Source organism: Azolla caroliniana, unplaced genomic scaffold, assembly GCF_043228905.1.
Source record: "Azolla caroliniana isolate FFs.n. ecotype wild unplaced genomic scaffold, voAzoCaro1.0.p SCAF_2, whole genome shotgun sequence".
NCBI classification, from domain to species: Eukaryota; Viridiplantae; Streptophyta; class Polypodiopsida; order Salviniales; family Salviniaceae; genus Azolla; species Azolla caroliniana.
The window spans coordinates 2,936,346-3,008,434 of record NW_028230437.1 but is presented as its reverse complement, the minus strand read 5'-3'; the positions used below and the strand labels follow the sequence as shown (position 1 = coordinate 3,008,434).

The 72,089-nt window shown below is 39.2% G+C and overlaps 4 protein-coding genes across 6 annotated transcripts; 1 reads left to right on the top strand and 3 right to left on the bottom strand.

Annotated features, from left to right (window-relative positions):
- Positions 1–42,370: 42,370 nt before the first annotated feature.
- Positions 42,371–45,597, top strand: LOC147867097 (scarecrow-like protein 21). The gene is made up of 2 exons (XM_087314848.1): positions 42,371–42,470; positions 43,464–45,597. Exon 2 carries the CDS (start codon positions 43,674–43,676, stop codon positions 45,528–45,530), a length of 1,857 nt encoding a protein of 618 aa, XP_087170974.1. The 5' UTR covers positions 42,371–42,470; positions 43,464–43,673; the 3' UTR covers positions 45,531–45,597.
- Positions 45,598–58,108: 12,511 nt separating this feature from the next.
- On the bottom strand, positions 58,109–59,842 carry LOC147867096 (uncharacterized). The gene has a single exon (XM_087314846.1). The coding sequence runs from the start codon at positions 59,648–59,650 to the stop codon at positions 58,451–58,453; it is 1,200 nt and encodes a 399-aa protein (XP_087170972.1). The 5' UTR covers positions 59,651–59,842; the 3' UTR covers positions 58,109–58,450.
- Positions 59,843–62,263: 2,421 nt separating this feature from the next.
- LOC147867095 (cation/calcium exchanger 4-like) lies at positions 62,264–64,617 on the bottom strand. 2 transcript variants are annotated; one of them, XM_087314845.1, is made up of 2 exons: positions 64,348–64,617; positions 62,264–64,227 (listed from the first exon to the last, which is right to left on the bottom strand). In XM_087314845.1, exons 1-2 carry the CDS (start codon positions 64,600–64,602, stop codon positions 62,410–62,412), a joined length of 2,073 nt encoding a protein of 690 aa, XP_087170971.1. In that variant the 5' UTR covers positions 64,603–64,617; the 3' UTR covers positions 62,264–62,409. The 2 variants fall into 2 exon arrangements, with proteins under 2 accessions (XP_087170971.1, XP_087170970.1); XM_087314844.1 differs by having other exon boundaries at positions 62,264–64,617.
- Positions 64,618–66,471: 1,854 nt separating this feature from the next.
- Positions 66,472–69,822, bottom strand: GDPD4 (PLC-like phosphodiesterases superfamily protein). Of its 2 annotated transcripts, XM_087314842.1 has the most exons (9): positions 69,643–69,822; positions 68,894–68,980; positions 68,433–68,530; positions 68,286–68,346; positions 68,024–68,107; positions 67,796–67,885; positions 67,326–67,418; positions 67,112–67,239; positions 66,472–66,716 (listed from the first exon to the last, which is right to left on the bottom strand). In XM_087314842.1, the coding sequence occupies exons 1-9, from the start codon at positions 69,781–69,783 to the stop codon at positions 66,554–66,556; spliced, it is 945 nt and encodes a 314-aa protein (XP_087170968.1). In that variant the 5' UTR covers positions 69,784–69,822; the 3' UTR covers positions 66,472–66,553. The 2 variants fall into 2 exon arrangements, with proteins under 2 accessions (XP_087170968.1, XP_087170969.1); XM_087314843.1 differs by lacking the exon at positions 67,326–67,418 and having other exon boundaries at positions 67,112–67,235; positions 67,789–67,885.
- Positions 69,823–72,089: the final 2,267 nt, after the last annotated feature.

The window sequence follows — 72,089 nt, the reverse complement described above, 5'->3', positions numbered from 1 at the left end:
ATGAGAGGAGCAAACCTGGTGTCTCACAGCTTAGGTCGAAATAGACAGGTCGTGAAGTCTATACTCCGCTCAGATTTGAGTGATTCTAACATGCTCAATCCATCCAAAAGGCTCTAAAACCCCCAAAACGACTCAAACCTTGTCCAATTCTGACTCCAGATGAGGGAGATATGAGACTTGAAAGGTGAACTCTATCTCTATGTTTGTCATGTCGCCGCCTCTCTCACATCGATCCTTAACACGATATACAAGATAAGTCTTGAAAAAGTTCTAGCTCGGCGGTTAGCAAGCTTCTTACCGGACATCATACACGAGAATCAAACTGGGTTTATCAGGAGCAGGTGTATCTTTGATAATGTGTTACATCTCTGGGGAACTTATGGCATTGGCAGATCGCTACGTATCGAGCTCAACTATTCTGATGTTAGACTTTGAGAAGGCCTACGACAGGGTACTATGGCCCTTCTTGGAAAACGTGATGAGAGCTATGGGCCTACCCCAAAAATGGAGGAACTGCACTTCTGTACTTTATCAGACTGCTACCAGTAGCATGCTGGTAGCTGGTGCTAGGGGCCCCTCCTTCCAACTACAACATTCAGTGAGGCAAGGTTGTCCCCTGGCCCCATATCTCTTTCTATTTGTAACCGAGGCTTTCTGTTAAGGACAGAAGAATCAGAGCTACAAGGATACTGTTAGGATTTGGGTCCCTCCGGATGGGATGATGAAGGCCCGGTGAGAACCGGATGATGAGTACTCGGCAAGGAAGACCTGGTGAGAACCTCTCACCGGATGAAGGGACATATATGTGAATATGTTCCAGAGAGCCCACTGGGGTTATATTTGTAAATAGCCCGAAAATCATATTAGTATAAATATGACCTAGGGCAAACTTGAGATGATCATTGTGTTGTCATTATTTTGTATAGAGTTATTTGGTGTAACTACTGTATAGAGTGTACTGTAGAGAGAGAGAGAGAGAGAGAGAGAGAGAGAGAGACAGAGTGTGTCTCTATTGTAACCGCTTCCAGGCGAAGATTATGAGCACGAGGTCGTTGCCTTTGTGTTCCCCTGTTGTTTTCCTCTTAGACATAGTGATAGTTTTGAGGTTGTGGGCTCCCGTGGTTTTTCCCGTTTAGGGTTTTCCACGTAAACATACTGTGTACTCTGTTTCAGTGTTTTTTGTGTATACGTGCATCTATCTCCACATTCCCATTTCTATGTTTGTAATTCTCAATGAAGTAATCGAAGACTCGGTTGTGGCCGAGCATTATTTCGCATATTCTCTACAAACTGGTATCAGAGTGAACAAAACAAAAAATGGAAGAATCGTTCGGCGGCATGCTCAAGCTCACCGACTCCAACTACTCAGTGTGGAAGTCGAAGATGAGGGACATGCTCGTGGTCAAAGATCTTTGGTTTCTGGTTCAATTCGGGGACAAGAAACCGGACAAGATCAATGCCACAGTGTGGGAGGTGATGCACATGAAGACGACGACATACATACGGTGCTTCATCGACATGAGCCTGTACAACAACTTCAATGAAGAGAGCAAGGCTCATGAGCTCTAGGAGAAGATCGACATTATGTTTCAGAACAAAAATATTGTTAATCGGGTTTCGGTATTTCGGAAGCTAGTAACTGACACTACCGATTCAAAGCAGTCACCGGACCGGAACGGTAAAGACCAGAGGGGACCGGACCGGAAGGGAACGACGGCAATCGCGACAAGTGAAGAGGAGTTGATGCTCATCACCGAGGAGAGTGAGTTAAACCTTGCTGGCGACGAGACAACGTGGGTTGTCGATTCCAGAGCGTCGTTCCACCTGACCCCAGACCAGAAATGCTTCTCATCCTACACAGCCGGTGAGCACGGCTGTGTCTGGATGGGGAATGAAGGGACATGCCGAATCGGCATAGGAGATGTGCTGTTAACGACATCAACCGGATGCAAGCTGCTGCTGAAGATGTCCGACACGTTCCAGAGGTTCGACTGAACCAAATATCAGCCGGTCGGCTAGATGATGAAGGCTACACGGGTAACATCCGGAACGGAGTCATGAAGTTCAGCAAAGAGAGCCTAATAGTGGCTCGGGCCCGGAAAGTCAACACTATGTACTTAATGAATGCCTAGTTATGCCAGGAAGAAGTGAACGTTGCATCTGATGCTGCCGGTGAGATGTGGCACAAGAGACTGTGTCACATGAGCGAGAAGGGGATGAAGAGGCTTGCCGATGACAACCTCATTCCGGTGAAAGACGTGCATTTTCAGAAGTGCACCAACTGCCTGGCCGATAAGCAGAACCAGACCTCCTTCCGATCAAGGCCACCGATGAGACGTAATGCACCACTGGAACTGGTGCATACCGATGTGTGTCAAGTGGACACGAAGTCACATGCCGGATCGCAGTACTTCGTGACGTTCATAGATGACCACAGCCGGAAGCTGTGGACCACATGGTTGAAGATGAAGGATCAGGTGTTATTCGTCCTCAAGGAGCTCCACGCAAGAGTGGAAAGAGAAACCGGCTGGAAGTTGAAGGCGGTTCAAACAAATAACGGAGGAGAGTACCGGGGGCAGTTTGAGGAGTATTGCCGCTCGAAGGGAATCCGACTCGAATTTACCGTTCCGAAGACGCCGGAACTAAACGGGCTAGCTGAGAGAATGAACCAGACCATAATGGAGAGGGTCCAGAGTATGCTAGCACATGCTAAGTTACCCAAGACGTTTTGGGTTGAGGCGCTGACGACAACGACGTATGTGATAAATAGATCACCCTCAGTACCCTTGGACAGAGACTCACCGCAAAAAGTATGGACCGGTAAGGATGTGTCTTACCGGCATCTGAAGGTGTTTGGGTGTCTCGCTTACGTGCATGTGGCAAAGGACCGGAGAGCAAACTCGAACCCAAAGTCCCAGCTTTGCATATTCCTTGGATACGACGATGATGAGTTCGACTACCAAGTGTGGGATTCGGTCGACAAGAAGGTTTTCCGGAGTCGAGATATTATCTTCATGGAGGACAAGACCCTTGCTGACTGGGAGTCGGAGAAGAAGATAATGAACTCCGAGTCAACCGGTAAGGATCAATTTGATGAGATTCGGACCTACCCGGCTAGGAGTCGGTTGACACTCGAAGAACCGGCCGGTTACGGTGAGGATACCGAACCAGCAGAAGAAGGAGAGGAAGTTGAAACTGGAACCGGACAAGACCCCGAATCAGATTCGGATGAAGAAGAGACACAGGAGCCAGTTACCGAAAACCGAGGACGGAGATATCCTCTCCGGGAAAGAAGTGCCCCCTGGAGATTTCCAGATGCAGAATGCGTGTTGCTGACTGATGAGGGGGAGCCGGAAAGCTTCGAAGAAGCGAATGATGATACCCATAGCCGCAAGTGGTTGAGTACCATGCAGGACGAGATGGATTCCCTACATGAGAACCACACATATGAATTGGTGGAGTTGCCAAAAGGAAAGCGGGCACTCTAGAATAAGTGGGTGTACAAGTTGAAACCAGGAGATGCCGGCAACCCCCCAAGGTACAAAGCCAGGATCGTGGTGAAGGGGTTCTAGCAGAAGAAGGGCATAGACTTCGACGAGATATTTGCCCCGGTAGTAAAGATGACTTCCATCCGGACGGTGCTAAGCATAGCGGCAAGCATGGACCTCGAGGTAGAGCAGTTAGACGTGAAGACGACATTCCTCCACGGCGACCTCGAAGAGGAGATCTACATGTAGCAACCGGAAGGATTTGTGAAGAAAGGGAAGGAGCACTTGGTTTGCTGGTTGAAGAAGAGCCTCTACAGTTTGAAGCAGGATCCCCGACAATGGTACCGAAAGTTCGACTCCTTCATGACCGATCAAGGGTACCACAAGACGCAGGCCGATCACTGCATATTTGTGAAGAAGTTCGAAGGTGGAGACTTCCTGATACTCCTCCTGTACGTGGATGACATGTTGATTGTCGGACAAGACCAAGTCAAGATACGGACGCTGAAGAAGGCTCTGAACCGAACCTTCTCAATGAAATACTTGGGTCCTGTTAGGAAACAGGTCCCTCCGGATGGGAAGTGAGAAGAACAGTGTTGATGAGCAACCGGATGTGGAGTACCCGACAACGGAAGACCCGGTGAGAACCGGATGACGAGTACTCGGCAACGGAAGACCCGGTGAGAACCGGATGTTGCAGGCCCGGTGAGAACCTCTCATCGGATTGAAGGGACATATATGTAAATATGTTCTAGAGAGCCTACTGGGGCTATATTTGTAAATAGCCCGAAATTCATATTAGTATAAATATGACCTAGGGCAAACCTAATAGTGTATGATGTATGACGTGTGGTTGTGTTATTATCATTGTGGCGATAATTCAGAGCGTAATTGTGTATAGAGAAGAGAGAGAGAGAGAGAGAGAGGAAGAGGTTGTTGTCTTTGTTGTAACCGCCTGGTGGCGAAGCGAGGGAGCAATAGGTCATTGCCTCTATGCCCCATTGTTGTAATCTTGAAATAATGATATTTTGCAGTCTGAGGGCTGCCGTGGTTTTTCCCAGATTTGGGTTTTCCACGTTAACATCCAGTGCACTCTCTTCTTTACTGTTTTGTGTGTAGATACATCTCACCACATCCCTGTTTTCTGTGCTTGATCCGACGTCTCGGTTGTGGCCGAGCATAGCTTAGGAAACCGTATTCCTATCAGGTCCGGCAAGACAGATACTGGGGATGCATATCATCCAGGACTGGTCAAAGAAGCAATTGTGGCTGTCACAGGAGAAGTACGTGACAAAGGTGCTTCAGTGGTTCAACATGTCAGATGCGAAACCGGTCGGATCGACACTCCCAGCAAATTGCAGATTATCCAGTAAGCAAAGCCCGAAGATGAAGGCAAAGAAGGCGGATATGATGAAGATATCATATGCCTCTGCCGTCGGGAGCTTAATGTACGCAATGGTGTGTACTCGTCCAGATATCGGATACGCAGTTGGAGTGGTGAGCCGGTTTATGAGCAATTCCGGCAAGGAGCACTGGAATGCGGTAAAATGGATACTCCGGTACTTAAAAGGCACCTCAACTATGTGTCTCCGATTTGGCTCCAGTAAACCCCAACTTGACAGTTTCACCGATTTGGATATGTCGGCTAATGCGGATACCAGCCGGTCAACATCAGGATATGTTATGACATATGCAGGGGAGCTGTTTCGTGGCCGTCGAGGCTGCAGAAGACGGTTGCGTTGTTAACCACGGAGGCGGAGTATATGGCAGCTGTGGAAGCTAGAAAGGAATACTATGGATGAAGGACTTCATCGAAGAGCTAGGGATCCAACAAGAGGAATATCGGCTCTATTGCGACAGTCAAAGTGCCATCCACCTTGCGAAGAACGCAACGTATCATTCCAGGACGAAGCACATCCAACAGAGGTACCACTGGATCTGGAAGCGAGTGGAAGATTGAGAGTTCGTGCTGATGAAGATCCACACAGAGGAGAATGGGTCAGATATGTTGACCAAGGTGTTGACGCCCGACAAGCTGGACGCATGCCGGAAGCGAATTAGACTAACAAGACATCCCATGTTGGAGTGAAGGGGGAGTTTGTTAGGATTTAGGTCCCTCCGGATGAGATGATGAGTACCCGGCAAGGAAGACCCTATGTGAGAACCGGATGTTGCAGGACCGGTGAGAACCTCTCACCGGATGAAGGGACATATATGTAAATATGTTCAAGAGAGCCCACTGGGGCTATATTTGTAAATAGCCCGAAAGTCATATTAGTATAAATATGACCTACGGAAAACTTTAGATGATCATTGTGTTGTCATTATTTTGTATAGAGTTATTTGGTGTAATTGTTGTACAGAGCGTAGTACAGCGAGAGAGACAGACAGACAGAGTGTGTCTCTATTGTAACCGCCGCCAGGCGAAGATTATGAGCACGAGGTCGTTGCCTCTGTGTTCCCCTATTGTATTCCTCTTAGACATAGTGATAGTTTTGAGCTTGTGGGCTCCCGTGGTTTTTCCCGTTTAGGGTTTTCCACGTAAACATACTGTGTACTCTATTTCAGTGTTTTTTGTGTATACGTGCATCTATCTCCACATTCCCATTTCTGTGTTTGTAATTCTCAACGAAGTAATCGAAGACTTGGTTGTGGCTGAGCATTATTCCGCATATTCTCTACAGATACTACAAGGATGTGATTGGCAAGCCTAAAAGCGCTACAAAGACACGATTGACAAGCTAAGGGCAAGTATCATTAATTGGTGTTGTTCACCTTGAATTCATTCAAGGTGAACTCAAATATTTATACTAAGCGGCATGCATGTCTGTTGCGTGCGTGTATGTATGCATGCATGTGCCAAGTGTGAATAATACAATGGAGCAATTATGCTCATGATGTTACCTTAAAGCTATTAAGGAACAATTATACATATGACTGTATGTTGGACATGTTGGATAACACATAACACTCGATTATAACACAAGAGGTCACGAGTTTGGATCTTGACATGACCGTTGTCATGAACAGTCATGTTCATAACACTTTCTCTACCTACTTACAAGCACCAAGTAACAGATTGAGGGGATTGCCCATCCCCAATACGACAAAAGATCTTCTATTATCTGAATATGCTGACAATGCGATCCTTTTCTTGTAGGGTGATGAAGAGAATTTGCAGCGGGCTGAACATCTTGTTAGGCCGTTGGTGCCAAGGTCAATTGGGATAAAACCCAAGGCCTTTGGTTCAACGAACAAGAGAAACCAAGGTGGCAACCCCATGCCGATTTTACATGGGTTCCTGACAGGACGAAATTCAACTACCTAGGATGTACGATGGGGAGGGCAATCCCCAAGGGAGCGCAAGTGTCCCATGTGCAAGCCAAAATAAGCAAGAAGCTGAAGCAATGGAGTAGATCTAAATTATCCTTCGCTGATAGGGTCCTTATTGCAAACCAATCGATGCTCGCCACCATGTGACACTCGGTCTCATGTTGAATTATGGACCCTGCAGGTCTGCACGCGATTAAGGCTGCCATCAGAGGGTTTATACGATCAGGTAAGGACAACCCAATGGTTGTCGCCAAAGTGTCATGGCATTGGTTAACGCAACCGGGGGCCAAAGGGGTGCTTGGCGTCATAGAACTCGTAACGTAGAGCCGAGCATTGCTAGCCAAAATGATGGTTCGATGCCTCCTGCCAGGTAAGGGGTGTTAGAAGGTACTCCCAAGTATGGTAGGCCTTGGCCTAACTCCTTGAACTGATGTTGCACAAGCGGAGTCCCACCCAAGATGGCTTGTCAACTGGAGGACGGGGTAACAAACTCCATCTTGCGGGCATGGTGTCACATGAGACAACATTTGGTCAAGCACACCCTAAAGACACTAATCGAGTGGACTAGACAACCATTATTTTTGAATCCTCAGGTGTGAACAAGTGACGACATGATGTTAGGGCAGCTTAAGGGCCTAGAATGGGGAAAGCGGGCGCAGACAAAGCTTCATTCTATAGACGATTGGAGATGCATGATTGCTCCGAGAGGAACCCGGGAGGAACCATTCCCTCCCCTCAAGGGAGTTGTGAAAATGCGGAGATTGATAGCTGAGGTAGTTGACAGGGTTCTGATGGGGGAGGTGAGAGAAGATGCATGGTTCAATCTCTTCGATGAGGTTGGAACGGTTAAGTTGTTGAAGGGCGAGTGGATTGGGAAGAGATACATTGTTTGGGGAGAGTCAGAGTAGGGGCACTTGGCACCCAGTCTGAGTGGTGGCACAGATTGATCTAGAAGACAAACCCGGATGCTGCTAAGATGGAACCCCATTGCAAGTTATGGGTATACAGTTGTCGTCCCCTCGTCGAACTAGAATGGGACCCAGGGGATTTTAGGTGGAAACATGATGGCAGATTTTGCCACTTCTTCGAATACAACATTAAATTGGGTCGAACTTTACAAGTGCAGCTAGATGATCCCCTACGCAATGGTTGGTGAAGATTGGGCATCCTTGATGAGGTGTGCATTACATTTTGGAAGGGTCTCTGGCGTCTCCACATGCCTGAAAAGATCAAGCTCTTTTGGTGGCAAATCAGTCATAATATGGTTCTCATTGGCGAATGGCTAGGTAAATGTGGTGGCCTGATAGGTTGCCCACTTTGCTCTCCTATCGAGACTCTCACACATTGTTTGTGGGATTTCCCTCAAGCTCAAAAGGTATGGGATAGAGTGACTCGCCTCCTTGCGGCATGGGTTGCGGCTTGGATCGATCACTCAATTGATAAGTGGACGAACACCTTCAATGCGGATAGTTGGTGCTATGTATGCATGAGAGGCTAAATCGTCAAGATCCATTTTGAGAGAGGCTTGCAATCTGCATCCCCTAAGTTCCTGGAAATTTGGATGTTAATCGTAGGCTTCACCCTGTGGTATGTATGGAAAGCACATTGCCTAAAGGTCTTCGAGTATTTGGTACGCCCCCCAGAGGAAGTGATCATGGATATATGGTTCGCGCGTATCAGCTGCCTATGAGGGCAATTGGACGAGGTTTGCAGCCACTCCAACATCGTGGTCAATGCTTGGTTGCGCTTTTGACAGAAATGGCGAAACACGTCCATGGTGACGCAAGGAGGAAGTGACTCGAGGTGGAACTACCAGCCCCCACACTTGTTGTTTCCTACTCACTTGCCACCCTCCCTTCGCTATAGGCCCCATGAGTCAACTTGTACTGGCCGACACTGAAGGGCATTACTTTTAGCTATAGGTATCTACTTACATTAAGTAGTCAATTCGAAAGGCTATGTATGTATTTTCATTTTCTTGAACTTGGTCGAAGGGTGATTCCCCTATTTATGTATAAGCCTCTTTGTAATAATCCTTCCTAACTAATGGGAAAGCAACTTCATTTTGGAAAAAACATACATGTTAAATCCCATATGTTATTTGCCATCCGAACCATTGCTTCCGTGCAACATAGCTCACACTCACTATAATGTGAGATAGGATATTGGGACAAAAGTGATGAGAGTCAATAATGCCACTCTACCCTAAACAAGTTTAGGAGTCTATATATCACACCTTAATACAATGCTCTAGCTTCAATCACATCTAACTATGCTTTTCACACATCTTCGACCAAACCCAATCCTTGCACAATATTCTCTCACAATCATTGTATAGACTCTTGATTGTGATGTCATTAATAAAGTTCTTAAACAACAAGAGTCACTACAAACTTTCATATATATTAATTAAAAATGTTATATTTTTGGTCTCATAGATCATATTTGACCTCCAAGGACGATAATAAAATTTATTTATCACACACACACTACACACATCTATTCCATTGCATGGGAATTTCCATCTAGTTCTCCAAATCTTTACATGGTATTAAAGAGTAAGAGTGTGATAATCATAGCCCATTCGCTTCTTGTGTGTTACGCATAACCCCATCATTAAAAAAGAGTAGGCTCATACTCATAGATGAGATCAACTATTGTTATTACAATGTAGCTAGATAGTTTGTGAAGGGAGAAGAAGAATAAACAATGTTTTCCAAAGGGAAAAAGGCACACTTGACATAAAAAAATGGCAAAAATGAATCAATATATCAATCTAGAAAAATTGCACATAATGCAAACATGAGGTGTTATGAGTAGGCTCCTAAAACAACAAACCTGATGAGATAAGTGCCACGCGTGGCAATTTTGAGAAGCAACAACATCATTGATTTACGAAGGAGTGGAACATGAGGTGTTATCTTCGAGGTGCCATCCACTTAGATGTATGACACAAAAGAATAAACCATACCTATCTACTAAATTTGGGCATAATGCAAAAAAGATAACTTTTTAGACTTCAAACAAAATGAGACAAGTGATGTGTTAGAAGCATGCCAATTTGGGAAGCAATTGTGTCGTCTATCTCTTGAGGAGTGGAACATGAGTTGGATCCTTCTAGAGCCGACATTGATATCGATATCTTACCAAGCCAAACATGTCTAAACATGAGGATTTGAGCTTGCTAAACAATGTTTGAACAAGACTTCAACCTCAATGAGCAGTTTGGGTCAGCCCTCAAATCTTGACCATAATGCATCATGACACAACAAGATCATAGCTCTTGACTTGAGAAAGGCTCCATTGCTATAGTATGAGGACAATTGCCAAAGCTCACATAGAGAAGAGGCACACTCAGTTGAGTAGGCAAGCTTGTGTCTATCTATTGACTCACAATCAATGTTCCTATTGTGAGGACATTGAGAATGAAGAAAGACCTTCTATAGGCACAAGGGAATGGAGGTGAAGTATCATGGACCATCAATTGTCGCCTAAGAACCCATATGGCTTAAGAGCATCTTCAAATATTTCAACATTCAGGTCAAAAACCTAGAGAGTTGGTTTCATTAGAACTATTAGTCCAATGTCAAACCAACAACAATATGTAATTATGACTATTAACATGTTCACGTTCACAAGTGGAAGGATCGCGCACAAGTGAAAGGATAAGGATTATTCCTTCTGATTTTGGGTTTTTTTTTGCTCTTTCACAAAACAACTTGATACTAGTATCGCATGTTCTCAAAAACTTGATGAAAAAGTTGAAATTTTCGCCATTTGGTAAAATTGAAAAATGCCAAATTTTGGTGAAATACGGAAAGTAACTTTGTGTATTTTTAAGGAAAAATGACAATTAATAAGTTTTTAGATCTTCAAGAAATCAAAACCAAAATATTTCAAAACAATCAACTTTTTTATATCATTCGATAAAATGTTTTCTAAATTTGTTACATATTGTTGCACAAAAAATACATTTAGGAGTTATTTGCATCACTATGATCACTCCTTTCATGAGAATCACTACTATAGCTAATATATAATTGTGACTCTTCCTCCTCATTTTCAAATGTACCAATCAAATCATTGTCTTCACCAAATGGTGTCTCCAAATTGTGTGCACTAAATCTTGTTCGCCTTCAATCTGAGACATTTTCTAGACTTCGTAATAACTCTTTTATTATGTCTATCGTTGTCTTCCTTAAACATCCAAATTATTTCAGTGTAAAGTCATACACAATGATATCCACCTCACTAATGTCAATGATAGATGTATTACAAAGGTTTAATGCATCACCACGTCCAAAACTCTATCAATTCAAAATTGGTGCCCTAGGTCATGGCCATCTACACGTGTAGCTATTGATATCCCCAACTTGAGTTCTTGCCAGTTTCCTTGTCACATGAGTTATGATCGCGTTGTCATCTTTGGTTCCACATAAATGTTTCTTTGTTGTGGATGAACCAAACTATGAAGATCAACATTAAGAGCTTGAAGTGGTGATTGAGGACCACAAGAATATTTTATAGACCATGTAAACGGCATTTGCAAGGTTCAACTACCATCAACACAATTATGAATGGTTTTTTGTTGATCAATGAAGAACATGTTCACCATAAGGTATCTTTTTCTGCAACATACTTCTTTTGATTATCAATATGCTTCTTTTTCTCTTGTAAAAATAGGGATTCAATACAATTTGAGTTCATGTTTAAAAAAGCTACTCTATTTGAGAAAAAAGAACATTTTTAAACATGAACTCGATACATTGTATCGAGTTGATGCTAAAAACGGAGTTTTCATCACAATTTGATACAATGTATCAAATTCATGTTCAAAGTTTTTTTTCCCCATATTTAAAAGAAAAGATTTTTTCTTTTACCTTGAGTTGATGAAAAAACTAGAGTTTTCATCTCAATTCGATACAATGTATCAAGTTAATGTTTAAAGGTTTTTTTTTAAAGTGTTGGATAACGGTTCGGCGTACACACGCGTGAAGAGCCAAGATGGGCGACACTCCGTCCAATTTTTGATGGTGCGACCAAACCATGAGCACAACCGCGAGACCCTTGACGGTGAAAGCTGAGGGGATTTTTAGAGAGGGCTATCAAGGCGTGGGGGGGAAAAAAACTTTAAACATGAACTTGATACATTGTATCGACTTGTGATGAAAACTATAGTTTTTTCATCACTTCAAGCTCAAAAAACAATTTCAAACAAAAACCAAAATAAACAAAATTAATAGAAAAAAATTAAAAATAAAAACCCTTTTTTTTTTAAACATGAACTCGATACAATGTATTGAGTTCGTGTCGAAATGATGAGTTTTCAACCATTGTATCGAGTTGATGTAAAAAAATGAATTTTCAACATGAATTTGATGCATTGTATACAATTGTACTACGAAGCCTCAATTTTACTATTAAAATTATCGAGTTGCTAAATAAATTGTATATTTTCACAAATAATCTCTATTGTCGTAATGAATTTCTATTTTTTTCCAAGATTTTTCATTAGAAAAATTGCTTGATTGGAGTGTTTTTACTAGACTATTTAGTGGTTGTTTTGTATATTATTTAACAAAAATTCATTAATTTTTGCGATATTTCGCATCTACCTGTCTCTTTTTGGCATTTAGAGGCCTTTTCTAGAGTTAATCTGTCTTTAAACATATAGTTGTTAGAAATTAATTATTGGTTCATATAATTGAGTTTCTCTATATTTTTCGATCTTGTGCCTACAAGGTCAATTGAAAATCAAGATGAGCGTACAATCAAGATTTTCTTTTTGAAAAATCAAGGCTCATCTTTAGAATCTAATCAATGTGAGGAAGCCACGTATAGTCAATGTGATATACCAAGATAGTGATAGTAAGAAATTGAGAGAAGTTAAAGATATTCTTGATTTTCCTACATCATTTATTGCATATCTTGAAAGAGTGTGGAAAGAAAAGGACTACCGTTTAATGAAGGCATATGGTGTAGAAGATGGTGGCACTTTTAAGAAATTTAGCCATAAAAAGGATATCACCCGAGATTTATATTATAATGTCTATTGTGGTGATGTGGCTAAGATGATACCCATATTGCCAATAAAGAAATACATATTATCAATTGTTGACATACCATACGGATTTTGTATGGTTGGATTAACATATGAAATGAACCATTTATGTTTAAACAACTTGAGAAAATGGTGAAATATTTCACACAAACAATACATATCCTTATGGAGAATTGTTGTATTCCATAGGATGGACCAAGGATACTCTATAGCACAAGCCTTGAGATCTCATTGTCGTGGAATAGAAAACCTTTCTTAGTAAGGAATACTTATCTTACATGGAGAATTTTGATTTTCCCATCAATACATTCTACTTAATATTGATATTTACCATTTGAAATGTTTCTCCAATGAAGGAGATTGGATACTAGATTTTTTCTCCAGCTCAAGTAAATTATTATCACTTTGTTTGCTATGCATTTCGAAATCATATATAGTTTATGTTTAGCTAAAACAATCTTCATTTTAAATTGTTAATGTGTACTACATTTTAATTGCTATTCAGAAATACTCTTGCACTTAAAAAGGATGATGAGCAAGTGAGATTTATTAACATGAGGATTAAAGTCTTAACATTTTCAATCTACATCCCATGAACCTATTTCTCCATTAGCTGGTGAACCTAAGGAGCTTATTGATTTTGTCGATGAGCTATTTGAGGACCCTATCATTGCTCGTCTATGTGGAGTAGATACTACTTCACAAAATTTTGTAGGGGAGTTCCCAAAAGGAAGAAGAGGAGAGCATTGTGGACACCCTGATAACTATGTGATATGTTCAAATTGATATATTAATATTCACATCTAAGTTTGACAATTTTGATAGTTTATGAATATCGTCTACATTTTAAGAGTTGTGGATTTATCAAAACTATTTATGAATATTGTCTACATTTCTTGAGTTGTGAATTTATGGATGTTAATGAGCACTAAATTTATAGATGATGGCACTAAGGATCACAATGTTACCTCTTATACTTAAAACATTTTCAAGTCTAACAATAGATGTTACATGAACTTCTGGAACCTACATCTCCTCAAGATAATGAAACCATTAATTGTAACTTGTGCCTTGAATTAACCATTGTGATTTTCATTAAGTTAACTACATTTCATATATGCAAACCATCAACGTTTAAACATTTATTGAAAAACTATTCAATTTAGAAATTATCATTTTGACACTTGTTAAATCTCAAAAAATCAACAAATTTTACATGTTATTTAAAACATGTGATATTAGTGTATTGAGTTTCTAAAAATTTCCTAAAATCGTAAGATTATAAAAGGAATCTATAAGTGGAATGCATGATCCTTCCACTTGTGAACGTGAACGTGTTTATTATAGACTTTCTCAAAATGAGCAAAATCAAGGCATGTCCTACAAATGATACTCACATGAAAATCCAGTTCTTCTATGAACACATCATCATCATATTTAGGTGCCCATATGAGCCTATAAGAAACAGTGAGTTCCATTGGTTGAATGAAGTTGTTGGTCATCTCTTAGGAGAGTTCAAGATCACTTGTTGCAAATGCACTTTATATCTAGCCTCTAGTGTATAGTGAAGCTAAGAGTTCCAACAATATAATATGTTGGTGCTTACTAAGATTGTTTCTGCCCCCCAATAAGACTAGGGATAACAACTCCAAGTAGATTTGTGGGTTTTCCACACATCCTACTAGGTCACTACTAAACATATCCCTTTTTGTTTAATTTAGGAACAAAAGTGAATAATGCCAATGGACTTCTTAGCTTGTCACATGTGAATTGTTGTAGAAGAATAATGGGAGGGTACTCTAGTCATCTCCATAACCTTAAAATAATCATAAAGACATGCTTCTCAGCTTTTCAAGTATTATTGATAAAAAAGCACGGGTTAAATCTTGGTATGATAATAATGTCACAAATAATGACTTAGTAGAAGGACACATGGCCTTGATATTCTTTTCTAAAATTTTCAAAAAGAATATCAACATTTATTGATAGAAGGTCCCCATATTGTGTCAAAGATAACTAAGTCCGATGCTTGTCGACTCATGACACTCTAAGGGGAAATTCTCCTTGATTCTATCAATGGGAGGCCTCTCAAGATATAATATGGACCATTGACCTACGTAGCCTTAATTACCCTTAGGAAAGACATCGTCCAAACATGTTTGGAAGGATATCAAAAGTGCTCTACTTAGTTGGAAGTTGAACTTTGCATGCCTCAAGCTACGCTCCATCAATAGGGAGCCACACATCTTGTAAACAACATAGAGTCTAGTATGAAAGTTGACTCTTCTACCCCCTTGCAAAGTATATGGGCACACCACATAAGATTTAATTGATAAAAGTGCTATTGTTTCCATCACCTTATATGAACATCGGCTATGGTCTAATTCATTGCCATCAATAAACTTAGAGATGGACTCTTGAGCATTAAATTTAATTGATAGGGTTGCTTTCAAGTGAGGTCACAACTAGCGTTGGTAATGCTCAAGTCTAGGACCAAGTAATGTGTGTAAAAATCGTATCGAAACCAAGCATCCTTGGATACGGTTGGTGTGATTCAAGCACATGTATGATAGCCTTGCATGCGCAACTGGTTTATTTCTCAACAACAAACGGTCTTCAGTCACAACTCTTAGTACATGGCCTAACCTTGAGCCTATCACCTTCCAAGGGAACTTTATGCAAAAAAACAATTCTTGAAAATATATCCTCCATTGGTATTAGAATTACAATGGTCGGAGGCCTTGCTACAAAATAGTCCAATATTACATATGACCATAATCAATCTTTGTAGGTAAAGATAAGTCTGAAAGACACGTAGCCAATCTTTAGAGACAAAGAAAATACAATGAAGCCATATCCTTCTCCAAATGAACACGATGAATAGTCCAACCTGCAAAAAAAACAAACAAGCAAAATAGCCAACTTTTCAAAACCACGCCTCAACCTTTCACACAAACATGCCTACAAAATCAACCAGCTTTAGAAATCTTGGAATGTGATGAAAACTTTGCCAATGACTTCTAATGGTTGGAGTCGAACAATGTATTCCAATGTGTTGTTGTGTACTGAATGATTTCAAAAAAACAATTGTGAAGGGGTATTGATAGCATTAAAATCTCCGAGCTTCAAAGCATGTACTTTTGCCGACCATCAAGAATATGCTTCCAACTCCACACCAACAAGCATAAACTAGAAAAGAAAATGATTCTATTGTCCTCGTCCCCCCAACAACGTAATCACTCATCCTTATCAAACAGAGAGAATATGCTTCCTTTTCCCCATCCAACATGTCACCGATTACCGCCAAAGTCCACATCAACCATCTCGCAGTAGACTAGCAAAGTTCTATACATACCAAAAAACATAATGACACTACTCTCCTCATCCCCTCATGAAATTTTGCTTCTTCCCCCGACACCATCGTCACTCATCCTTTACAAAAATAGAAAACGTGCTTCGTTTTCCACATCAACCGTCTCTTCGTTTACCACCAAAGTCCTGTACAACAAAAATAGAATGAATGTTTTGTCCTCATCCCCTCATAAAAATTTGCTTCAACCCCCGACACCACCATCACTTATCCTTACAAAATAGAATATTTGCTTCAGTGACCACATCAACCATCTCGTTGTATACCACCAAGGCCATGTACCTACAAAAAATAGAATGAGACTAATCTCCTAATTTCCTCATGAGATTATGCTTCATCCCCCGAGACCATCGCCACTCATCCTTTACAAAAAAAGAAAACGTGCTTCGTTTCCCACATCAACCATCTCTTAGTTTACCACCAAAGTCCTGTACAACAAAAATAGAATGAATGTTTTGTGCTCATCCCCTTGACATAAAAATTTGCCTCCACCCCCGACACCACCATCACTCATCCTTACAAAATAGAAAATTTGCTTCAGTGACCACATCAACCATCTCGTTGTATATCACCAAGGCCATGTACCTACAAAAAACAAAATGAGACTACTCTCTTAATCCCCTCATGAAATTATGTTTCATCCCCTTGTACAATTGAAAATTGTGTGGTTTCCACATCAACCGTCGTCTCGCCGTTTACCAACAAAATATTGTACAAAAAAAAAACAAAATGAATGTGCTCTCCTCATCCCCTCATGAAAATATGCTTCAGCCTTAGCCACTATCTTCACTCATCCTGATAAAAAATAGGAGATATTCTACATTATTCGCATCAACAATCTCGGCGATTACCATCGAAATCCTCGACCATCTCGCCAAATCCACCAATATTGATCAATAAGGAGTAATTAACGTGGACTTCCCTGTTAAGGCATGTTGTATGTGTGGATCGAATATGTGCGGAAACGTATGTATGAGGGTTTGTCGTAGTGTTCAACAAACAACACAGAAGGAAGGCAAGAGAATAAACAAAGAATGGACACATTCTAAGCTTTAATGGAAGCTTTGATATATTACGTTCTTTCTCACTCTCACTCTCACTCAGAGATCACTATACAGGATGATCAAGAAGTTCTCTCTTTTACACCGTTAGGTTATTGTTTATATATACTAAGCCCTAACTCTTTTGGACGAGTTCACACTAGGATACAAATTGGAAGGAGTTGGCCTTTTATGCCAACAAAATCCCCCGTAAAAGGACTACTCTTTCCTACATGTTCAAGTGTTTGGGGTTATCTACCCCGTAAACCTAGATTACAAATTTAATCTAAATTTATATTTACAACTCAATCGACATGTGGCTGAGTTGACAAAGATGTGTTCAATGTCTATCCTGGTTCGGCTAGTCAGTCAGATTGACTTGTCTGAGTTGATCGGTTCGGCTTACCTTTTGATCCTCATTTGGCCTTCTTCTGCACGGTCGCTTGTCGCAGTCCCATATTTGTCCTTAGTGTTCTGAAGCGTTGATCTAGGAGTGGCTTCATCAGGTAATTGATGATGTTCACCTCGGTGTCGATCTTCCGGACTTCAATCTTCTTCTCGGTTATGAGCTCCCGGATGTGATGATACCGCACCTCAATATGCTTTGTCTTTGCGTGATAGACAGGATTGTTGATGAGGTGTATAACGCTCTATGAGTCGCAATAGATGGTTGGCTCTAGCCGATCGATTCGGCCTGTAGATGAAAAGTTGGCAGACAGTCGGTGCAATCAGATTGCTTCCTTCGTTGCCTCTGACGTTGTCATGTACTCGGCCTCTGTGGTCGACAGGGCCATGCACTCTTGAAGCTTCGACCTCCATGATATAGCACCACCACCATAGGTGAAGATATAGCCGATGTTGACTTCCTATTGTTCGTATTACCAATTTACCACCATAGTTGGAGTCCGTGTATCGTTAGACTTCGGTTGAGGTTGTCAAACCGAAAGTCAGTTGTGTATCTTTGGTCCCTCTTAGGTACCTGAAGATGTGTTTGACGGTCTCCCAATGATTCCGTCCTGGGTTTGACATGTACTAGCTGACCACCCCTATGGCATATGTTAGGTTGGCTTGGGTCGCCACCATTGCGTACATGATACTTCCTACAGCCGATGAGTAGGGCATCTTTCCATTAAGCTCTCTCTCCTTGTTCATTGAAGGAGAGTCTCTGTCCGATAGTCAGAAGCGGTGTTGATGCTGGTTGCGCATTCTCCATCAGCACCTTCCTGATATAGTCGGACTGGGAGAGTCGAAGAGTCTTAGTCGTTTGATTTCGCTCGATCCTCATTCCCAATATGTATCGGGTTTGTCCGAGTTCCTTCGTCGTGAACTTGTTGTGCAGATTCTGCGTTAGCTTCTTTATTTTCGTTTGACTGCTACCTACAATCAACATGTCGTCGACATATAGGATCAGATAAATCCTAGACTCGTCGGCCAATTTCCGAATGTACATACATGGGTCGGAATCTGATCGGCGGTATCCAAGCTGCCTGATGTAGGAGTCGAACTTTTGGTACCACATCCTCTACGCTTGTTTCAAGCCATAGAGGCTTTTCTTCAGTCGACATACGAGGTGACTTTCCTCCCTCGTAGTTGTGAAGCCTACCGGTTGAGATATGTAAAGGTCTTCTTCCAGATCTCCATGTAGAAATGTCGTCTTTACGTCCATCTGTTCAAGCTCTATGCCTTCTGTTGCCACAACTCCTAATAGGAGTCGAAGGGTGGTCATCTTGACTACTGGTGAGAATATCTCATCATAGTCAACCCCATGTTCTTGTTTGAACCCTTTCGCAACAAGCCGAGTTTTGTATTTGGTTTTCTCTGAGTCAGATATATATTTGTATCGAAAAACCCATTTGCTAGGTAGCGACTTTCTTCCAACTGGTAGTTCGACTAGCTCCCATGTGTGATTCTATCGAATCGAGTTCATCTCGGATTGCATGGCTTGTAGCCATGTATCGGCGTCCGGTACGGATATAGCTTCTTTGTAAGTAATTGGTTCACTTGCATACATGTAGTTGACGTAGATGAGGCCCGGTTGATAAAACTCTATAGGCCTTCTGACTCGTCCGGATCTCCTGAGTGTCGATTTTGTTGGTTCGAACTCTTCAATCGGCTCGAGCAGCCGATCGCTATTACTTGAACCTTCTTTAGGAGTCCTATTACATGACTCACCCCTGTAGTAGGATTTCGGTAATGTCATGGCATCGTCCTCTTCTTCGGGATCATTTGATGTGGAGGTAGAAGACTTCGTCGACTCGGGTCTGTTTTTTCCTTTAGCCTTGGGTGTGTTAGGCAGATCGGCTCTATCATTTCTGGCGTGCACCTTGTTGACTTTGCCTTTTTTGACTCTTGTCAATTCGGCTTTGATGGCTTTTTCTTTTAGTTCGACTAGTGGACCTCCTATCAATTCAAAGTTGGCAGGTGTGTTGTCGACGACTTGTCGGCTTGGTCGAGTTCAACTGTTTGTTGAATCTCTTATTCAGTCCGGTGGGTTGGTCTTTCTATGATGTCGTTATTGACTTTGAAGGAGACCTTCTTACCAACTATTTTCTGCTGGTTCCTAGTAGAGAGAATAGAGTCTTCATTGAAGACTACATCACCACTCTGGATCAATTTCCGATTCGCTAGGTCCCATAGCCTGTAGCGGAATTCCCCATCAGTTCCATAAACGAGCAATATGCATTTTGCTGCATGGGGTGCCAACTTAGTCCTTTTCTCTCTGGCGATGAATGCATAGGCTTCGCACCCGAATATATGGAGCCTATCATAGGTCGGTTGTGTGCCTAACCATAGTGCTTGTGGCACTTCAAGGCTCATTGCTTTCGACGGCGATAAGTTGATCAAATATATTGCCATCTACAATGCTTCAGCCTAGAACTCCATCTTCAGTCCAACTTGTTGGAGCTTTGCTGTCACTCTCTCCTGGATTGTTCGGTTGATTCGTTCTGCCACTCCATTTTTCATGGGTGCATAAGGAACGGTCTTTTGATGCCAGATCCCTTTATCGGACAGGTACAGTTTGAAGGCTCTGGAGGTATATTCTCTGTCGTTGTCGGATCGGAGTGTCTTCACTCTATGTCCCGACCAGTTCTCCACTTCAGATATCCACAGAGTGAAGACCTCGAGCGCTTTGTCTTTGGATCTTATCGAGTAGGCCCAAAACTTCTGTGTACAATCATCTAGAAATGTGATGAAGTACCTGGAGCCTCCTAATGATCGCTCTAGCATGGGTCCACATATATCTGTGTGCACGAGCTCAAGGGGTTGTCGTACCGTCTCGTAGTGGAGAGAGTGCGGACTTCGGGTTTATTTCCCGAATCGACAATGCTTGCAGAAGTTCGTCTTTGCTTGAAGTTTCGGGATGTAAGCCTACCGCTATCAGTCGATCGAGTCCGGCTTGAGACATATGGCTGAGTCGGCCATGCCATAGGTTTGGGTCGATCTTTTTAGCTATGTTTACTGCCCTTTCTGGATTAATCGCCATCAAAGGGTACATGTAGTTGTACTTGTGTCCACTCCCAATTCTGAGATTTCCCTGGCTAATCATCCATATCGACTCACTTAGAGTCGTTCAATACCCGTCTTCGGCTAGCATGCCGATGGAAACCAAACTCCTTTTTAGATTGGGTACATGCCGGACTTGGTCCAGGATCATTGTGTTACCATTTGACAATTGAATTGGTCCAACTCCTGCTATTTTGCACTCCTGCCCATTGCCTAGTTGGACAATGCCACTGGCGCCAACCCTAAACCCTAAAAACCATTCATTTTTTGGGGTCACATGGAATGTTGCACCGGAGTCCAATAGCCACGTGTGTGCATCTTGTGCACTATAGAGGACTTCTCTGATCATTGAATCCTCTAAGGAGAGAATTTCTCCTGATCGGGTGTTGGCAACATTGATTTGGTACCGACTAGAGAGTGGTTTGAGTCGGGTCGTTCTCAATTCCACTCGGATCGCCGACCACTCTCTTTCCTCTTGATCGACCAGCAGTCAAAAACATTGTGGCCAGCTTTTCTGCAATGTGTGCAGAATTCGCCGGATCGGCCCGTTCTCAACTTCGACCGTTGTCGGTCTCCCCTCGTTTTAGATCAACTATGGTGTCGACCGACTCTATCGGCTTGTTCTCTTGATCTACTCAATCGGTCGACCGACTTGGTCAAGTGGTGGGCTTCCGCCGATTCGACGATGGTGAGTCCTATCGATTTTCGGTGAATGTCCTCAGTGAGGACTTGGTTGATCGTCTCATCCAGATTAAGGATTGGTCTGGCTATTGGCGTACGTCGTGCAAAATACCTCCCAACTCGTCGGCAAGATCGATAGGGTGGCAAGAGCTTTGACTTCTTCTTGGAAGTTGATCCCTTGTGAGGAGAGTTCTGACAACACCCAACGGAAGGTGTTGATGTGGGAGGTAGCCGGATCGGTATCTCTCATCTTCATTTTGAACAATTGTTTGATCAAAATCAGTTTTGACGATGAGGACTTTTTCTAATACACGGCTTGTAGCTTCTCCCACAATGAGAATGTTGTTGTCTCTTTTGCCATGTTGAAGTAGACGTTTTCGGCCAGATGCATTTGGATGTGGAGCGTGCGATTTCGTCTTTAGATCTCCACTCTTCGGTTGTCATCGAGGCAGGATTTTCACTGTGTCGAATGGCTTCGATTTGTCTTCTAATGATCAACACGTCCTGCATCATCTCCTTCCATAGGGCAAAGTTTTTGCCATCGAATTTTCTGATTTCGACTCTTGTTCCGGATGTTGAAGCCATGTTCTTCTTTGAAAGTGAGATTTTATTGATCTGGTCTTTTTCCTTTCAGCTTTTTCTGTTGTTTGTTGCCGCCGAGCCATGGATTGCTTTGATACCAGTTGTGGATCAAATATGTGCGGAAACGTACGTATGAGGATTTGTCATAGTGTTCAACAAACAACATAGAATGAAGGCAAGAGAATAAACAAAGAATGGACACGTTCTAAGCTGTAATGGAAGCTTTGATAGAAATAGCTTACTAGACTCCTTTTCCGGTTTGTTGTAGTTCCATAACCCTTGTAACTATCATATTCACCTTTAAGTGTATTTACCAATCATTCCCAGAAAGACTTAACCTGATCCACAACATTAGTTTATTCAGCATTATATATTTTGGAACACCTCGCTTTCCAAATAATCCATAAGGTTAAAGTGGAGTTAATCTTCCAAACATAACACTAGGAGAAGAATTTGATTCCCTGCAGGGAACTTGACATAGCATACACTTAAAACCTTTTCACATATAAAGTCAATGATGAATTATGATGATGATAAAAAACTGTTTGTTGATCCAACGTTCCCTAAAAGATTGTACCCCACATGAAGATAGTCGACCTATACTTACGACCTAAAAGCCTAAGAATATGAAACCATAAACATTTGGCCGCAACACATTCCCAAAAAACATGATGCAATGTCTCAAATGCAAACCCACACATAACACATGATTGATCATGCACCGTTCCCTGCAATAAGCTCATACTGTCAAGTCTGGTTCTTGGCATACTATTAACAGAGAGAACAATCCTATACGATAGCATGGAACGTATCTCTTTGACAATGCATAATGAATCATCAACCATCGAAAATGCAATACCTTGTTCATACATCCCAAATTCAAGTACACACCCCAAGCTTTGGAAGTCCTTGCACTTGGAACTACACAATGAAGATGCCATGTCTCCAACTAGACATCATGAAATCTCTTATGTCGTTGTTGTCTTAGACACTCTAATAATCCCTAGTCTATTGTTTTGCATGTCATCATAGCCCCAAGCTCCCAACATTTTTGCTAAAAAGAACCCATGTCCAACATGGGTGAATCTTCGTGGCATCATTGTTGAAGGTACACACAAAGGAACCTCAACAATGTGGCAAGTGAAAAACATATTTATATTGCACAACCCAAGGATGACACAAAGGTAACACCCAACTCTAGCTTCCAAAATGCGATCAAATTCACCCAAAGTCAAAACTCGTTGGAGCTAAACCCACAACACCCATCAAAACAACTTACATCAAGGGCTACACACACCAATGAGATGGGACAAAGCCTTTCTTCGTGGCCCAAGTCTCTTGCTAATCTACAAAAGCTAAAGAGTGATTTTAAGCTAGCACAAAGTTTTGGGTTCTTTATGTATCATACATGGCAACACAAATCCACTCACATCCCTCCCATCAATATTCAACCACATCCTCCACCAACAAACACTCATGACACCTTTTACACATACACCCACCACACCATTCACTTGGTAGTGGCACATGAACACTTCTTATGGAGCCCCACACATGTCCTCCAAAATGAGAAACCTATACAAGGCTTCCCCAAAGCTTATGCTCCCAAATTTACCTTCCTCTAAAGAGATCCCTCCAAGAATGGGGATCTTGAGGTATACATTTGAGAACCAAACATGCAATTACTAACTTTTCTTTTTAAATCGTTAGCACAAAGTTTGTACATATGGCATAGCCTCCATATAGGGTAATGTGAAATATCAGACGATCTAACACGCATGTAGTAATCTTCCTTGTCATCATTTAACCTTTTACAAACACCCATAAGGTTGAATGTCTTGTTTTCTACTAGATCTTTTCATTATGTTTGTTTGCATTCTGTCTTTTGTTAACATACCTTTTCGTCTAATTTACTTATGTTTAACTTATGCTTTTACCTCCTGTAAAGAATCGATGATTCTTGTGCAGCGGAAGAGATGTGTGTTTGTGTGTGTGTGTGTGTGTGTGTGTGTGTGTGTGTGTGTAAAGAGGAGAGGAGAGAAATATGAAGTACTCAAGAAGAAGATTGTATATTAACAAGGAGAATATCAATTACAAAATGTAGCATTACAATGGAGGACAACCGACACCTTATGAAGTAGGACGAGGGTGATTTATATAAGGCCACCCTCTCTCTTCATTAACTCACTTCAACACCCACTTTCTCTCTAGATGAAGACTTATTAGTCATGGGGAATAGGGAACTCATTAGTTATGTGTCATAGAATATGATTCTATGACACATAGTTAATGTATAGAGAGTAGTGGTGTGACTCTTGACCTTTGAGTGATCATAGATTCTCAAAGGGTGTGTTCACACACTAGACTAAGTTGAGCTTGATTCTCAACACCTCCAATCCCTTTTTCTCTCTACTCCAAATAACTTCCATGTTTTTCTCCTCATAGCTTTCCTTATTCCCCACCTTATGTTTAGTCTTTTGCTCCTCCCAATTCTATTTTTGTCTTTCACTCATTTCCTACATTTTCCTTTATTATTTCCTCCTATATCCTTTTTCTTCTTTCCTTCTCACCAATTATTTCCTTCATTCTTCATGTGTGTGGTTTATCAGGCTTTTTTATTGTGGTAGTATCCTTCATGCCAAAGTAAGAGCATTACATTGCACTACATTGTCATACATATCATGCTCGATGTGTCAAACCATTGGGGGTTTGTACGAAGAGAGTTCATAATGAAAAACGAGAGAGACGAGCACAGACAAACGATAGAGATAGTGTATGATTCAAGAAGCAAGAGTGTATGATAAAAACAAGCTTTATTATATTGAGAATACAATAGTTTTACTAAAGTTAAAATGCTCAATCACAAAGATAATACTTTATCTCTACCAAACTAGGACTCAAACCCTTGAACTCCAATTTTGAAAGACGTGACACTGCGCAGATGAGCTAACTTGATTGATTGATTAATTGATTGTTTGAATTCATTAATCGATGCCTATATGCATACCTCACATGCATTGACGTATGTGAGGGTGACTGCAACGCATGATCACCATTTGGCACACATGTATTACATGTGATGCATGATAGCCATCCTACTCACTCAAGTTCCCATGTATGAAAATAGAAGTAGAAAATAAGTGTGATGATAAGAATATAATTATACAAAATAGATTATCCTAATGGTTTGTATTTTGTACTTGATATACAAAATTATGGTTCAAGGCTTACAAATGTCACTTGATATAATATTTGAGTTTGTTTTTATATTGTGAAGCAATTGCTTCACGACAATGTGCAAAACATTGTTTTTGTTTGTTATCTAACCTATGGTTATGTGTGATAGGTTAATATATAGTCATCAAGATATCCCAAGGTGACCTATAGTCAAGGTGATAAGTCATGGTGACCTCGAATCCCCATGATACATCATGGAGCCCTAAAAGCCATCATAAAGTAATGGTGATGTAGAGTCGCCATGGTGTCATGAGTGACTTATAGTCACCATTGTACCACAAATGTCAGCAAGAGGCTACTAGCCCCACTATTTATGGGTTTTCTTCAATCTTCATGATCAGCAAGATGGTCTCATGTGGCATTAACGACCTAAGATATGAGGATACCACAACCTCTCACCATCTTGATAATTAGTCACTATTGTTACATCAACTAGGACTCATTAGTTTGACTTACCTAACAATGAAGGATAGAGATTTATGGCATGACTCTATAGTTTAGTTGTCACCACTTGTCCTTTGAGTCAATAGCAACAAAATTTGGAAAGTCATTCTAGTTTTTCTCACCTTTCCTAGCTATGTATCGATTTCCCTAACTATCTATCTCACTCGCAAAACAATATAAGCCATGGATAAGTTGCCAACATTACTAGAGCTCTACCTTTAGGGAGATACACTCTATCCTTTCCTAGATGAGGCCATAGGGAATTCACTCTAAGCTCATCGATCATTTCTTTCGTGGTTAATCACCCAACTCAAGCAAGGTGGTGATGTAAGTCTTTGATAATCATTCACTGACAAAGTTGGGATTTAAAATCCCAAACATCTGAGATGTGCTCATCCTTGTGGATTGTGCAACCTTATTTCACACTTTTGAGTCCATGATTAACGACAAAAATCATGCACTTTATGTCATATCAATTGGTGGTTGACTCATTTCTTGCATACCAAATTACATGTTAATCTATAGTTTCGCATTTTAGTGAATGCACCGAGAAACTCTTCATGGTAGATCCTACTCACATGACAACATGGTATTTTAGTGAATTGGAATGACACCCATGGGAATATTGTGGGGAGGATGTTAGGCCGATTCCGCTTTTTCAATATTCTATTTGATTGGGAAGGGAGATGATACAACGTAGGCTACCCCATTGGCCAACAACAACTACAACATGGTTGACTTATAATGTTGATCCTACTCACATGACAATATTTTGGAAATGGCTATGGTCTATGCAAATTCCAAAGAAGATTATGAATCTATTTAGATGGTTGATTGTTCATTATGTGGTTGCTTTTAGGGTTTGGATGTATTGTAAAAATATGGATAAAATATGACATGATTTTTGTGGATTAGAAGTGGAGTCTCTTCGTCATCTATTCTAGTCATGTATGGTTGCCAAATTGGTTTGGAAAATATTTGTATGTCTCTTGCATGACCTGTATGGCTCTAGAGTATATAAATGGGGGGTAGTGACGTGGGTTGCTATTAAGGGTGAGGTACAAGATTATGAAAAGGAAAAGGTTAACTTTGCATTATATACAAGAGGTCGATATGTTGAGGAAGTGTTGCCATGTATGCCTATTAATTCAATCCAGAATAGAGTGGTTTGGGAAACAATTAGTTCAATAGCCTTATGGGTTTTGTGAACTAGTAGATGTCAAAGGATATTTCAGCAAATTCAATGGAATATTTTGTATGTAGTCAAGGAGATTTAGGTGACCTTGGTGCATACACTAAAAGGAGAATATGATGCTATCAAAGGTGATTCAGATGTAGTCTTTCGAAAGCAAGAGGTTTTTAAGAAGAGATGGGAAAGGATGAAGGTATTCTGCATGGTTAATGGTTGTATACGTTGGAGGTATCAACCATCGCTCTAGATATTTCCTCCACCAACATGAGGCATGTGGCCATGTATAACTGTTATTACTAATGCTTTGGGACATATGTATGTCTATAGCAGTCCAAGAGTGGTTGAAAAGATAAAAATCTATGCTGAAATTTCATGTAAATCGCTTTAAACATAATATAAACCATTGTTGGAAAAAAAAACTCTTCATGATAGATCATGCATCAGTTTGCTCGCCCTACCTCCTCATCTCGCAAAAAACAATTTCTTTCATTACTTTTGAGTTAACCACATTCTATGTTACATGTTAGGGGTAAAGGCCCCAATGACTCTCCTTTTTTGTATACCTTGACCCTTCCATGTGAAAGGTCCCTTTGAGAGTGTTCTAGACATATCTTTACCATATTTTGTGCCCCAATTCGAGGGGTTGTGGGCCTTCACATTATCTTTATAACTTTTGGTCATTGGTTGTGTGTGAACATGCCCAAATGACCTAAAAGTTACTTATCAATAAGAATTGGTCCCAAATCTCTCATAACGTGATAAGGACTTTTGGCGGCTAGGAATTCCTCTCCATTTTTCTCCACAATTTTCTCTACTTTTTGTCTCCTACACAACAACCCACTCCCTTGGTGTTTTAGAGCAATTGACCACGCTATCACATCTCTCATTCAACTAGTATTAGAACTAGAGAGTTTCATTGCGAAGAATTTTAGTCTAGTCAAGTGATTGTGCATAGGACAACAAGTAATTATACTTTTTTTGGTGATTTTTTTAAACCATTGAGTGCAAACATGTCTACTACCTCCGCTGATCTCAAAATCTTGTTTGAGATCAAGAGATTTTATTCAAGTAGTGGTTTGTATCTATGGAACGAGAGAATTTAAACATTCTCTTTCTTAAAGATTGTGAGGGGGCAGTTCTTGAAGTCAAGCATGAAAGATATGACAGATATAACATGTATGAAACTAAATAAGAAGGTCATCACTTACATCAAGATCGTTGTATCAGATGAGATCTTAGTGGATCTCAAGGGCCTCACAATTGCTTTTGAGGTATGGGAGAAGTAGAAAGCTACACTTGTTAATCAAGTGCATGTCATCCGTAAGGTTGTGCATATGCAACTTTATGAATCAAAAAGTGCAGTTGAGCACTTATCTACCTTTATAGTACTCTCTCACAATTTTAGGACTCTAGATTACCTCCTTTTGATGATAAGCTTAAGTTCATCTTCTTCTTCTTTTTTCCAAGACAAAATATCCTTCCATTAGTTTTCAAAAAACTTATCAGGTACAAACTACAAAATAGATGGAAAAGAAGAGAAAAAAGGACCATCCCAATGGCTAGCCATGGATCCTTCATTAAACTAAGATCCAAGTCAACATCTAATTTGATTTCAATATGACTACCTATTCTCCTATGTTGCCAGATGCTTTCAACTTACCAGAAAATGCCATCATAATAATTAGAGACCTTGCACAAGCATTCAAGGATAGAGTTGTATAGCATCCCCGTTCTTATCCTACTCAATATATCCCAATAACATGGCAAGCCATTGTACCACATCTCCTCGAATCATGTGCGATAAATGGAGACCTTCAACTTTCCTTCATTATAAAAGAATTTGCAAGTCTTCTTCTAAAGGAGTCATTCAATCTGGTCATATGAACGCCTTTTCTTGGAACATTTTTAATATCCTTCTATTCTCTTCAACCCCAGGTTGCTTTTATTTCAAGCTACCATTTCTATATCATCATCCAGTAACATTTCATCTTTGAAAAGTGTATTAACCTTGGTACTAACGGCAAATCCACCAAGTTTACACTCATCATATCGAATGCAATGCAAGCATGGCTTGTATAGTTGTCACTGAAAATAGGAATTTTTGGGTTACATTGACTGAAATGTGTGAGAATGACTAGATACATTCTAGAAGATTGGACCTACAGTTTTAATACATGATGCAACTTTTGATGATAGCATGCATGTTGGAGCGATCATGAAAAATCATAGTACAATAAGTCCATCTTCTTATTGATGACCGAGTTACCTGATTCGTGAGAAACATTGATTGTTTCACTCTTGAATAACCCGAATCTTACGTTTGATGGCATAAGGGGTTCAATTTTGAATGAGAAAACTAGAAGGAAAGCTAGTGGAGAGAGAAGTGGTTCAACGAATGTGGCTGGAGGAAGAACAAAAAATAAAAGTGGAAATGTACATATAACAGGAGCAAAAGCAAAGCGCATGGTTGAAGTGCCTTGTTATCAATGTGGTAGAAAAGTTCATAAGAATGATGATTGTAGGTACTACAAAACTGAATTAGAAAGAAAGAAAAACAAAAGTAACAAGAAGAAAATGGACAGTGAGAAGGAGCACATAATAGTTTTAAGGACAAGGACAAAGAGACGGTCAATGTCTCTTGTAGTGTCATCACTGAGGAGTCATCAAATGCAGACAATATTATTTGTGCTACTATGGCAACAAATCATGTTGAAGTTAATGATGCTTCAACATGATTACAAATCATGTTTATATTCATGCACAAGATATACAGATTACAAAGAGCAATCTATTTGATTCCTTGATTACTCTAAATAATGCTTTGTCACAAATGTGGATGTTACTTCTATTAAGGAGTGTTTTGCTACCTTTCATGCAAGCAACCATGGGCAATCATGGACATATATATCTTGGAAATAATCATGCTTATTCTATTAAAGGTATTGGCACAATGCATCTTTCAGTGGATGATACTAATGAGCTAGTTTTGCATGATGTAAGGTATCATGTACCAAGCAACAATAAAAGTTTATTGTTTGTTGGACAAATGGATATACAAAGATATAGTACTTGCCCTCTTTGAGAAAGGATCATGGAAGCTTATCAAAGGCTTAAGGCTAATTGTTAATGGTACAAATAAAGGGACTCTGTATTGCTTGCATGGTAAAGCTTTGATGGGCAAGTTTATTGCTTTGGTTGAAATCTATTCATGTATGGAATTATGCCATAAAAGGTTTGACCACATGAGCCAAAAAGGCCTTGATAAACCATGTAGTTTGAACAAGTTTGATGGTAAAGGCTCAAAACTTAATTTTTGTAATGAATGCCAATACGGTAAGCAAGTAAATAATTCCTACTACTTTGGTGTCTCTCATAAGCCTAATCTACTTGGTCAAGTTCATTCTAATTTTTAATGTTTCCGGTATGCACATCAAATCTATGGGGGCTGCTCTTTATTTTATTTCTTTTGTTCATGATTACGCTAGGAAGCTTTGGGTATATTTGTTAAAATCATAAAGCGTTTGTTGTATTTAAGAAATTTCATGCATTTGTTACAACCAAAACATGTAGAAATCTTAAACGCTTATGCATAGACAATGGGGGTGAGTTTACAAGTGCTGAATTTAATAGATTTTGTGAAAATCGTGGTACCAGTCCCATACAACCCCTCTTCCAATGGTGTGGTTGAAAGGTATAACAAGACTTTATGTGAGAGGGTGAGATTCATGTTATCCACAACTAATCTCCCCCTAATATGCCCTTAAAAGGTGGCATTGCTGATAGGTTTGGTATGACAAACCACCTTTGTATGACCAACTACACATATTGGCTATGATGCTTTTGTGCTTATAAGGCCTAAGTTAAGAAGCAAGTTGGATGCAAAGTCCAAGAAAGGAATCTTTATGGGTTATGGAGATGAAGGTGAAATGGCCTATAGGATTTCGTTACCTCAACTCAAGAAGGTAATATGCAGCCAAGATGTTGTACTTAATATGACAAGGCTACCAAAAAATTATTCTGCCTATAATTATAACCATAAAAGAGTCAAATTTTAGCATTTAGAACCACAAGTTAAATCTAATATGAACCCTCTGGATGCACTACTTTTAGCTAGAAATATTAATGAACTAGTGTTATTGAGGTAGATGATATTGGACAACAAAATGACGCTCCTGATGGGCATATGTAGGCACCTATTCATGTTGTAACTCCTGATGTAGATCCATTCTTGGATAAAGTGGATAATTGGGTGAGAAGATCTATATGCCCTTGGAGGTAAGTGAATAGATATGACCCCTCTAGACATTGCATTATGTTTTTTTTTTTTCCAAAAAGATTTCCTTCATTAGTATTAAGAAAAAATGCCATAAGGCTACAAACTATACAATTTAGAGAGTATTATATACAAAAAGGATAATCAGGGGAAGGACCATGGATGATGATATTTCCAAATTGGTCCTTGAGAGGAGATCGTGAATAGAGGCAACTTCCTCCATAACTGCAGTAATTTTTTCTTTTTCTTAAGAACAACCTCCGAAGGGCCCGACATATTGTCATACTACCCACGCACTACCGCCAGTAAGTTGTCCCATAATTCTAGCAATATATCTTAGAGAGGGGGAACTATAGAATCATATCGTCTTTTACATCGATACTTCCATAAGGTCCATAATGTAACCGTGGATATTGTTTTCCATACTTGGGCTGCATGCATTTGCTTTCGAGGCTGCTGAAAAGACGAGACAGATATTAGATGCATGTTGATGACAGTCTTAGCCTCTAGAGCATCATCTGCCTCATACAATAAGAGACTGGAATGGAGACCCCCCCATACCGCTGATCCCCAGGAGAATAGGCAACCTACATTAATTGTCAGGAATAAAGAAAGAACTTTATTCCATACCTGTTGAGCTAGTGAACAGGATCAGAGAGCATGCTTGGTAGTTTCCTACAAGTCACCACAATAACTACACTGTCTAAGAACAGGTGCCACGTTTCCTTTCAAAGATTAACCTACTGGTAGTGTTGCATGTAGCAAAAGCCATCTGAAGAGAGTCTATTTTGTTGGTCCCCTAAGAGAACAAATCCATTTCCAATAGGCCTTCAAATGACTGCTTGATACACCCCACTTATTCCAGTGCTTTTGAGCCACAGGAGTTGGAATATTCTTACACATGAGTAAGGTTCTACCAAATTTCACAGTATACTGAAAGAACGGAACTTTTTGCATTGGATCCATCATGGGACTAGTCCAAGACCATCCCCCTGGGTCCCACATTAGCCTATTAATTAGCTGGCGTGCATATAGCCAAAGCGTATCCAACAAATGGGCTATTAACGGTTGTGGATCCAGGAGCCATTTCTTACCAGTTTTGGCAATCACCCTAATTGGAATAGCAAGTAGGTTTTGTAGCAAATTATCTGAGGGTGTAAGGCTGCAATTTATCATCCTATTGAATATGGAAATAAAAAATACACTCGTCTGTAGAAATTCCCTTAACAAAGAGCATTGTGCCATTCATTAGGCAACCAAACTACATATGCTCCTGCATTGACTGGAGTCACGATGAGGCCTGAGAAAAGGCTGCTGAAATATCCATTGTCATTGTCTTTGCCCCATATATCGAATGTAACTGCTTAAGGCGATCCACTTCTAGCATCTGCAGAAAATGAATCCAGGATCCTACTGATGTTGCTGGCCCATTATCAAGTTTTCCCCATGCAAGACAAGGTCTAAGGCCCAATACATTTCCAATAGAATCCCGAACGAGAGAATTAGCCAAAAGCGGTTGATTCATCCAACCATCCCATGTGGGTTGAAGTCGAGGTGCATTACCTTCACACAAGGTTTTCATGTTTTGCTCCAACAAACTCGACAAACTGCCTCTTGCCTCTAAGTCTTGCTTCTAGCCTTGGGCAAAGCATCCAATTTAGTAATGTGAATGACTATGGACCTTGACAACAGAGAACAAAGCCCTTCAATTCTTAGTTGGTCAATATGAACCCCTTACTAATTCAACTTACATATGCTTAACTCAAGGCTATTACCGACACAGCTTGACCTGAGGAGATTGGAACTCGATTGTATAGTGAGCTCACCATGACACGAGCTCAACATGGCCACCTCCTCAAAGACGAGCAATAATACTATTGACGCATCTACAACTTATACTCCCAAGGCATCATGAACTCTTCCAAAGTAATGACGAGCTTCATCATTGCGTCATATGAGATTGTAAACTTCAGGCTCACATAGAACTTTGCATATGACCCAATGATGACGCTCGACAGATCCACATCTACCAAGCAAGACACATTATTGACAGGAATACACGCTCCCGATGAACAATGCTCGGCCACAACCGAGCCTAGGATCAAACACAGAAAACGGGTAATGAACGCACGACACAGTGAAGAGAAGAGTACACAGGATGTTAACGTGGAAAACCCAAACTAGGGAAAAACCACGGCAGCCCACAGACTGCAAACTATCACTATATCACAATGTACAATAGTAAAGCACCGAGGCAACGACCTCGAGCTTGCTATCTTCACCACATGCGGTGGTTACAACAGAGGCAATGACCTCTTCCTCTCTCTCTCTCTCTCTGTACACAGTTACGCACTCGAATCTTGCACCAACAAGAATAACAACTACCATTACCACTAAGTTTGCCCTAAGTCATATTTATACTAATATGACTTTTCGGCTATTTACAAATATAGCCCCGATGGACTCTTCGAAAACATATTTACGAATATGTCCCTTCATCCAGTGAACACTTCTCACTGGGCCGTCACCATCCGGCTCTTTCTGGGAACTCGTCATCCGGTTCTCACCGGGTCTTCCGTAGTCGGGTACTCCACATCCGGTTCTCATCGGGTCTTCTATTGCCAGGTACTCCACATCCGGATTCGGCCTCGGCCGAGTTTGCTCATCAACATTGTTCTTCTCACTTCCCATCCGAAGGGACTTGTTTCCTAACAATTATGTCCACTTAAACTACCTTGGTGGACCTGCAAAAGCTATTGGACTCTTCATGGCAGTCGTCATCAACAAGATGTTAGTGTTTCTGGCCACACAGAACTTCGCATATGACCCAATGATGACGCTCAACAGATCCACATCTGCCAAGCAAGACACATTATGTCCACTTAAACTACCTTGGTGGACCTGCAAAAGCTATTGAACTCTTCATGGCAGTCATCATCAACAAGATGTTAGTGTTTCTGGCCACACTTTATGTGTATGAATGAGCAATGGACACCCAAATGTTATTTATTTTTAATATAGTGTGAAAAGGTTCATATTTATATGTATTCATGTATGCATACTCACTTTTAAAAAATGAGAAAAAAGAGCAAAACATGCAATTTTTTGTTAGAGTGTAGAACAAAATTCTCAAGGCCTCGTATTTAGCTTCCATCAGCGCCTTTGAGGACATCAGTTAAACAACCAACATCTCAAACATTATCGCATGCATCACTAGCCATCTTTTATAACTTTTTGGTGATAATTTATTTTCATGTTGGTTGAGTTTAAGTTTTGGGAGGAATTTTTCCTCTCCTCTTGGTAGAGCTACTCTATTTAGACTAAAACTTTGGTGTATAAATTTTACTTGTTCATAACGAATTGTTTGTGGACTTGGTCTCGTGGTTTTTTTATCTCTCCTTGAGGGTTTTCCACGTTAAAATTCTAGTTAGGCATTGTGGATAATATTTGTTGTTTTTCTTTGATTAACTTGCATAAGATAATATTTGTTTCTTAACAAGTTATAAAGTGTTATTGTGAATCCAAACACTAGGAGGATACAGTCATTCTCATTCTCATTCTCATTGCAAGCACTATGTTCTGGGTTTGAAACCCAACTTCCTCACCTCTCTATTATATACTTCTTATATATCTCTTAATTCACTAGATGCCACTGTGGAATGTAGGGGTTAAACCCATGACCACCTGGTCTCCATTGGGCAACCTTACCAACTGAGATACATCCATATGGGCTCTCTCTCCCATGACCACTTGGTCTCCATTGGGCAACCTTACCAACTGAGCTACATCCATCTGGGCTCTCTCTCTCTCTCTCTCTCTCTCTCTCTCTCTCTCTCTCTCACAATGGCTGACAATAAAAGCAAAGGATCATAATTGAACATACTTAGGTGGACGTCAAAGGTACACAATTCTTTGTGAGTGAGGATCATAATATCTTACAACAAAATGCATGTTGTAAAGCATATGAAGAAAAATTGAAGAACAAGGTTAAGGATGTGCCCAAAGACGAAGAGACAAGCAAAGAGGAACACCTAAACTATGGATCAATGGACACCTTTTATATCTATGTTTTTGGAATTATAGAGGATACCCATGAAATGTCAATTTACCAATAAATTAGATATCATACTTATTGTTGAAACATGGGAGCATAATACTGAAAGGATTCAAGATTTGGGTAACTATAATATACACTCTTTGATAATGGTTGAAAAATTCAAGATAATAAAGAGGACAAAGAGGGGTGTCATGTTTAATTAAGATAGAATAAGAGAAATATGTGTTGACCATAAAAAATGATGAACATACATATAGCTTAAAATAGCAACACCTAATGATGCCCTATTGTTGAATGCTACATTCCTCATCAAGATTTTAATTTCTATGCTTGTTTGGCTTGCCTGTCTAGAAGATGATATTACTTATTTCAAAATCAAGGAGAAAGTTATTATTTTTGGTGACAATAATGCTCGTACAAAAGGTTTGCAACTTGATGCACAAAAATATTCTATGCCTCATATCTGTCACAGACACACCAAGCGTGGACTAAGACGGAGCACGGATGATGAGGCTACGACGGAGCGATGAATGTCACAAGAGCATAAAGATAGAGATGAAGATTAAGGAGAGAAGATGGGCAAAACGTGAATACTAGATTGATATGTCCATGACTAGCGTTGTTCACCTTGAATTCCTTCAAGGTGAACTCAACTATTTATACTAAGTGGCATGCATACCTGTTGCACGTATGTGATATAATAGAGCATGTAGGCAGTAGGTACGCATACATGTGCCAAGTGTAAATAATACAAGGGAGGAATTATGCACATGATGCTAGCTAAAACCTACAATGAGGAAGTATATATATGATTATATGCTAGATGTGTGGTTAACACATAACACTCGATTACAACATGGTTATGTCAAGAGTTCGAATCTTGACAATATCCCAAGGATGCAAAGAGTATATGCAAATGTATAGTCGATCTTCAATTGATAAGAAAATATTCTGATCAAGTTGGGAAGTTACTCTTACAAATGTGCAATACTATCAGAAGGATTATTGCAAATGATTTACCCTTATGGCCAATACTTATGATTTACATGTATAAAACACAATGAAAATAGTGTGATGGACTTTGTTACTTTCTTTCTTTCTTTCTTTTTCCAAAAAATGGCTTTGTTACTTTCAAAAGTATCTTGGATAACATACATAAATTCACAGTGGGTGAATGGACACTGAATTTGATCATCATAATTTATTTACTAACCTAAAATGTATTAGCATGTTGGAGTTTCAGAAGGCCATTGAAGGTACTAAAGAACTATATTTGAGCATAACCATTAAACAAGCACCCATATATTCAAAGATGGTTGAGGAGATGTTGCAAATTACAAAGATACAACATGTGCCACATTAGAATATAAATAGAAAACTTTTAAGAAAGTCATTTCCCATGCACAAACAAATCTTTTTGAACGAAACACATACTTTCCAAATAGGTCAAAGAAGAAAATGGTTTGTGCCTTATGAGTTTAGATGTAGTCAAGTACGACGATACAACATGTGCCACATTAAAATATAAATAGAAAGTCATTTCTCATCTACAAACATTTAAACCAAGCACATATCTTGCAAATAGTTCAAAGAAGAAAATGGTTTGTGCATTGTAAGTTTGGATATAGTCAAGGATAACGAAATTTTATTCAATGAAAGAGAAGAATATGGGAAGTTATTCAGCAATTTCTCCAAACACAAGATAAAACACTACTTTTTTTTAAAATTTAAAAGGGAAAGGTGATAAGAGTTATGATGACTTAACTCAAGCTATTGACTTATCTCTGCATTATAAGAATCTATATGAGCTATCAATTGCTAGAAAGCTTTTGTTATGGCTCTCTTTCACTTATGTCTCCCTTCTTTATGATCGAAGATGTATGCATAGGTATTAAGAAATTGGCCTCCCAAAAGGCAAGGAATATTCAAATTTTCAATGTATAAAGGTCGAGATGCTCAAATGGATGGGAAATGAAGCACATGCATGGATAAGTGTTACACATTTATGTCAATTATCACAAATTTAATGTGACCACTTGTGACGTGTTTTCCTTGCCCTTTATGGACAACAACCTCAATACATTAGCCGACCACGGGATGTACATTTTCCAAGATTGCCTTAACGACTATAAACAAATGCACATGGAACCAACGACTAGGAGAAAACAACTATAAACAAATGCACATGGACCCGAAGACTAGGTGTATCTGTTGATGTAGTCATGAGGTCTAGCCTTAAGATACACACATTATTTTCAAGATCTTTGAATCGTGCATTCCCTTCTTCATGCACACATTTTTCCATTTAATTGTGTGTTTTCACTAGAAAAAAGAAGAGAGAGAGAACCTAGATGGATGTAGCTCAGTTGGAAAGGTTGCCCAATGGAGACTAGGTAGTCATTGGGTTGAACCCCTACATTCCATAGTGGCATCTAGTGAAATAAGAGATATCTATGGAGTAATAGAGAGGTGAGAAATTTGGTTGTCGAACCTAAGATGTAGTGCTAGTAGTGTAAACGACTTACTACTAGGTTAAGCTAATTATGATAAAAAAGAAAGAGCTTATTGTCTACTAGAGGCTAACATTTGGTCACAAATATGGGTGAATGAATGTCATCCACACTAAAACAATAATGGAAACTCTAAGTTTCCTAAAGATTCTTTATAACTATCTAAATGCATGAAGTTCAAAGCTAATATGTATGAGAGTAGTGGTGATTGGACTGTCGTACAATGATGATGTGATGAAGTTTAAAAAATGCATATGGGTGTCCTTGTGTGGTTTGGATATGGTAAACAATTATCTCCATACTTTGTTCTCGACACACCTCTTCTCACTCTATGGTGACTCCTTGGCACGTTGTGTGGTGTAAAGAGTTGTGGAAGAAACGAATGATTTGCAATTGTCATTGCATCTCACATTCTAACGTAAGGGTTGATTCCTTTGTGCTTTTGAATCTCAAGCAACATTTGGCCAAACTATGGCGAGTCAATCTTCTCCATCATTTATTGAATGGTGGTGGAGCTTGCATTGAGGGTAGCATACTTCCATCCATCTAATGTGGTTAAGTGTTGGGCTCCTACACACAAAACGTTCCTCCCTTTTTATCTTTGCTTCGCATAATTTGCAGAAAAAAAGGGGGGCGTATCCATAGGGTCCCTTGGTTAAAGATTGAGAAGTTTGAAGAAGGAACTTCAAATAAGTAGTTAAATCAAGATACGAGATTAAGATTAAATATGTAAGAGAGAGTTCTAGCGTATACAAAGAAAATCAAAACGAAGAAACTAGAAAAGTCACAAAAGTAACTTTTCTAGTATTTTTACAATAGATGTATGGTGTGGGCCTTTTTTACACCTTGTCTAATTGAGCTCTCCAACTTTAAAGTCGAGTCTCATTTTTTATACACTTGAGTCTTGTTTAAGGCTTTATCCTTTAGGATGTATGCCAAAATCAGTGAAGGGCCACAAAAGTGTAATGTCCGACGAGTAGTGTTCATAAGTAGCATTCTCAATCAATGCATGTAGCATATCATTAATTGCATTTCCTTCTTTTGGCATATTAACATCATGATGATCCATCCATCTTTCTATTGGGTGCCCTTATCCCATGTGTTCTATTATAGCTAGCTATGGCCTATATCACCTTCTTGTATTTAACTAAAGTCTAATACATTTTTATATTATATTCACATCTCTTACTAGCTTAAATAAATATAACATGTAAAATATGAATACACGTACGTAGTATTAACTTGATTCATCCATGTATTAGATTGTCCTAATTACTTTAAAGTACAAGGACTGTTATGTTAGTTTTAAAAGAATTTTGATGTTTCACAAACGTCTCAATGTCATATTCTTCGTATCTCCTTGCATGGTAATGTTGATTCCCCCTTCTCTCCTTAAGCCAGCCTCCAAAAACACATGTGCACAAAAAAACAGGGAGCATTGTTGAAAATGCCAATAGTTGAAATTCTCCAAGGCGCTGAAATTTCTAGCAGAATTGTTGAAGTGGTGAAATTTCCAACAATATTGCAATCTCATTGAAAATTCTTGCAAGGGCTACGATATTCCTAGAATTTTTGGCATGTAGACACATGTGGTAATTTGTTTTGCATCCTCTAAGTATTACTTGGAACTACATGAAACAATCCATTTTATGATATTGAGTTGATCCATTCACAATTGCATGATGCTAGCATTTGCAACACTTCAATAGAAATACTGGAAGTTATGGCCACACCATCACTTTTGGAGAAATGCTAGAAATGTAAGTAGTATTATACAAGTGTCAAACATTTTGCCAATATGAAAAAAAGGGACTTTCCATCATCCAATCCAAATGCTTGATTGGAATTACCGGAAACAATCAAATTTGTAATTGGGAGTTGATTCCTCAAGAAGAGATTTAATCAAGCTGGCCTAATCTTAGTTTATAATATTATATATGACTTGCATATGTATTAATAATTACTAGTCAATGTGATCCTTAGATAATGTGCCATCCAATTTCTCAAGCACACAAGTTGTTGAAACTTGAACCCCATCACAATTTTTCATGAAGCTCATTATTTTTGAATTGTAATCGTTTGCCTAATTGAAAGCAACAACACTAACACACCCCCATCTTGGACACAACATTCCCCTTATTGAAGAAAGAAACATAACTCGAGTTCATGACTAATAAGAACCATGTAAGAAGATTTTGGTTCATACTGTCATGAACCTACGAACAAAATGCTAGAAGATTTGACATGTATAATGCCATGAAGGATTGAACAAAACGTGGCAGGAGAGATTTAAATTTGGCATTTTTTATATTCAAATTGCAAGAGCATTTGCAGCCCATATTGTTTTATATTTATTTCCGTAGATACTAAAACTTGTCACGTGGTTGTAACCCTGCATTAATTCATCATTTAGTAATAGTGTGAAGGTCCTCATTTTCTATATGGTTGCCTTTTTCGGCTAAACATATTCGGCGCACTAAAATTCAATTGACAGTATTATAATGATTGCTTGAAAGCAACCCATAACCATTTTGCTAAATCCTTCAAATATCTTGATGTTGAATATATCAAGAGTCATCAAAATACGAGCTAAATATTCGAGTATAGAATGTTATAAATCTAGGCATTGAACAAGGTCTTTATCATTTTTATAACATTTGAAGTAAAATACAAGCGCATGAGGGACACTATATTGAGCTTGACCCTTCAAGTTGCAAAAATCTTTGCATACAAAAGGTTATCATACAAATTGTCACGATGTTCGTATGATGTCAAGATGGCAACTAGCACATGGATTGTAGTGAAACCAAAATTGAGGAAAACAAGAGGAGCCACTCCTTTCAAGTTGTTACCATGTGAGAACTGCTTTCTATCTACACCAACAAAAAAAATCTTTACATTTTTGAGAAAATCCAAGCCTGACAATCCTTTTCAAAGCAAATTTTATGTTCATCAATGCAATATGATGGCCGACCGTTGAATGTCAAAACAATATGGCGCTTCCTTTTAGAGGGACCCAAGTTCCACCTATTCCCTTTCCCTTTTTGATATTTTTCAACGAGGGCAAGGAAGATAACAAATGGTAGCCACGTAATAGCCAAATTATTCCATGAGTTCCTCGATTGTAAGAATTGATGTTTTTCAATATTTTGTACAAATGACACGTGCCTTTCATAGGAGTCCAACAAGTCTACGTGACTTCGGATGAAAGAACGTAAGCAGAAATTTCCGTCTGGTGATTGCATTAAAGGAGGAGAATTTTCTCCCTTGTGAACTCATTACGTAAGGAGAAATTTCCTTATGGTGGACACATTACATTGGATGATGTGAGAATCGTTGTGCTTCTTAAAGAGCCATGCTCTCTCCTTTCGATTATTGTCACGAGGATTAATAATACTTCTTGCGAGTACATTATTCACATATGTTCAATTTGGTGAATATACATCCCACATAAGGAGAAAATTTCCTTGTGGTGAACACATTACATTGGATCATGTGAGAATCGTTGTGCTCCTTAAAGTGCCATGCAAGTCTCTTCTTTCGATTATTGTCACGAGGATTAATAAGACTTTTATGATTACTTCTTGCGAGCACATTATTCACATATGAACAATTTGGTGAATATACATCCCACATGGCAATCTTGTCGTTGTCGTCCTGAACACTAAAATGGACGGCCTGCAACTAAAATTTACCATCTAAAACTAGGATTTTAACCTTAAAATTTCTAGCAAAAATGTCATCATTTTGCATGTACATATTTTATGTTTCGATTGTTTTTGGAAACCTTTTCTTGGGTTTTGAATATACATTCGATTGTTTTTGGAGACCGTTTCTTGGGTTTATTGAATATACATTCAATTGTTTTCGGAGACAGTTTCTTGCGTTATAAGTTTTGCCTTACCATCTAGCATCGAGCATCGATGACAAGGATAATAAATCTTTATATTGAAGGCATGTAACGTAAATGAGAGGGAAGGAAGTGTTTGATGGACAACGTTTTCTCCGTACCAAGACTTACTCTTGCTAGGAAACCTAAAGGTGAGGTGATAACTAACGAAGGAAAACATTATACATCAATCGAACAACAGTCTAAGAATATCTTGATGTTGCCAGCTAGTTGAATGTCGAGCAGCCTCCATATAGGGCAACGATGCATGCCCATTCTGGGTGGCGTAAGTGACGGGGTCAAAAGACATGAAGGCTCGGGTCAGGCCAGAGAGATTTAACGGGTCAAGTTTCCAATGCGGGGTGCGGGCTAATTCAATTTGAAGCAGGCGAAACGTTTGGCCATGATCGGCGCGCAAAAACGCTGCAACCAAGCCCCTACCCCGATTTGATCTGATCTGATCTGGGGGGGGGGGGGGGGGGGGGGGGTGATGATGATTGGCCAGAGGCTACAAGAGAGCAATTGAGCCAGAGCATGGATCTATTGCATTAAGCCCACAGACCCCCCACCCCACCCCATCCCCAAGGGTAAAAAGTGAATTATAAAAACAATATATATATATAATATTTATAAATATATATTATAATTTTATAATTTTATATATATATATGTAGAGAAAGAGAGGAGCTTTTTATGCCTCCCCTGTTCCCTCATTTCCATATTTGTGCTTCCCCTGTTTCCTCTTCTTCTTCTCCTCCTCCTCCTCCTCTGTTCTTTCTGTGCAGGCGATTCCATCCATCTTCATTTCGGTAAGTGCTCTCCTTTTTGTCATTTCCCTGTTTTCCAATTACTTAAGCTCATCCTCTATGAGCAAAGAAGAAGGAGAAACAGAAGAAGAAGAAGATGAAGAAGAAGGAGAAGGTCTGAAGGAGTAGGAGAAGGAGAAGGAGAAGGGAGATGATGGTGATGGTGATGGTGATGGTGATGATGCTCCTTCTTACCCTAAAACAGAAAAGAGGCATTCTGTGCCATCGTCGCCATTATATGTATATCCATCCTTTTACGGACAACATCTGTCAAAATATTCCATTGTGAAAAGCAATCGGGAAGAGTCCGATTGCTCTCCTTAAGACACCCTGTGGTAGACAGAAAGTCAGGCCATTGGAGAAAGAAAGAAAGAAAGAAAGAAAGATATATTAACGCCTTCTAAGACCAAAATTGGCCCATGAGACAATTGGTTTAGAGATGATTCTTCAGAGAGACCTCTTTCAAGGGGGCTTTGCTGAGGAGGAAAAAGGAGACAAACCTTCCATCTGCCTGTGTGGGGTCGTTATTTGCAGTACCTCCCCCTCCCCCTCAAAACAATGGTGGCTCCCCTAAGTGTTCTGTAAATGTCATTACGCAATTCTCAGTAGCGAAGGAGAAAAAAAAACCTCTCCTCTTACTGTATGCTTTCAATTCTCCATTTTTCCTTTGATCTTGTTGCTGGTTACCTTGTAGAATGGAAGTGCAGGCACCCGTCCATGGTTTCTCCCCCCTACATGTTTCGGTTCTCCTGAGTATTCTACATGGAGACTTAGCAAAGAGTGTCTTTTTAAGTATTCTGTTATTGTGGTATCCTGAGAATTGGGTTACATCTGGCCTTCTTTTACAAGAGAAGGAGAGAGAATTTAATGTATATTCACTTCCCAGCGATGAGTCTTTTATGAGTATTATTATGTGTTTTCTTCTTCTTATGAGACAGCAACCTTTTTTATATTCCATTGCTAATATTTGTTCTTCTGATTGTCTTCTGTGTACAGATTCCGGCTATCTTATTTCTTGGGCATAAGTCAGATTCCTAGGGTTCCTCTTTTCTGAACATTTCTAATTGAGCATCTCAGAAAGACATACATACATATATATATACTCCTATATCTTCAAGGTATTATATCATCTCTTCAATTTTTTCTCACCCTATTTTCGCTTGTTTGGGTATTGCACTGGATCGAGGTTTCGATAACCTACCGAGTATGGGTACATATTATGATAATACTCAGACCAAGTATAATGGCGTAGATACAGCTGTTTCAGATCCTTCCTCAGTTCCTTTGTTCAATCTTTACTTGTATAAAAAAGGAACTAAACATATATCTGAAGATTATGGTAATGGTAACAATAATATTGAAGAAAATAATGTAGGAGATAATGGACACGACTCTATGAGGATTACTAATTCCCCGATCTTTTCACCATCTCCTCCTCAATCTTTCTCTAGCTCAGATATGCTATCTCAATCAAGTGTAGACTATCATTTCGATAGTGATTCACAAGGCTATTCATACAACCAATATGCTTCTCGTCGTCTTCATGGTCAACATATAAGTGTTTCTTCTTCCGTTGTTGAAAGTCCTGATTCTTTGCAGGATTTTTTGGCTTCTTCTTCGGTACAGCCCAAAGAAGAAGAAGAAGAGCCATGTGCTAATTTTGTTTCCTATGACGGGAAATCAATGAAACATATGTTGGAAGAGCTCGAGAGTGCGTTGCTTGGCCCAGATAATAATGATGATGATGGAAAGGATTCTCTTGAACTCCATGGAGATGATAATAGCTCACCTTGGACAGATCTTTTAGATGAAGTGCCACCTGCAATGATTCAGTTAGAGACACAAAATGGAAGCCACTGTGTAGTGGATCCGCATACCAATATAGCTATAGATCCTTGTTATTCCAAACATTTTCTCACAATAGAGAAAGAGAATCCAGGACATCAGGTTAAAAACCTGCTTATCATGTGTGCTTCAGCTGTGGATGAAGGTAGACTAGATATAGCCATGGATGTGATTCAGGAGCTCAGGATGAAAGTATCTATATTTGGAGATCCTACAGAAAGGCTTGCTGCCTATATGCTAGAAGGTCTTGTTGCCAGGATTCAATCTTCAGGTTTATCCATATACAAATTCTTAAAGTGTACAGAATCACCATCACCAGATATATTGTCAGCAATGCAGAAACTATATGAGATATGCCCTTACATCAAGTTTGCATATATGGCAGCAAATGGTGCCATTGCTGAAGCTTTCCGAGATGAAGCGAAAGTTCACATTTTCGACTTTCAAATTTCTCAAGGAACACAATGGTTCTCTCTCATACAAGGATTGGCTAATCGACCCGGAGGCCCTCCGAGTTTAAGAATTACCACCGTTGAAGAGAAAGGTGCTCAAGCTTCTCCTATAGGTGGTATGGAATTTGTTGAAGAAAGGCTTAGCAAGTTAGCCATGTCTCTGAAAGTCCCGTTCGAGTTCAAATGTATCTATTCCGACCTGTCCAAACTTCAATCTGATATGATTGAGCTGAGAGAAGGGGAAGCTCTTGCGGTGAATTTCAATTTGCAACTTCATCACTTACCTGATGAGAGCGTATGTGTGACTAATCCAAGGGACCGAATACTTAGAATGATGAAAAGCCTCAATCCAAAGGTATTCACGATGGTCGAGCAAGAAGCTAATACAAACACTTCACCTTTCTTTTTGAGATTCATGGAGGCATTAAACTTTTACTCGGCGATCTTCGATTCTATTGATGTTGCTCTCCCTAGAGAAAGCAAAGATAGAGTGAATGTCGAGGAGCAATGCTTAGCTCGGGATATAGTGAATGTGATTGCTTGTGAAGGATTAGAACGGATGGAACGACATGAATTAATGGGGAAATGGAGAGCAAGAATGATGATGGCCGGGTTTTCACCTCGTCCACTAAGTTCGCATGTGAATAGCATCATTGCGAACCTCTTAGAATCATATAACAGCAATTATATATTGAAGGAAGAAGGAGATGCTCTTTACTTAGGTTGGATGAATAGATATCTTATAGTAGCATCTGCATGGCAGTAAAAAAAAAAAAAAAAAAACTTCTTCACTTTTACATTAAATAGATAGATAGATTAGAAAGGATTTTTTTGTTTTGTTTTGTTATTATATGATAATCTACCACTTTCCTTAACCTCTTTTATTGAGAAAATGTCTTCATGGATGTGGAGTAGATATCTTTACTGGGAGAGTATCCAATATGTCATGGTAATGCTTAGAGTGAGACATTTCCTTGAAAGCCTTATGTATGTCGGACTCTTTTTGATGATACCCCTCTCTGTTTTCATAATTGTGAGAATATACCCACAACTTTCTAAAGAAACTGTTGAGATGCCCCAAATTTGGGCTGTGATTACTTGGTCTGTGTGACTTACCTTGCAATTCTTCTGCGCAAATATGTTATGGTGGCAGCTGAAAGGAATTTACATCTTTAGCTGTATGTATTGAAATGTTGTTAAACTTTGTTTACATTCGGCTACAACTTGGTGACTTAGGGGCAAAAAAGGTGCATTTATGAAAGTGGTCAGACTGTGCACTAGAAAACAGAACAAAAGTTTCCAAGATTATTCATTACTACCCATTTATAACTATCTGCATCGAATTCTTGATCAAATAAAATGTAGATAAAAGCAGTAAACAAGTTGTCGTCATATCCAATCATCAATAGATATCTGAAAAACTCTTGCAATTATGACATTCACATTGCTTGTATCTTGAACAGTTGTAAGGATGTATTTCTCTGAAGCAGTCCTTTGTACAGATGTTCTTTGAGCAGTCATTTCATTTGTACGGATATGCTTGAGGCAATAAAAGGTACATAACTTAGAAATGAGACCTCCAAACACATCACTTAGATGTACGAGTAGTGTTGCAAAAATTGCATGGCATAGAAACAAGACTTCCAAACATCTACATGTAAGAAGAGTGCTCCAAAATTAGTGGTAGTGTAAAGATGCAAGAATTGTACTCAAATTGGTAGTTGGCATTGGTCTTTTAGGGGTTTTACGACATTTTTGCACATTATGAGAAAGTGAATAGTATTTTGATCAATACAAAAATCAAGCGGGATATTTAACACAAACAACTTTATACAACTATATATCTATCTAAATGTTAGGGAGAATCTCATCTTATCTCAAGTCTACTTATTCATTGATGGACAAGAAGATTTGAATACAAGTTACCTAGATCACAAACTTGGAGGGATAATGTAATGACATAGAACATGCTCTAGGAGAGCAACTGTTAACCAAATCGACGTGATAGATGTGTCATACACGAGGAAATATCTCTGATTTTTTGAGAGAAAACTACTTTACATTAACCATGAGCAAAAAAAGAGTAAAGGCACTGCTTGTCCATATCACAGAAACTGCCCCAACTTGTGAGGCACTTTTTACTCTTGCCGAATACAAATAACTTAAATGCTTCCTAAAGAGGTTGATTGCACTCACGAAACTCTATTCACATCATATGCTTGCCAACTTAATATTTTCCCTTTGACGATAGGATGCCCACCCACGCTTGTTTTCCTTGTGTGGCTCTCGTCTTAGTGGATAGAAATAGTAGAAGCATGTTCGGTGTGGCAAAGTTATAATGTGTCCAATGTTATAACTTTGTAGTCTTATGTACATGTGTTTCAGAATCAAAATCAGAGCCACCCGAGAATATGGCTAGTTAAGAACATGTGAATGTACATCACAAGTATTGGGCAACACATATTAATGGGGTCTGCAGATTTCACTATCCAAAGTTACGATCCTTGTTTCAACTTTAAGTTGATGGTGTAAGACCTCTTGGGACTAACATTTCATAAATCATCATGGAAATCGTTCTACAATTGAAATTTATTATTTACATTTATTACGGAATGTCGGTGATTGAAGAAACTATTGATGATCCTCATAATATTTGGTTAAGCATTACAATCATGGATGCGTGTTCTAGAGTTTTATAATGTTGGGCAACGATGGTAAGTTTAAACAACATAGATGAATTACAATAAAGAGAGGACAAGACTATTTCTCGAGTGATTTTCTTTGTTGTTGATGATTGCTTTTCAGTAGTGAAAAGAAAAAAGTTGATATTGATTGTGATCAATTGCAAATGCAAAAGAAACCTTTTTATCATGGAAAAGAAAAAATGATATATATCATACAAAAGAACTTATAAAATAACGTCCAACCTACTTGGCCAAGATGCATCCTTCTTACTTTGGGATTACTTTCTAAAATAATGATGGACTTTGAGGCCGTAAAACCTTTAATAATCTAGGTAACATGCAAATATGTAGTCCTCCGGTTAAGAAAGGGAACCCTTTGCTTTTTGAATGGTGATATTCGACAAAGGGTTTGGAAAAGACAACCAGTTATGTCTAAAACTTTTAGCTTCTTCTTATGTAATTTTGAAGAGAAACTATTACTTCGTATGTTTTTGGATAAAGTAAATTGTGTTATATTGGTATTAACACTTCTAATTTATACGAAAACCTCAAGATGGGGTGAAAATACACAAAACACTAATGTCTAAGTTATTCTCAAAAGCACTAAAAGAAAATTTGAAAATGGTGAAAAGGAGATATCATTGTAGGTGTATGGTTGTCAAATGTCATTGTGAGACAAAGGATGCTCCTCTAAAGCCCTCTTCAAAAGGCTACATAGTTCTAAACAAAGAGAAACAATCAAATGCGTGAAAACTAAGCAACGATTATGGAATCATAGCTAACATCAACTTGCACTTGATTGTGTGTGTTATTTCTAGAGAATTTTTAGAGATGGTGTTATGCAAACACGAGGTAAACCATGTTAGACTCATGCAACGATTCCAAACATATCCTAGTTAGTAATGCATTGGTTAGATTTGACACCCATAACCATGCCAAATATACCCAAAACCATAATGGCCTTGCTAGGAATGATCCCACGACCATGTAAAATATAATATTCCAATCAATAATAAATTTGTTTGGGCATTCTAGTTAGTTATTAATGGAAGTTATAAACTCTACCATCAAGGGAATTATTTGTTGGGTAAAATGTGCAATCTGTTTTTCACATATATAAATAAGTGTATATGCATTCATGCACTTATAAGTATTTATGTGCAGATACAACATGTTCATACATACATGTGTCATTTTGTAGAGCAACACCCAAACTTGTCATGGTAGTTGCAACACACAAACTTGTCACTTTGTCATCATTCATGTACTAATGTCACTATTCCTTGGTGTGGTCATGAAGTAATTTGATCCACTACACTTTTATAAAAGATATCTTTTGTTAAAGTTCCTAGTTAGAAGAGCCCATTGTCATTCACATGTCCCTTTGATTCAATCCTCTAGACATTAGTAGTTTGTTCTAAAATTGTACATTATGTCTTACAATGTGTCAAGATTTATAGAATTAGATAGGTAGTCCTCATAAAGCGAAAAGAGAGGTGTGTGTGTGTGTGTGTGTGTGAGAGAGAGAGAGAGAGAGAGAGAGAGAGAGAGAGGGAGAGAGAGAGAGAGAGAAATATTGGATCAAGGCAATGTGTGTCGGCACTTAGGTTACCCTATTGGTGTTGATATCTCAACATCTAAAAGTTTGAATTGGATGTTGGGGACCATTTTAGACAAATTTTTGTATTGGAAGTCTCAACCATGGCCATTTAGTACTCGTCTCAAAGTGGTACAAGCTATAATGATTCCAATGATTTCTTATTTTTTGCCATTATTACCTTGGACAAAGAAATCACTTGATCAATTAGCTCGTTCACCTAAATATACATTGTGGAAGAAAGAATCAAGATTGGGTATGAGTTGGGTATCATGGAACAATATTTGCACTCCAAAACGGTTAGGGGGAGTTGCATTACTAAATTTGGAGGATCATATGGTGGCTCGAAGATTCAATCTGTTGAAAGGTATGTGCATAGGTGTCATGATGACATACATTTTGGCCTTACAAGGATTCGAGCCCAAGACATCTTGGTCTACATGTTAGACCTTTAACCATTATACTAACATATATGATGTATAGTTATGATAAATGTATTATTAGTTATTACAAGATATTTAGAGTATTCTAGAACATTCTAGAGTATTCCAGAACATTCTAGGATATTCCATTATTATATTAAATATCATAAATATCTAAAATACTCTAGAAGATTCTAGAATACTCCATAAGGACCTATAAATAGGTGTCTATTCATTTATCACAACTCATTCGGTTTAACACCAGTTTGTAGCCCCTTAGCCTACTCTTTGTAATCCTTGTTCTCTTATAATATAAACTCTCTTTCCATTTCTAGTGTTCTCTCTCTCTCTCTCTCTCTCTCTCTCTCTCTCTCTCTCTCTCTACCTTCTATTGTCATCTTATTTTTCTCTCTCTTATTCTCAAGTCACGACAATAGGTACCCAACCTTGGGCAGAAATAATTCGTTATTTTGTGGAAAAGGTTGGTATATACCATGGGAAAACCAGAATTAGAACATCGTGGTGGCATGTTGTTCAGAATCTATTATGGTCCAACAATTAGTGCTTTCTTGGCAGCGATGTTTGGAATTATTTCATTGGAGCCCCCCTGAGTGTAGAAAAGATACTAATTCCTTGGCAGCAGAGGTATTGGCATCTTCAAGGCTACTACATTGGGATGGAAAAGAAAGCTTAAATACATAGTTTAATCCAATGGCTAGGCCGGGATTGGTAACGATGGAAGATGGTATATTACAGTCATGTAGGAAAATGATGGCCTTTAGGACAATTAGAAATAAGTTTCATATACCACAGGGATATCGGTACATTTGGGAATCAATATTGGCATTGCCTAGATTAGTTTTCCCGATTCCAATGTTGCTGGTTGCGGACCCATGGAAAGATTGGTCATTTGGTATTGGACAATCAATTTTTGTGGTGAACACTAATGATGTATACCATAAGTTGGTTGAAGATAGAGCTTGGTTAGCAACCAAGGTTGCAAACACATGGTATATTACTCGACATGCAAAGTGGTGGACTAGAGTTTTGGATGCAGGATGGCAGTCACATCTTCTGTTTTGTGCTAAGGTGTTTCTTTGGCGTGCGATTGTTGGTGGGTTGCCTTTGGCAATGGCTTTAAAACGGCGAAATATTTCAAATGGGACATGTTTTTTTTGCACGGTGGTGAAGGAAGATGCCAGACATGTTCATTACATGTCCGGTTGCTAAAGCCATTTGGGTGGTTATATCACAAATTTGGGCATCGATAATAGGCAATATTTTGTCACCTTTTAATTGGGTTTATATTGATGACGATAAAGGCATGCCTGCACCATCATATAAGGTCGTGTTTGACTACCTTAGGTATTGGGGATGTGGTTTTTTTGGACCATGAGAAATGGGTTCTTGTTTGATGGACTTCATGGGGTAACACAACAACTTCGTAGGATGAAAGGGAAATTGATGTGGCAATTTTCGTAACTATGTTGTTTGGGGACATTGTCCCGAGAGGAGATAGAGGTATGACATCTAGTTTTGCAACACTTGAGAGGGTTTCCCATGCATTATCACTACTCATGATGTAGTGAAGGTAGCAAGGGTTGTATTATCATCTTGTTTTAATAACAAAACATTCATTTACGAAAAAAAGAAAAAAGAAAAGAGAGAGAGAGAGAGAGAGAGAGAGAGAGAGAGAGAGAGAGAGAGAGAGAGAGATTCTATTATCGTCTTCGGAAGTCAAATATGACCTATGAGACCAAGAATATGGTAACATTTTTCACATGATACATATGAAAGTTAGTAGCAACTCTCAATGTTCAAGAACATTACCATGAATGTTGCAATCGAGAGTGCACCTTGTGGTTGTGAGAGAAATTCATGCAAGGATTGGGCTTGGTCGAAGATGTGTGGAAAACATGGTCGAATATGATCAAAGGCAGAGCATTGTATCAAAGTGTGATACTTAGACTCTTGAACTTGGTTAGGGCAAAGTGTGCATAATCGACCACTCTCATCACTTGTGCCCCAACGCCACGTCTCACATTGCAATGCATGTGAGCTAACTCGCATGGAAGCAATGGTTCAAATGGCAGACTATGGGATGGGCTCTAACATGTATCGATGTGTACGGTTTCCCCGTTTCGCGAATAATATGGTTTTGTAGTTGGGTGCAACATGTATTGTATAATGTGTGAAGCGTGAGCATGCACATTTGTCCCATGGCATTGAATACATTGGTGTTGCAAAAAGGCCTCATTTATACAGGAATCTAGTGATGCATCATGAAGAAAGTGTGTTGCATTCCATCTACCAAACCATTTTTCTATATCTTAAATCTAACTGGAACCTAAAATTTTACTTTTATATGTCTTTTGAATATTTTTGCTTGCTTCCCATGCAATTCTAGGAAGTTGATGTGAGGGACTTTTTTGAACCTTAAATATGTATTCAAACTAAGCAGAGTTATAAACGAGGAGAGTTCGTAAATTAAAGATAGAGAGACGAACACATAGAAGAGATGGAGATAGCTATGATTCAAGGAGCAAAGAGTATACGATAAAAATATGCTTTATTAAATTGGGAATATAAGATTTTGTTTTGCCAAAGTTGGAATATTCCACTGTAAAGATACTAAACACCTTATCTCTATCAAATTCTTGCTTGGTTGACCCTTGCTTGGCTTTGTACATGGGCCAAGGCATGTCACACAAGGGCTCTTCTCATATATTGAGCTCCTATGGATTGTGTCGTGATGTTTTTGACACATAGTGTGAACGCACACTCGACAAGAAGTAAAATATTAGTTCAAATAAACTAGTATTATGAAGTCAACTTTATTATTAAGAAAATACTTTTTCAAAGAGAGTTCCTTGTAAATAAAAGGTCAAAGGATTAAATCTTACAATAAATTATGAGGAATATAAAGTTAGACGCGGTTTTCAAAAGTAGAGAAAAGTAGAGAAAAAGATGGGAAAAGAAAAGCTAGTCGTGGATATGAGGAGCAAGGTAGAGTAAAAAGCTCGTAATGTCCTCCTCTGATGTCCAAATTAGAAAAGGAAAGATGCATAAGAAAGCTAACATAAAGAACTTTCCATGAATATCTTGCATGTAAAATTTGAGGTTACGGAACAAAAATAGTGATGAAAGGGAAACCGACTCACATAAATAGGCTTTTTTTTTAGGGGAAAAAGCAAGCAATAGATAAGAGCCTATTCTAGAGGAGATGGGAGGGAGGGAAGAGGAACGCGGAAACTCTACTCAATTGGAAAGCGGAAGAAGAAGGATCAACAACATCAAGAGGCATCATCAACAAAGAATGTCCTTCTTCTATATTCCACTCTCTTCTTTTCTCCACCTCTCTTCCCCCTTCCTTTATAAATTGTCTCTCATATTCATATCCAACCTGTTGTAACATGATTCTTATTTTATAAAAGAATCTATTATTTTGCAATAAACTAATGTTTTCTTTCACCTACGTGTCTTATGTGTTATTGCCACTTGCTCTTGTGTGTTTGTGTGTCTTGTGACAATGGAGCGTTTCAGGCTTGTCCATGCACCTCTCCTTTCACAAAGGCATTCAAACTTTTGTGTCTTGGGTGTTAATGTAAATTTTTCTTGTGTGTTTGTGTGTCTTGTGACAAGAGAGCAATTGGGCTTGCCCATGTACCTCTCATTTCACAAAGGTATTTGAAATTTTGTCTCTTGTGTGTAAACCTTGCTTGTGTGTTCATGTGTCTTGTGACAAGGGAGCATTCGGGTTTGTCTCCTTTCACAGAGCATTCGAAACTTTGTCTCTCGTGTGTAAATCTTGTTTGCATTTTTGTGTGTCTTGTGATAAGGGAATGTTCGGGCTTGCCCATGCACCTCTCCTTTCCCAAAGGCATTCAAAAATTTGTCTTCCGTGTGTGTATGTAAGCCTTTGCCTTGTGTCCATGCGTAAGCCTTCCTCTTGTGCATTCACTCACCTTGTGACTAGGGGTTGATTCGGGCTTGCCTGTGCACCTCTCCTTTTCACAAACACGTTTGAATATGCGTGCCTTCCTCGTGTTGTGTGTGTGAGACCTAATTCCTTTCAATCCATAACCCTGGCGGTTCCGCCTCACGATCCACACATAGTGACGGATTCTCACAACAACGTTAAAAAGGTATACCCATCTATTTATCCCTCTTCAGCACTAAGTTCACAACCAACACTCCCCACCTTCTTATTACCACCCATTCACATTGCACATCTCCCATCATGAACACCAAGGCCCTAGTCTCTCCCCCACAAACCCACAGGCCTACCACCCCCTTAGAACTACTCTCCTTAGAAAATGTTTCTTGATGACTTACCCCCCACACAACTCATCATCCACCATTGTTTTCCACCATCCCATGACACCAATAACTTTACAATTAGATCAAAACTTGTGTGATTATTGAAAATAAAGAAATAAATAGGTGCCCAAACGTCATTCCTCTTGACTATCCCAGAGCAAAGGATTTGCGACGATACCTAAACCTCAACATCATCCCATACCACTACTGATGATCTATATATGTACATTGGCTTAGATTAGATGATATGCACCTTGACACAAGAACTTCACCAAACCACCAAAATCTCAAAGTCTCACCAAGGAGATGATAAAATGAGCTACCCTCCACTTAGATATGGAAACAGGTGAGTGGTCTACAAATTGCCCCAACCATCACTAAATTACACCACTTCCATAGAAATGTGAAATATTTGAACTATTACTCCTACTCACACACCTCTACCCCAAGCAACAAGTCGACATTTCCCAATCATTTGTTAAGTTCAAAGTGTGGTCCAACACTTCTCCCTAAAAGAATGAGGTTGGTCTCACACTATCACCAATCATCTTGGCACCCCCACTCTTCACTAACATGCACCAAGGTCATTATTTTTGCCACCAATTTGCTATTCACCCACCAACCATCCGTACCCACCCAAGATTTTATCCTCTTCCTTGTCATTGGTCTTGGTCTGATTTCTATAATGTACAACAAAGGTGTGCCTTGCTTTAGTTTAAACTTTAAATGGACTTCTTTCCCAAAACCGTGCCACATGAAACCAATCGAAGATGGTATAGTGTGGATCATGGAAGACTTCACCCACAATCATGTCCATATCCTTGATTCCATCATCCAAGCTTCTATCCGTTTCTTCACTATCCTTTGTATTCCCTCTCCTCAATCCTTTTTGAAGGCTACTTTTTCCACTAGTTCGAAAACCCCCATTGGGGCCTCGTGTTGGATTGTAACTAAGGTCCCACTCAACATCAAATAATCTTGTGAATTTTTCATGGGGGTTACCCTCGTCTTACCTCCACAATTTTGAGTCCTTGACAAACATTGTTTTGTTTTCCCTTTTTCACTTTTAGTCACATTCGTCAACCCTCTCTTCTCAACATGTGATCTAAACATGACTTGTTGGTGCTATCTCATATTGCTCTCTTGTCAACCCTCTCTCACCCTCACTCGATCTTAAGTACTTGTTGTATGTAGCATGACCCATGAAGACATGGGTATTGACATTGGTACTAATGATTGATTATGAGATCATGAATAGAAAAGGGAATACAACAAAGTGGTTCTAGAGGTTTAAGCCTATTGGCTATCCTGAGATGAAATTGGCCAAACTTTTATAAATGAGTTATAAAAGTAATGTTTGGCGCTTTTATAAATGAGCTATAAATTAGTAGCTTGCGAGTGCTTAACAACCACTCTTGTTTGACCTTGCATTAATAGGGAATACGGACACATGAACCCCTTGGTAAAATCATATTGGCATGGAGACTTAGCTCCATTGATACAAAGACATGTGCTTAGTGAGACCAACTAAAAGCATCACACCTAGTACTCCAACTAAAGTGAAGACTTCTTGCATGTCCATGAAGCTTTTCATCGTCAATGTCCCTCTCCACTACCTCCTCACATCCTCTGTCCCATCTTGCTTCCCGCCTCTCCTCTAAGAGTCAACAATGGCCCGGCTCAAGCCTGAACTGAGTCGTTAAATCATTTTTAATGATTTGGCAATTCAGTTTGGCTCGGTTCAAGCTTGAGCCTCTTTAACCGGTTTGAGCTCATATTGGTAAGGCTCAAGCCAAACTGAGTTGTTCAGTGCCAGACTAGTTTCTAAACCGGTTAAGGTTAAAAAGGTTTGGGAACCGGTTTGGTTCAAGTTTTAAAACTCTCAAACCGGTTATGGCTTAGCTGGTTGGGTTTGGAGAAGGTCAAACCAATTAAGCTGAAACCAAGCCGTGCCAAACTCATTTCTAAACCGGTTAATGCTAAAACGGTTTGGGAACCGGTTCGGTTCAAGTTTGAAAACTCTCAAACTGGTTATGGCCTAGCCGGTTTGGTTTGGAGAAGGTCAAACCAATTAAGCTAAAACCAAACATTGCATCCCATTTCCTACATATCCTCCATTGCATGCCATTTCCTTATTCTTTTGAGATCTCCGTTGAGCTTAAGTAACTCTCTTCCCCATCTGTATCTCAATGATCCCTTCATGCATTCAATAGAGTGCACAAATTAGGTCAGTTGGGATCTTAAGTACCTTCCTAACTCATTGTAGAGAGAGAGAGAGAGAGAGAGAGAGAGAGAGAGAGAGAGATTGCAATTGTAAAGGTAAAACAAGGAAGAAATATAAAGGCGAAACTATAAAAAGAGTGGTTGGAGCGCGGGAGCTATATAAAGCGAGGCCTTAATCATTTTCTTAATCTCAAGTTATAAGTCCAACTATTATAATTAACTTAAGCTTCTAACTAAAACGTGCACTAATGAAAGGTTTGGCGAATTGCTTATGTCTTGCCATGTTACTCTTCAATTACGTGCATGGATCATGGTAAAGTCTCACATAAGTTAAGAATCTGCTTAATTGTGTGAAAGTGATTAGGGTATAGAGTAGGATTAGAGTTTATTTTAATAGTTAGCTTACACAATGGTCGACACACATTCTTGCATGTCTCACAACAACAATGTAAATGGGAACTTGAGGTAGTTGTAAAGAAGAATACCCAAGTAAGAAACAAATTTTAGTGGGAGTGCAAAAGGAGGCATTAAAATCACCAACCAAGAAATTAGTAGTACCTAATCTTGAGAAACTCTCCATTTCTTTGGCTAAGTACCATCATGTTGCTCAAACACATCGGCCTACTCCATTCCCCCTTGCTAGTGAATTGTGCCCATTTCCCCACCATCCATTTCCACTTCTTTCTCATGAAACCCCACTCGAATACCAGTTTCTCACCTCTTCACGCCCATGCATTAAGCTTGTGGACTACAATAGATCGTCCCACCCTATGCTTGATGCACTTAGGAGTGTGCATTCAATAGGTGAGGAAGATGCTAAGCCATAATGAGACATACTAATAAATGCCTTAAGAGTAAGAATCAATGCCTACAAATGTGAAAAGGGACATATATTGCAAAATATTAAAAAAGGAGTAATAAACAAAAATATAAATTTCTTTGCCTTAATCTTGGCTTAACCTTCTAATTTCAAGCTTAAAACTTGCATTTTAAGCACTTAAGATCTACTCTTGTAAATGTGGTTAGTGAGGAAAAAAGAAATATTGTCGGTTAACTTGTGTATGATTTCTCTTTCCTTTGGTTAAGTTTAATAAGTTTGATTTATGAGGAGTGAGTCAAGTTACCATTTGAGTTAATCTCTTTATTTTCTCCATTCATTAAGAGAGGAAGGATGCAATGAGGAAGTTCCCTTAGATACCCTAGGATCCATTGCTAGATATGCTTGAGTGTGGGTTAAATCTACATTTCTATCACGTCAACTATGATCGATGCTTGTCCAACTAACCTTATGCAACAATCTAACATGAAAGTAATGTTGTCTTATTGTGATGACCCAACATGATGTCATTTTGCCACATTACTGGGTGGTTGTGGATTGTTCTTGACCCTTTGGCTCTATGGCTCTACTAAATTTTCAAGAGCTCCATATTAGTTGTTTAGGATCTCTTCTCATATTCGGTTGCTCTAGTGTTTGTGTTAGGCCTTTCCACATTCTCCTCTACTAAAAACTTACTCTCAAACCCTAAGGACATTTTGGACTTTCCCCCTAGAGTAGTGCTCGAGAATTACTTCGCCTAGGGAAAATTTGGCCTTTTCCCTTAGATTAGTCCTAGCATTTTTATCATGAATAAGAGAATGATTTATTGCATAAAAGTAAATACAACACCCTCAAGGAGTAGATGACTAAGATGCACACTTGTTACTTTGAGAGCCATTTTGCAAAAGACGAAGAAGAAGAAGCTTTGTCCATCACTGGCTAAGATGCACATTTATTACTTTGGGAACCATTTTATAGAACATAATACTTCATGAAACAATGATTGAGCTTCAGGTTATTGATAACATACATATAATGCTAAATAGATTCACATTTAGCCTAATAATGCACATGGTACAAAACATTTCTGAAGGAATGTAAGAGACATTGCTCCAAGCTTCAGCCCTTGGGAGTTAATGTGAATGCTAGTCAAGGGATAATGGCCAAGGATAGACCATATCATTGGCTTCTTAGGGTTGAGGTTAGTTGCCATATTAACCTAAGAATCAATTCTCCATGAGATTTTCTTTCTAAAGTATATAGACAAAGTGCACCAATTGTTCATGTAAATACAAAAAATTGCAAGCTTCAATAGTACACAAGAATGCAACATTGAAATGCATATCTTATCCCTCAGAGATTGGATGATGCCGATTGACGTCCTCGGCAATCTCCAATATTATTATTATACTATGAGCTTAAATCTTTACATACATATATCATGGGGAATACGAGAACCCTCTCATCTCGAATCCCAAGGGACATTTCATCATTCTCAAAGAGACATGACCATCATGCATACAATTGTGCAAGAGAAAAGTTGTATGCCCCTCTTTGATCTTATACCTGTCTTTCTTCTTCTTTCCTAGAATTAATCGTAACATATACCAATCAATCTCCACATCATCTTGGTCCCCACAATACCTTGATACTAATGTTTGCAACCTCTACATCATCTTGGATGATCTCTTTGATTTGCCTCAAAAACACCTGTCTCAAAGCTTGCTTCTCTCGTTCCCGCAAGCCTATCCCAATTGCAAATTGTGTGGCGAAATCACTTAACGCATCCACAAATGGGTATGTGTCTCGATGTTTTCCACGGCCCTTATCCTGTGAAGAACAAGATGCCGAGTTTCGGGTGGTTTCCTTATAGGAAGACCTCAACATCACAAGATTCTTAACCACATTACATTGGAACACTTGTGTGAGAACCTCTATTCTTCCATTGTACACCAATTCAAGGATGCAATCAAAAGCTGCAAATTGCAATGCTTCTAGTTTACAATCGATCAAGAGATTTACGATCTTCGAGACCCCATCATGGCTATATATCTCATCAACCACTATTGTGTGGCCAACCGAGAGCATACTCTTGAGGACCGACAATAGAAATAATACATTCTCATCGGATTCAGTTTCCATCAAGGCGAGTATCTTCTTCACCACTTTTGCCATGAGAACAAGACTCACAAATATGTCCTTGTTGAAGACTAATAGTGCTTTGATAGCCGACGCAGCTCGTTTCTGCACACACCAGGAGACAGCATTGGCATCTAGCAATGAAGCGAGTTTTGTGACCAAACCACACAATAAGATGGCTTCTTGAATAGAAGCATCATAACCCTTGCAAACAATGGTTTCAAATGAACACAATGCATTCACTAGTGCATCCTCGTCAACGTGGTCGGGACCAATGACGGCCGAAAGCTCTCGGACACATTGCTCGTCAAGCCATGACTGAAGCTTGGATTGAATTGCATCCTTACTTCTACACAAAAGGATTCTATAGAGCAAGCAACACTTACAAAGATGAGTGCATGACATGATTCGCCGCATTGTTTGCATGTGAGAATCCAACGAATCGATGAGGTTCCGAAGGCTTTCGAGTTGCCTTCGTCGAGCCGAGCTTTGGCGAGCAAGAGAATAAGTGTTCCTCTCTTGCAGAAGTAGATGTTTTAGGTCATTGATGAGGAAATCCATTTCAGTTATTCTGAGAGAAGGGTCTTCATCTTGAATGTGTTGGGTCTCTACCATCAGAGACCTTATAATCTGACCCAAATCTGCGTTTTCATTTAAAGAGCTTGTAAGCCCCTCAGACATCATGGAGTTGCACACTGTGGAAGAAACAGAGCTTCTTCTACCTTATATGTAAGGTCCATATATACATACATACCTTAGCTTAGCCAATGAAATACTCTGTTCCTTTTGCAAGCAGTAAATTGCTAGAAGCAGAGGTCATGAATTGTTCAAAAGATGATGAATACAGAATGGATCCACAGAGACAAGAGGAAGAGAGAGACAGCCAAAGAATGGGAGACATATAATACATAGTTGGTAAAGTACCCTGTTTCCACGGTATTCTTTAAGGCCACATTAGAGGGTAGAGAGAGAGAGACCGACCCAAGGTCCCAAGCCACACTATATGTATGTATGTATATGAATTAGGGACCATTTCATGCCCGATGACCCCAACCAAACCCATCGATCGATCATCCATCGGAAAGAGCCCGACAATGCTTTCGTTTAAGATACTGAGTGCCTAGTCCGAGAAAACCAGAAGCTGTGCAACACTGTCAACGAAGAACCGAAACTCGTTGTCACATCTCATCCTACAAGACAAGCTTTGGATTCCCCCCGCCTCTCTTTTGCTTGAAGCACATCTTAGTATCAAATATCATGCCCGTCAAGTGTTAGCTACCATTTGCCTCTCCGCTACTATTATTGACAATATCTACGCTCTCTCTTTTTATCAGCGAATTGATCCATCCGGTTTGTTTTCCACACTACATAGTCACTAAGAACCAAAGGCATGTTTTCCTCATTACATCATCACTAAGAACCAAATTTTCCATACTACACCGTCACTTAGAGCCAAAGGACGCATGTTTTCCGCGCTACATCATCACTAAGAACCAAAGACATGAGCTATGATTTCAGAACGTTTTCATTTAGAAAAATATTCCCACTAGTAGTTTCTTTTAGGCAACATGTCTTGCTAAAACATGGGGGCAGAACAAAAACATAAAGGAATGATCATGTGTAGCATAGGCATTAATACTCATATTATAATGTAAGATGATGATGCATATTCTCAATAGAGATGAGTAGAAAATGAAGTCCACCACTAAGGTCTATTCAAGAGTACCTGAGGATGATGTTAAACCCTTTTACATGAAACTATCTCCAAGGTAAAAACTAAATTGTTTAACTTTAGTTCTATGTTGCTTGGGGAATATGTGAAGTGTGGAGCCCCTTAAAGCATCATAACCAACATTGGCAAGACTAAGAGGCGTGCAAGTTGTCACCCATTACACATATTTATAGGAACCTCCTAAAAAGTCAAGAGCAAGACTTTCGGAAAGTCAATAATAATCGACATCATTTCTAGAAATTCTTTAATCATCAAGGAACATATAAGGAATCTTCTAAGTCCATCGATCCGAACCTAATTTATTAATCCTCAAATCTAGTGTGTCAATCAAATTCCTGGGAATTTAAGTTGGTGGAAAATATGTATTAGGATGAAGTAAAGATGTATGAACATTCGAAGCTTTCATGCATTGTGAACGAGCCCAAATGTGGCAAGGTATTATTGAGGAAGGTAAAGTGATAAGTTCATATTGATGATAAAAAAACATACCCAATAAAGAAAGCCCTTTATGTTTATGTTTCTCTTTTGTGTCATTCAACCTTTTCTTCAACCAAATGTTTATCTATGTAGAAAACATTCAATTTGCGGCTTCACATCTACAAAAATAATTGTATGGGCATGAACAAACAATGTATCTATGTGGTATGTACACATGTCTATATAAAGTAGTGCAATGTATAAATTATAAATCCTATGCTTGCATGTTGTGCTTTAGCATAGAATGTCTTCTTTATCATTTAAAGGACATACATGATAGGTAGGGAACACTTTGAGTGTTTCCAAGTACTCCAATGTCTACTCAACATTCCGTACATCTCTCTTCATTACTTTGTAAGTTTTCACCTCATATTGGGGTTTCTCACCAGTAATATACCTGACATAAAAAGAGTACTTATGAATGTGCAACTTCTAATAAATTATGTATGATTGTGATTGCAATGTCACCCATTGCTCCTTCATGCCTTCAAGTGGGCCATGATAGCATAGAACTACATGCCTCTAACCCTCAAGCCTCCCTAATTCATGATGCGTGTTGACCTTATGATTATGCGAAAGTCATACTAGATCATTAAATTTAAATACCTTGCAACCTATGCAATGACTTAAGGTTTGTGAGGGTGTTTGATGGAAAGAAACCCAACATTTTATCAATTCAAGAGAAAATGTTGGAGTATAGGGACATATTTGTTGCGCCAACAATATATGCATTCGATTCCTCTATGTTTGTCCTTATCTTGAGATGTATTTCACCATACGTTAATACCATCGATTAGGGTTTCCTGATCTAGACTGCAGTTATATTTTAAACCCATTTAGATGGGTTTTCATATGACATTGTAGTGAGGCTTAAAAACAAAATCAAACATAATTCACAAGCAAATATAGAAATTGTTAATCACAAAAGGCCAGCCAAAAAAATCTGAATAAAATGGTACCTTGTTTTGCTTCTATCAATGAAGATGCTCAAATATTTGCATGTTTTTACATAATGAGCTAACTATCCCCAATATCATTTTATGCACGAGAGAAGACAGTAGCAATAAAATTTGAAGAGACCCATGATATGCACAAAATGGAAAGGGAGTAGCCTATAATTTACGATGAAATTCCATGATCAACCCCATATATACATTTAAAATAATCGCCGTCCAACTAAAAGGATTACAAAAAGAATGATTTATTGCTTTGCTCGATACACTCCAATAACTAATCACAATTGCCACGGAACTGTTATAACGCCTAGTGCATGGGCTAATCGGAAAGATAAGAACAAAAAATATAGCAATAGTAGCCCAATGCCTAGCAATTTGCTCGGCCTCATTTTCTTGAGAGGCAAAATCACAAGAGCCCACAAAAGCCCGACAACCAAAAATGCCAATGTGTAGAACAGGCTACCATCGGGTGGTATAGCAAATGGGTGAGGCCGGGAAGCCCAACTCCCTAGTACTAGAGAGACACCTATGCCAATAAGTGTATTGAACATGGGTCCGGCATAGCAGCCCGAAAGAGCTATTTGTATACCATCACCACCATTGGATGCAAGAGATGTATTCGCCATCAAATCACCCATCGAATTTCCCCACGCCAGAACAGTCAATCCGAGTATGGATGGATCGACATCCAGAATCATCCCAAATGTCACTAGTAGTGCCACGAGCTCATTCGCTACCATGAAAAACCACACAATGCTCATAACAAACCCCCCAACCACCCATGGCAACAGGAACCTTCTTGGGGGTGCATCTGTTGGGGTTGTGAAATATGCCAACACCAGGAAAACTAGTCCGACCAATGTTGCTCCGATGTACAGCGTGATATTGTCGCCAAATGAGCTATCGTCTTGTGATCCAACAACAAAAGCAAAGAATATAGGTGCAAGTCCTGAGCTCGCCAATGCAAATCCCCACGACCACCGATCCTCTTCCACAACAGGTATTGTGAGGCGCCTGGGGAGGGCAAGTGGCCATTCGAGGAAGTTCATGAAGAGACGGGCGGTCACTCGGAGATAGCTTCGTGCTTCTTGCTCCTCGCTCCATTCCCATAGTGGTCGAGAAGCAGACTCGCCGAATGATTTGTGAGAATAGATGGCCACATTTGAAGCCCACCTCCATTGCGGCAATGTAGTTCGCTCCACTGGCATTGCAGAAGGACCATCTAATAATGGACTATACAGCGAATCATCATTCTCACCACTACTTTCTTCTTCTTCTTCTTCTTGCAGCAAAGATGCTCCAGTCGTGAACGGTAAAAGCTGTATTTGACTCCATTCAGGCTTCTCAGGTCTCCTCTTCCAGATCTCTGAGACGGCGACCGCAATAGCATACAAACCATATATCGACAGAAATGCCAATGCACCCCAAAGATATATATGGCCAGCTAGAAGGATCAAAGTTAGGGCCAATAGTGTAAAAAGGAAGAAGCCCACATCTCGAAAGAAGCTCCTCTTATCAATCTTCTTCCTTTTCGCAGCTGCTGATCCAGTGTTCGATACAAGCAAGCTAACTGATCCAGCGACAACAGTGGTAATAAAGACACCCCCTCCGATGACACTGTTGAGGCCCACTTGACCAGCATTGGCACCTATAAAAGATGCAATACTAGCGAAAACATCGGGCGCGCCATTCCCGAGGGGTAGCAAAGTGACGCCGGCCAAAGTCGGCGGGCATTTCAACAGCTTCGAAAGCTTCTCCAGGGAGCAACAGAAGTAGTCGGCGGCCGTGTTACCGAGTGTATAGAAGAGGACTAACAGCCATATAGTGAGGATTATATAGCCTATGATAGGGAACTTTGAGCATGTGCAAAAGAAGAAAACTGTGTAGTTGAAAATGGAAGAAGATGAGTCATTGCTGCATGCCAGGGTAGCTTTCACATAGTCACAAGATGATGGATACCCATGATGTTGTTTCACACCTTGGCAAGGGAGGTCGCTGTCGGCCTCATCTGTACTATTAGTTTTTATCCTAATCTTGGCCTGATTTATGGTTTCTGTAGAAATGATCTGCTTATTTAGGGTTTCTGCTGAAATAATCTGATGTTTTAGAGTTTCTGATGAGACAACCTGTTTTGTAAGGGCCTCGGATGATATAACCTGTCCTTTAAGTTTCTCTGCTGATACAGCCTGATTTAGGGTTTCTGTAGGAGGAGCAACCTGATCGCTCAGAGCTTCTGCGAAACTAACATGATAATTTAGGGTTCCTGAGGGAGCAACCTGTTCCAGCGTTTCTGTATGAACCACAAGTTTCAGGGATTCTGGAGGAAAGCCCTGTCTTCTAAGTGTTTGTGAAGGAAGGGGCTGTCTTTGAAGGGTTTGTGTGCCGCCTGGCAATCTGGTAGTGACGAAGGAGAGAAAGAGGAGGAGGGAGGCGAGTCGGCTTACCCATTGGAATGCCGATGGAAGCTCCATAGCCGGGGAGGTGTAGAGGAGGAGCAGGCAGGCAGGCAGGCAGGCAGGGATGGAGAGGATCAATGGTGCTTTCGTCTCCGTCTGAGCATGGCTATGGCTGCGTCTGCAGGCAAGAAACGCATGCGTAAAAGGAAGGAAGAATCAAATAGTATTCGCCCCAAAATGTCTGCTTTTCTCTGTCTCTGTTTCTGTCTTTCTCTTTCTCTTTCTCTGTTTCTGTCTCTCTTCTTTCTCTGTCTCTGTCTCTGTCTGAGTTTTTGTTAATTGCCCAACATGCCCTCAACCAACACACTACACACACTACATGATCTTCAGAAATATGTACCACCACAAAAGAAAAAGAAAAAGAACCTCGAGGGGCATTTTGGGAATTACAGAATTTAACTCTTCGATCTTCTGAATGACCAGATTGATGAATCGCAGAAATGGAATAAAGAGTCACATATCAACCGAACATATATATATATATGCAGCCTGTTCGACCATACCAGGGATCCCCGGGAATATAACGAAACATTAGGGGCATTTCAACAATTAAAGTATTACCTCAAAGCTCAGATTCTCATAATAATACTGTTCAAACACATTTTATGACAAATTACCGCTTCATAAACTTGTGGGACATGAACGGATGGATGCCCGCGATTACTCCCTGTAGTAGCCCTAATCATAGTAATCATTGTATAATTGCATCGCCGATAATATTGTTTTGTCATGTATGCGGGTTGCGGTTGAATGATGAGGTCCATTCAACTCTATCTATGTACCTAATTTTTCGCAATAGTGATACTTGAAAGCTAATTCTCAGCTTGCATCCTCCACTACCCAGTCAAGATCTAAGAAGTGCACCACATTGACATTTGTGCTTGCCTTGATATACAAGCAGAAGATAAAAGGCCAATCGTTTTAGTGGCCCAAATGTGTCACATTGCTTGAATTGTGTTATCTATGTATGTAGCAAGCACATGGGTGGCAAAACCTTTATTCGGAATTTCACGAGGATCATACGAACATGTTGGTGAGATGAGCAAGTTGGTTGGTGGACTTCAATTATTCTTTCAAGTCCACAATCACAATTGCATGTGAACGCATTGTGCTAAGCTCCATGATGCAACCTGCTTCGCAACTTTTCTTCATTCAATGTTGAGTTGGTCAATTTCCTCTTCCTATTTTGGGTTAGCTATGTTATTTGCCCTCTCTTACTTTGCATGTTCCTAGATCATTTAAATGTTTGCTTAGGCTATGTAGTATGTTAACAACCTTGTAAGGCCAAGAATAGTGCTTGCACATATGGTTGTCCCGAATCCATGTGCAATGGTGGAGATATGTGGATTAGTGGATAACTCATTATGTTGCTTTGTGGACTCCTCATGGTGTTGGTTTTTCAAGGAAGTCCATAAGGTGATCAGTTTGATCACTCTTGTGATGATTCCCAGAGATGATATTGAACCCTCATCTGAACTTTAAAACTACCCAACAATTAGATTGCTAATCGTCCAATTAGAGGATCTTAACATACACATCACAGAGAATTCTAGAAGCTCTTAATTCAATATGTTATATTAAGTCCTTTGATCGTGATCAAGACTTATGTCTAACCTCTGCATCAAGATCAGTGTTATAATTTGTTAACTATCAAAGTCATTGTCAAATTATATTTGACCTTCAAAAATGCACACGATACATTTTACTAGGAAATCGCACATTTCCAAAATAGATCGAAACCACCTCCCTTCAACACGAAGATAAATATTTTAGACGAGCTTTATTTTTCAAAACAACTCTGTTTCGAATGGTTCCAACATATAAAGGGACCAGCATATAAAGAATGTGATTAAAAACAGAAGAATTGTGGGTCATACAAATACGTCATGAACATGCATCATATTCATCATTTGAACATACATCAAGAGCGATTAATGAATCGACTTCATTTCCTGTATAAGGGATATCATAGAGAGAAACCTTCACCATAGCATTCATGCTCTCTGTCCAGCATGACCTCATGTAACAAGGCTGGGTGGTTTGTAATTATGCCATCTACTCCTTCGGATAACATCTTCTCCATTTCTTCTCGATCATTTACTGTCCATGCAAACACTCTTTTGCCTGCCCTGCCAAAATTATAAAACAGTGTTTTACAACATTTTTAGACATATGAAAAAGATGCTTTTAGCATTGTTTCAGGACATCAATAAATTATGATGTAATGAACATGCTCCAAAACACACGAATTAAACTGTTTTAGAAAACATGCTTATTAGATTACAAAAACACAAAATGTAAACATTGCTTAGAACATATAAATATGGAATGACCTTTCAAACATCAATAATGATATGGTAACATGTTTATTATTAGCATATGGAAACGAAAATGTGAAATGAGCATAGAACAAACTGAAGATTTCCAATGTTTCAAACATTCATAAGAAAAATGAAAATGTTGATTGCGAAGAAAAAAGAAACAAACAAACAAAACTCTTAGTTTCAAAGAAAGTTCATTATACTTGTGGATATCACCAAGAACTTTTGTGTTTACTACACCATGGAAAGCACCAACAACTTTCGGTGCCTTCATTCTAATCGGATCCATTGTTTGGCCCGTTACACGATCGATCATAACAATATATCCTACCTGCATGTATATATAAACACATATAAACCACATATAAACCCAATAGTTATCCAACAAGATGTGGATGGAGGGTTATGTTAACTAACTTGAACATTAGGAGCTAAATCCTTCAACTCATTTACTAGTTGATCTGACTTGGACCATACAACACAATTGTCACAATGTGTCATATTAACCTGCTTGATAGATTTGCCAACGGTTACTTGCATTTGGTGAAATACAAAAACCATATTGAAAGATGGAAAAAATAAAATAAAATGCCTCCCAACTTTGTTTTGTGCATTTACTATAACATGCTTCAATTTTTCAAAAATCACCAAAATACCCACTTTCTAGTACAGAATTTAGAGGGAATTCTCAGTAGCTTTTTATGGAGTTTGTATTCATGTGACTTTTTCCAAGACTTACATGTATTCTCCTTATTTTTAAGAACTTCAAGGTTTTCTTGTGACCTTTTTAAAAAAGTTTCCTTCATATGTCTGAAATGTTTATGGCTAATCTGTCACTTATTTGCCATTGAAAAATTGAATGGAATAAATATAGAGAAACTTGCCACGTTCAAGATATCAGTTGCAAGGGAGATTTGATGCTCTGAAGCACCCGTCTTTACATCAATAATGATTTGCTTCACAAATCTGGAGACATGCTGTTATATAAAAATGTTCACCATCTTAAAAGCTTTGGCTCCCTTTCATCCTTAATAGTATTAAGAAAACGGAATTCTTGATTGGACATCAAGTTTCGGTAAATCATTGCATAAATAAATAAAATTTCAAAAACTAACCAAAATCGCATTCACAAGTAAAGGAACCTCCTGATGATTACCATACATTTTCTGAACTTTAAGCCCAATATTGAGCTTTTTCAACTGTAAGAAAAATTAGATTGTGGTCATGGATTGAATTGAAATCAAATAAACTAATATATTATTTAAACAAGAATGGTATGCATTACTATACAATCTATTACAGCCATATTAACTTATGATAATAAAGAAACTTAGGTTGCTGATAGAAAACTATCGGTAGTAAATACAATGAAAATACCTCATTCATTGTTAAATCTCCAACGCGTATATGGTCATTCTCATATATAACTTGTAGGTTCCTGTCCTGTGAAATGAAAATCAGTTATTACATAACCTTCAAATACATACATGCATATGTGTGCTAATAAAATAGACTTAACCTCACCTATCATGTAGAGCTACCAATACTCCATCTCGGGTTTGTGATGCATCGATTTCAATGCAATCAGCCTTCATCTTCAAAGCAAGATCAAATGCCTCAAACTAATAAGTCATCAGGTATCAACCAGCAGCATGTACACAGACAAAACAAGATAAAAGGTATTTCAGAAGCTGAACTCAAAATGACACGAAATGTATCAGTTTTTATAGAATTGTTTGGACATGATAGATAATACATGTTCAAAAGCGAAACTAGCATGATAAGAACACTCTCTTAAAACCTCTGAGCTCTCTCCACCATCAGAGATGAAAAAGAGTGATCCAGTCCAAGCAACTCGAAAGCTAAGCATAATTCACTCATTTTTCCAAATAAATAGAAGTGCATTTACTGATCAAATAAGACTCTATATAGCCTACATATGAAACCTCGACATGAATCGAAATTAGGCTAATGAAAAAACCCACAGTATTGGGTGGTGCCTTGCTTGAATCTCCACCATGAGCACACACGAGAGGACGATTGCGTAACCATTGGCATTTTTGAAGGAGCATCTGCCATGGGACAGAAGAAAACACTTTGTAAAGAACAAAATACGTCCATAACGGAATGGGTATGAGTATATGTATGTATATCGATCTGGCTATGTGCGTATGTATATATTATATGAGTATAGGTACACTGTATGTGTATATACGCATATGCATATGCACATATATATATCCAAACATACATGAATATGTTCATTCATAAATATGTACATATGTATGCACATGCAGGATGTATATGGATGTCAAAAAAGAAAATGTATCCATCTCTATCTCGAAATGAATGTATGTCTCAATGTATATGAATCTTATGTGTATCTGTATATGTGTGAAAAACAAATTGCATCTGTATCTATATGTCTACGTCCATCTCTCTATCTTTACATTATATATATATATATATATATATATGTATCGTACTTCTTCTTTTTTCTTTTTTTCTTTTTTAAAGAAGATATCTTGCCATTAGTGTAAACATTTTACAAGATTTTAAACTCTATGTGATCAGCGGGGGGAAATAACCATTTCGGAGGCTGAAATTGCCAATCAGGAGGAGTACCATAATTGGATGCCATGAACAGGTAAATGTATCATACATGCACAGGTATAGCACACAAACACCCAATATATAGAAGGAAAACAAAAGAAAACATAAAACATATGCTTACTCTGTTGGATCGAAGATATAGGAGAAAGGTGGGTCCAAAGGTGAAGAGGGAAAGGAACAGAAGGAAGAGAGCAAAGTTCCGAAAAGAGATCTTCAATCTCCACGGTCGCTTCCAATACTTCTTATGAGCTAAAGGCGCCATGGATCCTTACCTCTCTGCTACTAAAGCTCCGTTCAAACAGAGATATGCATATATGTATGTATGTATGAATGTGCATATGTATGTATGTGTGTATGTGTGTATGTATGTATGTATGTATGTATGTATGTATGTATGAATGTGCAAATGTATGTATGTGTGTATGTATGTGTGTGTGTATGTATGTATGTATGTATGTATGTATGTATGTATGTATGTATGTATGTATGTATGTATGAATGTGCATATGTATGTATGTCTGTATGTGTATGTATGTATGTATGTATGTCTGTGTGTGTATCATGTATGTATGTGTGTATGGCTCGTGTCTATTCTACATCAAATCATAAAGAGGGCTGGCGAGGGAATTGTGGCCACAGACGGTGCAGGTCGCTTAGAGGAAGGCGCATGCGATCTGCACTGTCAGATTTCGATAAGGAAAAATGCGTGAAAAAAAATGTTGTCAGAGGTCGCCCAACTCTGATTGTTGCAAGTCGCCCAACCGTTTTAGTTCACCCAACCCTGACATTTGCAGGTCGCCCAACCAAAATGTATCATTTCGACCAAAATCTTCAAATAAGTTTGTTCATTACCCTTAAAACTTACAATAACATATCAAACAGTCACAAAATCCAACCTTAAATTATTCAAAATTGACGATCTTTACCATACTTATCTTAAAACAAATAATCATACTAAAACATAAAAGTTAAAAGTTAAAAAACATAAAACTTAAAACAGAGAACGTAAATCCACTTTAAACACCGTAAACCCAAATCAAAGGATGACATACTTGAAACAAGAAACTTAAAACATAAATCAACATATGACATACTCCTAAATGCACTCATAAATCAACATAAATCCACTTGAAACATTGTAAACCCAAATGCACCGGTCCGCAAAACCACTCAAGCTATGTTTATGGCTCATCCGGAGATGATGGCAAGATGCGATCACAATTCTTGCAACAATCAACATTTGAGTCCCTTGATCTAAAGGTCAAAGCATCGCAATGCAAGCATCACATCTTCTTTGTCGCACATATTGGCAACCACCTCCTAGCTCGACTTGCGCCTCTTTGCATTTTTCCTGTGTGTGCCTTGGAAGTGTTTGGGGAGCTGCCAATAAGATCTTGTGAAATGTTGATTGATGCTCCCCTTTTTGCACCAATTACTTGCTTACGCCCTATGGATCCATGGTCTTCTTCATTGGTTGGTTTCAGTGCACCTAGGTGATACACTAGTGTCTGACCTATTTCTTCAATGGACTCCATACATGCCAAAATTGTTGCATGGTCGAGGGATCGTAACCCTTGCCTAGGACATTGAATAGCCCCCTCAACCGTTTGTATTTTCGACTCCCATTCCTCCATTTGTGATGTTATAGGGTTTGACTCCTCGACTGGTGCTACCTTTGTCTCCACTTCCGTCTCTATGAAATGGTCATTGCGCATATGGGTTGCATGATCTATAAAAGGCAACGACCCACATAGATGTGGCATGTGCCTCTCAATAATCATCCTGATACCAAGTATATGCTTACATTTACTCGTAGGGTCTTGGCAATCACAATATGAACATTGGAGCAATACATTATACCATACATTCGGTTTTGTCAAGCTCAATATTTTAAACCAATATCAAGGCTCGTCCACAATATGCATTGTCGCATCATTAGTTTCATACCTCTGTAGTAGCCTTTCGGCCTCTTTAAGTCTTGTTGTTTGATCCCTACAATTTGCACGTGGTGCAAATCTACCACTCTCACATATTTCTTGTCATTGCTTGTACCATTCAATAACAATACCCCCGATTAAAACATGCACAAGATCGGTAATTGATCGGTTTATCCTCCCTCTTAAGGCAGTATATTTGATAAACTGCCAATGTCTCTCCACAAGATTGGTAGTGTCAACATGTCCGTAGTTGAACATTCTACCAAATTTGTGCCACAGTTTCCTCCACACACATGTCAAGCCACACCATCCTCCTTCTATATATTGCCAAACACCTGGCTTGTCGGCTTGGTCCAACATGATTGCTCCCCCTTCTACCTGACGCTCCTCCTCGCATGTTTGCAACGTCTTTTTGCATAGTCTACCTTTAACTCCTCACATTGGGCATTGAATGTGGATTTCGTAATGCATTGCATGAGTTGGCACATCCGATTATAAAGATGGTTTCTCTCAGTTGCACTTACCTTTGGCAACAAGTTGTCCAACCATGCTTTTTTTGCATGGAAGTGACACAACAAAAGTCGACAATGTGTTTGCGATCTTTGCCCATTTGTAACTATCCAAGATAATC

What these genes read in the sequence shown, in the direction of transcription:
- LOC147867097 (XM_087314848.1), top strand. Translation starts at nt 43,674, where the DNA reads ATGGGTACATATTATGATAATACTCAGACCAAGTATAATGGCGTAGAT.
- LOC147867096 (XM_087314846.1), bottom strand. Translation starts at nt 59,650, where the DNA reads ATGATGTCTGAGGGGCTTACAAGCTCTTTAAATGAAAACGCAGATTTG.
- LOC147867095 (XM_087314844.1), bottom strand. Translation starts at nt 64,602, where the DNA reads ATGGAGCTTCCATCGGCATTCCAATGGGTAAGCCGACTCGCCTCCCTC.
- GDPD4 (XM_087314842.1), bottom strand. Translation starts at nt 69,783, where the DNA reads ATGGCGCCTTTAGCTCATAAGAAGTATTGGAAGCGACCGTGGAGATTG. An exon ending in GAGATTTAACAATGAATGAG is followed by an intron (nt 68,108 to 68,285) that starts GTATTTTCATTG and finishes TTTTTCTTACAG; the next exon opens with TTGAAAAAGCTCAATATTGG. An exon ending in TACTTGTGAATGCGATTTTG is followed by an intron (nt 67,886 to 68,023) that starts GTTAGTTTTTGA and finishes TTTATATAACAG; the next exon opens with CATGTCTCCAGATTTGTGAA.